The following is a 72,089-nucleotide window of genomic DNA, read 5'->3' as shown; positions in this document are numbered from 1 at the left end:
AAAAATCAAATTTCAAATTTCAAAAATTTAAAAATTCAAATTTTAAAATTTAATTTTCAAATTCAAAATTTAAATAACCTTTTAATTTAAATTTATTTTTATTTTCATTTTTAATTTTTATTAGCTACTATGAACTCTCACCCCTTTGGCTATGAGTCTGGTTACAATTATGTTGCAGGAAGAAGAAATTACAATGAGAACAGGCATCAAGGTTGGAACAATCAAAGATGGGAGGAGCCACAAGGATTTGATCAACCCTCATGGCAACAACCACCTCCAATGGACTATCAACAACCACCACCATATGCCTATGAACCCTTTCCTCAACATAACTTTGAACTACCACACTCACAAGCCAACTACCACCATTCACCTCCATATAACCCCAACCCTCAACCACCATACCAACCACCTTATGAGCCATATGAACCATATATAGAACCACCCCAATTCCAACCCAATTACTCCCAATCACCACCACTTTCCTTTGTATCATGTCCAAGTCCAGCAACCTGAGAAGCAGAGGTTCGCCTAACGGAAACAGTAAATAAATTTTAAACAACTATTCGACAACTGGAGCAAGTATTAATTCAATGGGCTTCTAGACGCTCAAATATACAAGGGTCAACCACAGCCCCATGTGGACAATTTCATGAAGGGCGTAGCATGAAGGAGATACTAGAGGCCCCAGTGGACAAGACAGAGAATGAATTCGTACTAGAACAAGTAGAAGAAGCTGTCATTGTTCAAGAAGAAGAAGAAGTGGTTGAAGACTTAGGAGATGCAGAACCTCCATGGGAAAGTCAAGACATAGAGCCTCCTTCCAAGACGGTTGAAATTGATGCTGAGGAGGGTGTACAACCTCCAAAGCATATCATAGTTGAAGACTTGGAAGAGGTTGATCAAGAGATGGAGATTCAAGAAGAAGAAGCACAACCTCTCATGCCCTTGGAAAGCAATGAAGAAGAGATTGAATTGAAAGAGAGCTACCAAGAGGAAGAGGTTGAAATTGAAGAAGCTTGCAAAGAGGTGGTAATTATCAGAGAAGAGCACAAGGGAGTGGAGCTTGCAATTTCATTAAAAATACCTCCCCTAAGTTGCCATCATCCTTCACAACATTCAAGTGGGTAAAATTCATATCCCTTAGCTCTCTAATCCCACTTGAATATGGGCTACTGGAGACGGATGGTCAACTTAGAGCTCTTTGTGGCATTAAGAGTAAGAGGAAAATGGTCAGTGGTAAGAATTGTCCTGCAAGGTTCATTATGGTTGGAAGCTTTAAATTTAAATGTAAGGGTTGGTGTAAAGCTCAACTGAATGGGTCTAGGAAGCTGTTTGACTGCTTTCGTGAGAATTCAGATTGCTTGCTACCCGGATGGAATCATGATGATCAACAAGAAGACGGGTGTAAAAGCAAGGTTTGGGATCCTGGAATCTGTTCTGACATCCAACACCCCGGGAGCCTAAGAATCTTTTTGAAGCTGCTCAAGGGTTTTACATGCCTAGTTTGGGACCCCGGAGGTTACTGGAATCACAAACACTGGTGGAGATTCCTGGATGAGTTCAAGCATAAGCCACCATAACAGGAAGCTCATCAAATGTCCAACTTAAGGACTTTAACTAAAAGTGCTAGGTGGGAGACAACCCACCATGGTATGATTGTTCCTTTTTCATTTTTATTTAGTTTTATTTGTTTTTGAGTTTCATTTTATTTTATTATATTGAACCTGGAGTTTTGCATCACATTCATATTAACACTGCATTCTGCATCTTTTCAGATTAAAAAAAAAAGAGCGCGAGCACGCGACGCGACCGCATCAGCGACGTGTCCGCGTCGCAAGGAGATGGGAGATAATATTAATATGAATAGAGAGTTTCGCAGGAGCAGCGCTGGAGGCGTGCCAATGGCACAAATCACCCCACGCGACTGCGTCGCTGACGCGACCACGTCATATGGGAATAATGGCCTCCCACGCGACCGCGTCACCCATGCGGCCGCGTGACCTGAAATCGGCGTAAAAAGGGTGTATGGCCGAAAGTTGAGCTGGAATTGGGCTGGACCCGTGCTAGTAGCACAAGCCCAGCCACGGGAACGCGTCACCCACGCGTCCGCGTCATATTGGAAATAAGGCCACCCGCGCGATCGCGTCGACCACGCGACCACGTCACCCTGTATTTTGGCAATACTGAGTTTTGAACAGAGAGTTGTGCGACCGCGAGGCTGCACTTGCGCCACTAGCACAAATCGAGTCACGCGATCGCGTGCCCCACGCGTCCGCGTCACCTAACCTTATCACGCACCACGCGACCGCGTCGCCAGCGTCGCACAACCTATCCAGATTCGTGCCAATTTTCTTATCTTTTCTTTTCTAATCCTAATTTCTTCCTTCTCTCTCCGTTCTCACTTTCTTTTTTCTTCTTCTCATCCTTTTTCTCTCTCATTCTATTTTATTTATTTGCGTACTTGCATTCATTGCATATTTTTATTTTTCTAAATTTATTATTTTACCATTGGTGTTCAAATGTTCTTATTCAACTGCTATTTCTTTTCTAGTATTATCTTGGTGCTTATGACTTGTTTTATTCTGGTTAGGTAATATTATTTAAATCAATGCCAATCTTTTATACCTGTATTACTTTTGTATTGATTTTTAATTTATATTATCTTTCCTTCCCCACTCTCTTCCCCATTGTTGCATATTCTGCACCACTGGTATGCCATGGCTTCTATTATTTTCTCACTTACATGTTGTAGCTACCATGTACATGAGACCCTTTTCATTTGGCATTAACCCAACCATACTTCATTTATTTTCTTATCTCTATTATTGGGTTACCTTTCTTCCCTTTTTCTTTCAGGATGGCCACCAGGAAGAGAACCGGAAGACGTTTACATGGGGAGACAGACAAGTCCATCTGCACAATCCTTAGAGAAAAGCAACAGTTGAAATAACCTGTCCACCTGCACATCTCAGCATGCACTGAGGACGGTGCAATCTTTAAGTGTGGGGAGGTCGATACCGATCTCCGTGGGTTAGTACATCCCTGTCTCAACACCAATGTTTTAATTTTCTTCGTTAAATTAGTTGTTGCATTTGCATGTTTATTTGATTTTATGCATTTAGTTACTACTTGGTTGAAGTAATATTTTCTTTTTCAAGAAATTTTTATAATATTTCACTAATTTAAATTGAAAAAATTTTTTTATGTTAGACTTGTTTGGAAGTTGTATTTGGAACATGGTTTTTGAGCTAAAGAACACACAACCTGTGAGATTTTGAGCTTATTTATATGGTTACATTATTTAACCATAAATTTTTATTCTTGTGTGTTTACTTCTCTATGATTGCAATCTTAGCTTTGTTCCATTCTATATGTCCATTATTTAGTATATTTACATGCTTGCATAGGATTGAGGCCATTGTTTGATTTTAGCTCACTTATCCCAAATAAGCCTACCCTTTAAATCACCCTTGTCAGCCACTTTGAGCCTTTTAATCCCCATTTGTTCTATATTTTACCACATCACTAGCTTTAAGCGGAAAACAAATTAATTATCCCAATTGAATCTTTGGTTAGCTTAAGATAGAGATTGTGTATCAAATAAGTGTGGGAAAATTGTGGGAACATGGGTTGATAAGAGAATGTAACATGTTTCTAATTTATTTGAATATTAGGAATTTGGGAACCTACTCATGAAAAAAAAAAACCAAAATAGAAAAATAATAGAAAATCCATGTGCATTAATAAGTTATGTTTATTTCTCTACAAAAAAAAAAAGAGAAAAAAATATATATAATATAAATAAATAAATAAGGGGGATAAAATTACCCAAATATTAAGTTAATAAAAGATCAATGCACATGTGATAAAAATTAAAGAAAATTTGGTACATGAGTATGGGAATTATACAAAAGTGAGAATTATGGGTAGTTAGGCATGAATTTAAAAGTATATAGAGTATATGTATATTAGGTGAGAGCTTAGGTTAATTGAAGATTCATATTATAGCTCACTTGGCCATACATATATCCTTACCTTTACCTCAGCCCCATTACAACCTTGAAAAGACCTCATGATGTTTGCATTGGTACATTAAATTTTTGTTGATTAGTTAGATGAAGAACAAGGTTTAGAAAGCATGACTAGAGAAGAGTAGAGTGAATAACCCTATACACTTGAGAGATTAGAGTGATATACACTTCCAGTGAGGGTTCAACGCTTAAATTCTATGTTCCCTGCTTTCATGAGCTGTCTTCTTACAAGTTTACTTGCTTTTTATTGTCTGATTTGAATTAGTGGAAATTGGTTTGTATTTGTCTTGGAGAACTTATTTACTCTTAACCAAGTAAGTAAAAGCATTTAGCATGTAGTTGCATTCATAGGTTGCATTTCATACATTCTTACCTTCCTCTTCATTTCTTTATAGCTTCTCTTGAGCTTAGCATGAGGATATGCTATTGTTTAAGTGTGGGGAGGTTGATAAACCACTATTTTATGGTTTATCTTGTGCTCAATTGAGTGGTTTATATCTACTCTTTACCCACTTATTCATACTATTTGCATGGTTTTACATTTGCCTTCCTAATTATGTGCTTTGATTGAAAACATGTTTCTTTGGACTTATATTTGCTAATATTAATCCTCTCTTATTACCATTAGATGTCTTGATATGTGTGTTAAGTGTTTTCAGATATTATAAAGCAGGGATGGCTTGGAGGATGGGAAGAAAGCATGCAAAAGTGGAAGGAATGCAAGAAGTTGGAGAAATTGCTAAGCTGTCCAGCCTGACCTCTCTGCACTCAAACGGCTATAACTTTAGCTACAGAGGTCCAAACGACGCGGTTCTAGTTGCGTTGGAAATCTAACGTCCGGGGCTTCGATTTGATATATAATATGCTATAGTTCCCCTGACGCTAGGCGACGCGACCGCGTGATCCATGCGGCCGCATCGCAGTGACGAAAATCCAGCGTGGCAAAATTCGAAACCAGCAAATTCTGGACTGTTTTTGACCCAGTTTGCGGCCCAAAAAACACAGATTAGAGGCTATAAAGTGGGGGAATACATCCATTCATGAGAGAGCTTTCACATTCACAATTTTAGGAGTAGATGTAGTTTTAGAGAGAGAGGTTCTCTCCTCTCTCTTAGGATTAGGATTTAGGATTTCTCTTAGTTTTAGGAGTGACTCTCAAATCCCAGGTTCTTTATTTTTATTTATTTTTTCAATTTAATTTATGAACTCTTCCATGTTACATTTGATGTCTTTATTAGAGTTAATTGAGGTATTCCAGACTTATGATTACTTTCTTTAATTTATTAAAGTTCTCGATTTATCCAAATTATTTTCATTCAAGTAGAATTTCTCCCCTTTTGGCTTTGGTTAAATAATTGGTGACTCTTGAGTTATCAAACTCATTGTTGATTGAGAATTGGAATTCTTCAAGAATTAATTCATCCACTTAACTTACCTTCATAGTTAGAGGTTAATAAAGTGGGAGAAAAATCCAATTCTCATTACAATTGATAAGGATAACTGGGATAGGACCTCCAGTCTTCATACCTTGCCAAGAGTTTATTTTATTATTACTATTTTATTTTATTCTTTTTGTGCAACATACTGCTTCCTTACTTCCAAAACCCCCAATTTACAATCTTCATAACCAATAATAAGAACATACTTCCCTACAATTTCTTGAGAAGACGACCCGAGGTTTGAATACTCGGTTATCAATTTCAAAGGGGTTTGTTACTTGTGACAACCAAAACGTTTGTACGAAGGGATTTTTGTCGGTTTAGAGACTATATCTACAACGCGATTGTTTTTATGACATTCTTTACTGGCAAAAATCCTAACGTCAATCACTCAATTCTCCTCTACTCATGCTTTCCAAGATTTGTTTTTCATCTAACAATCAACAATTATTCAATGCATGCATACATTCATCATGAGGACTTATTCATAGGTTGTAATGGGGCTAGGGTCAAGGTAGGGATGCATATGGTAAAGTGAGCTTGAAATTTGAATCTTTGATTAGTCTAAGCTCTCACCTAACACATATAACAACCTATACAATTCTAATACAATGCATAGCTACCCATGATTCCCACTTTTTCACATACTCATGCATTCTCTTCACTTCACATTCCATATGCATTGATTTTTATTGAACTTTACTTTGGGGCATTTTTGTCCCATTTTTATTTCTTTTTCTCTCTTTTTTTCTCTCTCTCTATATATATATATATATGTTCTTTTTCTTTTTCTTTATCATTTTTTTCTAAAGTTTATACAAACATATCAATGCATATGGTTTTACATATAGTGCATGAATATGTACCCAATTCCCAATATTTTTAACAAAAATACAAAATACACTTTTACCTCAACCGATGTCCCAAATTTCCCATACACAAATGATACACACCCTCACTAGCCTAAGCTAATCAAAGATCCAAATTAAGGACATTTATTGTTTTTCACTTAAGGGTAGTGATGTGCTACAATTAAGAACAAAAGGGATTAAATAGGCTCAAAATTGGCTAATAATAGTTGATGAAAGGTAGGCTATTTGGGTAAATGAGATAAATGAAATGATAACCTCAATCATATAAATGCATGTATACATGGAATAATGGACATAAAGAATCAAACAAATCAAAGATTACAATCATAGAAAGAGAATGATGCACACAAGAATAAAAATAAGTGGTTATATGATGTAACCACACCATTTGGCTCAAAACTCACATGCTTGTGTTCTTAGCTCAAAAACCATGTTCCAAAATAAATTCTTCAAGCAAGTTCATCACAAAAAAAAAAAATTCAAATTGGTAGGGTGCCCTAGAACAATTTTTCTTGGAAAAGAAATCATCACCCTAACCAAGTAGTCCTAACATAAAAAGAAATGGTGAAATATGTACAAATTCTAACTAATCATGCAACCTATCATGCAATACAATACTAACTAGCGAAGGAAATTAAGAATTGGTGTTGAAAGAAAGAGATCGTTACCCATGGAGGTCGGTCGGACGACCTCCCCACACTTGAAGATTTGCACCATCCTCGGTGCATGCAAAGAAGAGTAAAGTGGACGGGTTGCTACAATTGATGAGTTTCTTCAAAGGGTTGTGCGGGTGAACTTGTTTGTTGCCCCATTTAGAAGTCTTTCCAATCCTTTCCTCCTTGGTGGCCAAGCTAAAAGGAAAGAGAAAGAAGGATAATTAAGCCTGCATCAAAGATATCAAAGCAAGTAGAACATAGGCGGGGGCTAATGCCAAATAAGAGTAAGGTTCCCACCATATGTTAGCTACTCATGTAAGTGAGAAAATAATATAAGCTAAGGCATATTAACTAACACTTGATGCAAGAGTAAAGTCAAGGCATGAAGAGCACTTAAAAGCATCAAGTTCTACTAGAAAGAGTGGATCATGAAAGACATGCAAATTCATATCAATGCACAAAGAATATAAGAGTCATACAAGATTAAGCATTGATTTAAAAGTTTCATCACCCAACAATATCAAACAAGTCAAGAAGCACCAAGATTAACCAAGAAATTCTTAACAATTGAGTAGGAGCATTCAACACCATTATTAAAATAAGAAATTTAGAAAGGAAAATAAGAACAAACTATAAAAACAAAATTAAAATGTAATGAATGAAAATAGGCAAATGCAATAAAAGAAAATGGAAGAAAATAAAATTATATATATATATATATATATATATATTTTCTTTTTTTTTAAATTTTTTTTAAAATTTTTTATATTTAAAAGAAAAAAAATTTTTCCAAGAGAGGAAGAAGAAAAAAAAGTAGAAAGAAAGAAGAAGAAAAGAAGAAAGAAGGAGAAAGGAGAAAGGAGAAAAATAGGGTGCAAATCCGCACATATTCGCTATGCGTGCTCAGGCGCGGATGCAGCACGGACAATCCGCGCGCGCGCGCCATCCGTGCTTACGCGCGGATGCGGCAGGGACAATCGGAGCGTACGCGCCATGCGTGCTTACGCGCGAATCGCCTGGCACAAAGTAGGCATAAAGTGGGCACAACTCTCGGGTTTTAGTACTAGGAGTTGTGAAACCACACCAGCGCGCGCGCGCAATGCGCGCTTGTGCGCCGATGCCCGCTTTTTTTTTTTTCGAAAACAGGGCACTCTCCTAATCTACAAGCATTCTAAAACAATCACAAATCAAATTTAACAACAAATCTTTTTAGTTTTTGAAAAATTTTCAAAATCAAACAAAACTTGTACTACAAGCAAAATGCAATTCAAAAATAACTATTCTAATCAAAGCATGAATCTAACAAGCAATCAATCAAAGAAAGACATGCAAAAGTATGAAAAGAAGAAAACTACCTAACAATGGCAACTCAATGCATTCATTGATTATATATACAAGAGAATGAAAAGAATTTACCATGGTGGGGTGTTTCCCACCTAGCACTTTTAGTTTAAGTCCTTAAGTTGGACATTTGGTGGTGGTCCTTGCTAGGGTGGTTTATGCTTGAATTCATCCTTGAATTCCCACCATTGTTTGCATCTCCAATGTCCACTGGGATCCCAAATTAGGCGCACAAGGCCTTCAAGTAAGCTCAAGTAAATGACAAGGCCCCAAGAGTGTTGAATGTTGAAATGGATTCTGGGGTCCTAAACCTTGTTCTTGCACCCATCTTCCCGTTGACTACCATAGTTAAATTTGGGTGACAAGGCTTGTGAATTCTCAATTGAGCTCCAAACATTCCCCTAGACCCATGCAATTGGTTTTACACCAACCATTGCCATTCAACTTTGAGCATGTAACCATCATGAACTTAGAATGGTGTCTCCAACCACTACACAACTCTCTCTTACTCTTAACTCCACAAAGGGCTCTAAGTTGACCATCATTTTCAATCAAACCATATTCAAGTGAGAAAGTGAAGCTTAGGGATAGAAATTTTACCCACTTGAATGTTGTGTTGGATGATGGTGACTTAGGAAGGGGGACCTCGCCACACTTAGACAATGTGAGGTCTACTCCCTTGTGCTATTTCTTGACTATCTCTACCTCTTTACAACTTTCCTCAACTTCAACCTCTTCCTCTTGGTGGCTCTCTTCCAATTCAATCTCTTCTTCATTGCTCACCAAGGGCATGAGAGATTGTGCATCTTCTTCTTTGACCTCAATTTCAAGCCCAATGGGAGAGGATTCAATTGTAGATAGGAACTCCTCAATGATTGAATCCATCTCTTGATCAACCTCTTCAAAGTTTTCAATCATAATATGCTTTGGAGGTTGTACACCCTCCTCAACATCAACATCAAGTATCTTGGAAGAGGGCTCTTTAACTCTACATTCCCATGGACTTCCAACATCTCCTAGGTCTTCAACCACTCATTCCGGCTCAATTGTCTCATCTTCCTTTCCTTGTGGCAATTCTTTCTTCAACTCCTCTTCTTCACCTTGAAGCTCTAAACTCACTCCCTTACTATACTCCTTGGTTGCTTCTCCACATTCGTCAATGGGAGTGCCTTGGTTGCTTAGGCTTAGTCGGGAGGAGACCATGTTGCTAACGGCTTCTACCATGATAGCCATTTTTGCTCTTAACTCCGCAAACTTCTTTTCATCTTCCTCGTGTCGCCTTGGGATATGAGATTCAAGATCTCTCAATTCCTGCGTGGGGGCTTCATCAGGAGGTGATGGTGGAAGAGAAGGTTCATGGTTTGGGAGGAAAGTTTCATAATTGGAAGTTGGTTCATCTTGGTAAAGGTATGGAGGTGGTGTATATTGAGGTGGTTCTTGAGAGTAATTGTGTTGGAATGGTGGTGGTTCCATGTGTGGTTCATATGGTTCATAAGGTGGTTGGTATGATGGATAGGAATTAGGGTCATAATGAGGTGTTTGGTGGTATGGGGCTTGTGAGTAAGGTGGTTCAAAGTCATGTTAAGGGGGTGATTCATAGGCATGTGGTGGTGGTTGTTGACAATCACAATAAGGGTCACCACATCCATTAGATTGATATGCATTAGGAGTGAGGTTATACCTATAAGAGTCCGGAGGAGGTTGTTGTCAAGAAGGGTGATCAATCCTTTGAGGCTCCCTCCACATTTGATTGTTCCATCCTTGATGCATATTGTCATTATAGTTCCCATTCCCTACAACATAATTTGAGCCAAACTCATAGCCAAAGTGAGGATGAGAATTCATAAAAGCAAATAAAAATAAAAACTAACAAAAATAAGCAACAAAGTCCTAAAGCTAACAAAAACTAACAAATAAGCAAAAGGCAAACATATTCACAATATTCACAATAGCCAATAACATAACACCATTGCAACTCCCCGCCAACGGCGCCATTTTGATGAAGAGAATTGTTGTGATGGTATAGAATTTCCTCAAATGAATGAATTCTCGTTGCAAGTATAGTTCTACACCAACAAACAATCCTCCCAATAAAAAATTTGGTTGTCACAAGTAACAAACCCCAAATAAGAATTAACCGAAGTATTTGAACTCCGGGTCGTCTCATAAGGAATTGCAATGAAATGAATGATTATTGACTATGAAGATACAAGGGGGGTTTGATTGATAAGGGGCAAGAAGTAAATGACAAGAAGAATAAATCAAGCAAGTAACTAAAGAAAGTAAGTAATAAAGAGAGACATTCATGGCAAGGTTTGAGATCATAGGCTTTCCATCCTAGTCATTAATCATAACAATACTTAACAAGAATTTATCTTATTTCATCATCCCTGATGTTGAAAGAAGGTGTAAGTTATCTTCCATTAGAGAAAGTCAAACAAGACTAGTTAATCTCAAGTCAAAAATCCTAATCAACTCACTAATTGAATTAGCAAGAGATTAGAGTTATTGAAAATGATATTAACTAACAACTCTAGATCACCATCTAAATTGGGTATTCATGACTCAAGATTGCCCAATTACTCTTCCAAAGCCAAGAATGCTCAAAATCTACTCTAAAGCCCAACCAAGCATTTTGTCAAACACTTAGAAGGCATAAAAGGAAAGCATAGTAAAAATGCAAGAATAATAAATCTACCAACTACCAATTGTAAGAAAATTAAATCAACAACTCAAATCATCAATAAGAGAACATTAAACATCAAATTTCATTAAATGTGAACCAAATCAAACAAGAGCATCCATGAACATAAAAGAGAGCATAAAAGGAAAATTAACACTACAAACCATGAAAATCAAAGAGTAGAAGCAGGAATTCATAAAGGAAGCAAGATGAAAACATGAGATTGAACCTAGATCTAGAAGAGATTAACCTAACCTAACCTAATTCTAGAGAGAAGAGAGAGCTTCTCTCTCTAGAAACTAACCTACATGATGCCAAAACTACAAACAATTTCTCCCCCTTGCCCAAGTTTGAATTCAGCATGAAATAGCATAAGAAATGAGTTGGATTAGGCCCCAAAATGAGTTGCAAATCGCTGGTCACGATTTCACTTTAGTGAACCACGTGCTCCATCGGCGCGCACATGTACAGTGCGCCTGCGCTCCCCTATACATTAGGAAACTATGACAAATTTTATATCATTTCGAAGCCCCAGATGTTAGCTTTCCAACACAACTAGAACTGCCTCATTTGGACCTATATAGCTCAAGTTATGATCGATTGAGTGTGAAGAGGTCAGGCTTGACAACTTTACGGTTCCTTCATTTCTTCATGAGTTCTCCCACTTTGCATGCTTTTCTCCTCACTTCTTCCATCCAATACTTGCCTTATGAACCTGAAATCACTTAACAAACATATCAAGGCATCGAATGGAATTAAAGTGAATTAAATTTAGCTAATTTAAGGCCTAAAAAGCATGTTTTCACATTTAAGCACAAATCAAGGGAAAATTGCAAAACCATACTATTTCATTGAATAAATGTGAGAAAAGATGATAAAATCCCCCAAATTAAGCACAAGATAAACCACAAAATTGGGATTTATCACCTCACAAATATTAAGAAATTCAACTCTCGCTCCTACTGGCCTAGAGTGCAACCAAGAGTCAAACCAGAAATTCTTAGAAAAAGCCCCCACTTCCCAAACAAACCCTTCCTTTAAAACAGAAGCTGTGTGCACGATAGACTTCCATATATATGATGAAAAACCCATTGCTTTAATCGCAAATAGGTTTCTTTTCTGGAGGTGTTTCTGAAGCATAATTTTGACCCACAGCTTCTCTTGATTCATCAAAATTTGGCAAACTAGCTTTCCTAACAAAGAAAATTTGACCAACCGTGACTCCCGCAAGGCAAGACCTCCAAACTTTTTTGGAGTCGTCAAAACTCTCCAAGATGCTAAATGAAGACCACAGTTATTATGACTACCACTTCAAATGAAACTTCTAGTAATCTTATCAATATTAGAGCACACACCTGATGAAAAAAGGCTTACTTTCATCCTATAAATAGGTATAGAAGATAAAACTGATTTAGCGAGGCAAATCCGACCAGCTTTATTAAGGAATCTACCTTTCCAAGATGCTAGCCTATTAGTAAGCTTATCTACCACATCATTAAAATCAGCTTTAGTAACTCTGCCATGCTTGAGGGGGACACTAATATATTTTCCCAGAGAATTAGCAAAGCAGATAGAAGAAATACCAGTGAAGAGATCCTTGCATTGTTGATGAGCGGATAATTTATACGCTTTTTGGCATTATTTTTAGTATGTTTTTAGTAGAATCTAGTTACTTTTAGGGATGTTTTCATTATTTTTTATGTTAAATTCACATTTCTGGACTTTACTATGAGTTTGTGTGTTTTTCTGTAATTTCAGGTATTTTCTGGCTGAAATTGAGGGACTTGAGCAAAAATCAGATTCAGAGGTTGAAGAAGGACTGCTGATGCTGTTGGATTCTGACCTCCCTGCACTCAAAGTGGATTTTCTGGAGCTACATAACTCAAAATGGCACGCTTCCAATTGCGTTGGAAAGTAGACATCCATGGCTTTCCAGAAATGTATAATAGACTATACTTTGGCCGAGTTTAGATGATGTAAACTGGCGTTCAACGCCAGCTCTCTGCCCAATTCTGGCGTCCAGCGCCAGAAACAAGTTGCAAAGTGGAGTTCAACGCCCAAAATGGCACAAAAGCTGGCGTTCAACTCCAAGAATGACCTCTCTACGTGTAGACTTCAAGCTCAGCCCAAGCACACACCAAGTGGGCTCCGGAAGTGGATTTATGCATCAATTACTTACTTCTGTAAACCCTAGTAGCTAGTTTATTATAAATAGGACTTCTTACTATGATCTTAGGATCATCTTTGGACGCCTGGTTCTTAGATCAGAGGGGCTAGCCATTCGGCCATGCCTGGACCTTTCACTTATGTATTTTCAAACGGTAGAGTTTATACACTCCATAGATTAAGGTGTGGAGCTCTGCTGTTCCTCAAAGATTAATGCAAAGTACTACTGTTTTCTATTCAATTCATCTTATTTCGCTTCTAAGATATTCATTCACACTTCAACCTGAATGTGATGAACGTGACAATCATCATCATTCCCTATGAACGCGTGCCTGACAACCACTTCCGTTCTACATTAGATTGAATGAGTATCTCTTAGATCTCTTAATCAGAATCTTCGTGATGTAAGCTAGATTGATGGCGGCATTCATGAGAGTCCGGAAAGTATAAACCTTGTCCGTGGTATTCCGAGTAGGACTCTAGGATTGAATGACTGTGACGAACTCCAAACTCGCGAGTGCTGGGCGTAGTGACAGACGCAAAAGGATAGTAAATCCTATTCCAGTATGATCGAGAACCTCCAAGATGATTAGCCATGCAGTGACAGCGCATCGGACCATTTTCACAGAGAGGAATAGGATGCAACCATCGACAAGGGTGATGCCTCCAGACGATTAGCCGTGCTGTGACAGAGCATTTGGACCATTTTCTCGAGAGGATTGAAAGTAGCCATTGGCACCAGTGACATCCTTACATAAAGCCAGCCATAGAAAGGAGTAAGACTGATTGGATGAAGACAGCAGGAAAGCGGAGGTTCAGAGGGACAAAAGCATCTCTATGCGCTTATCTGAAATTCTCACCAATGATTTACATAAGTATTTCTATCCTTAGTTTATTATTTATTTTCGAAAACTACATAACTATTTTATATCCGCCTGACTGAGATTTACAAGGTGACCATAGCTTGCTTCATACCAACAATCTCCGTGGGATTCGACCCTTACTCACGTAAGGTATTACTTGGACGACCCAGTGCACTTGCTGGTTAGTTATGCGAAGTTGTGAAGATATGTTTAGACCATGGTTCTGTGCATCCGTTTTTGGTGCCATCGCCAGGGAATCAATTTCGAACAATAATTCACAACCTGAGTAACAATTTCGCATACCAAGTTTTTGGCGCCGTTGCCGGGGATTGTTTGAGTTTGGACAACTGACGGTTCATCTTGTTGCTCATATTGGGTAACTTTCTTTTCGTTTTCTTTTCAAAAAGTTTTCAAAAAATTTTTCAAAAAAATCTTTCAAAAATTTCTCCTTTGTTTTCGAAAAAAACTTTTTAAAATAAAAATGTTTTCAAAAATATATTTTTCTTCAGAATTTTTAGGAATGAATTCTAGAGTTTCATGAAGCATGTTGAAGCATGTTGGCTATAAAACCATGTCTAAATTCTTTTGGACAGAAGTTTTGGCTTAAAATTGAATGAATTACACTCATATTTTTACTAAAGCTTGGCTGGCTATTAAGCCATGCCTGACCCTTTAATTTGAGCTTTAGACTAAAGAGCATAAGATTCCTGGAATTCATATTAAAAATTTTGGAATCCTTATTTTTCTTTTTCAAAATAATTTTCAAAAAAAATTAAAAGAAAATACAAAAAAATCATAAAATCATAAAAATCAAAAATATTTTTCATGTTTCTTGTTTGAATCATGTGTCATGTTATAAGTTTGGTGTCAATTGCATATTCAGTTTGCATTTTTTGAAAATTCATGCATTCATAGTGTTCTTCATGATCTTCAAGTTGTTCTTGGTAAGTCGTCTTGTTTGATCTTGATGTTTTCTTGTTTTGTGTCTTTTCTTGTTTTTCATATGCATTCTTGCATTCATAGTGTCTATACATGAAAAATTTTTAAGTTTGGTGTCTTGCATGTTTTCTTTGCATTAAAAATTTTTCAAAAATATGTTCTTGATGTTCATCATGATCTTCATAGTGTTCTTGGTGTTCATCTTGACATTCATAGCATTCTTGCATGCATTCATTGTTTTGATCCAAAATTTTCATGCATTGCATCATTTTCATGTTTTTCTCTCTCATCATTAAAAATTCAAAAATAAAAAAAATATCTTTCCCTTTTTCTCTCTCAAAATTTCGAAAATTAGATTTGACTTTTTCAAAAAAATTTTAAAAATCTAGTTGTTTTTATGAGTCAAATCAAATTTTCAATTTAAAAATCTTATCTTTTTCAAAATCTTTTTCAAAAATCAAATCTTTTTCATTTTTCTTAGTTATTTTTGAAAATTTTAAAAATATTTTTCAAAAATCTTTTTCTTATTTTTATATCAAATTTTCGAAAATAACAATAACAATTAATGTTTTGATTCAAAAATTTCAAGTTTGTTACTTACTTGTTAAGAAAGATTCAAACTTTGAGTTCTAGAATCATATCTTGTGATTTCTTGTGAATCAAGTCATTAATTGTGATTTTAAAAATCAAATCTTTTTCAAAACTAATTTCAATCATATCTTTTCAAAAATATCTCTTTATCTTATCTTTTTCAAAATTTGATTTTAAAATATCCTTTCTAACTTCTTATCTTATCTTTTCAAAAATTGATTTTCAAATTTATTTCAACTAACTAACTAACTTTTTGTTTCTTGCTTATCTTTTTCAAAACTACCTAACTAACTCTCTCTCTCTAATTTTCGAAAATATCTTCCCTCTTTTTCAAAATTTCTTTTTTTATTAACTAATTATTTTAATTGTTGATTTTAATTTTCGAAAAAATTACTAACCTTTTTCAAAAACTATTTTCGAAAATCACTAACTCTTTTTCAAAAATAATTTTCGAAAATCCTTGTCCCTCATCTCCTTCTAATTATTTATTCATCTACTAACACTTCTCTTCATCTCACATCACTGCTCCTATCCTTACCCTTGTGTTCGGATTCTTCATTCTTCTTCACCCCTATTCCTTTTCTTCTTCTACTAACAATAAGGAACCTCTTTACTGTGACATAGAGGATTCCTATTCTTTTCTTGTTCTCTTCTCTTTCTTATGAGCAGGAACAAAGAAAAAGGCATTCTTGTTGAAGCTGATCCAGAACCTGAAAGGACTCTGAAGAGGAAACTAAGAGAAGCTAAATTACAACAATTCAGAGACAACCTTGTTGAAAATTTCGAACAAGTAAAGGAGATGGCAGCCGAACCCAACAACAATAATGCAAGGAAAATGCTTGGTGACTTTACTGCACCAAATTCCAATTTACATGGAAGAAGCATCTCCATTCCTGCCATTGGAGCAAACAACTTTGAGCTGAAACCTCAGCTAGTTTCTCTGATGCAGCAGAACTGCAAGTTTCATGGACTTCCATCTGAAGATCTTTTTCAGTTCTTAACTGAATTCTTGCAAATCTGTGATACTGTTAAGACTAATGGAGTAGATCCTGAAGTCTACAGGCTCATGCTTTTCCCTTTTACTGTAAGAGACAGAGCTAGAGTGTGGTTGGACTCTCAACCCAAAGACAGCCTGAACTCTTGGGATAAGCTGGTCACAGCTTTCTTAGCCAAGTTCTTTCCTCCTCAAAATCTGAGCAAGCTTAGAGTGGATGTTCAAACTTTCAGACAGAAAGAAGGTGAATCCCTCTATGAAGCTTGGGAAAGATACAAGCAGCTGACCAAAAAGTGTCATTCTGACATGCTTTCAGAATGGACCATCCTAGATATATTCTATGATGGTTTATCTGAGCTATCAAAGATGTCATTGGATACTTCTGCAGGTGGATCCATCCACCTAAAGAAAACGCCTGCAGAAGCTCAAGAACTCATTGACATGGTTGCTAATAACCAGTTCATGTACACTTCTGAGAGGAATCCTGTGAATAATGGGACGCTTCTGAAGAAGGAAGTTCTTGAAATTGATACTCTGAATGCCATATTGGCTCAGAACAAAATATTGACTCAGCAAGTCAATATGATTTCTCAGAGTCTGAATGGAATGCAAGCTGCATCAAACAGTACTCAAGAGGCATCTTCTGAAGAAGAAGCTTATGATCCTGAGAACCCTGCAATAGCAGAGGTGAATTACTTAGGTGAACCTTATGGAAACACCTATAACTCATCATGGAGAAATCATCCAAATTTCCCATGGAAGGATCAAAAGCCTCAACAAGGCTTTAATAATGGTGGAAGAAATAGGTTTAACAATAGTAAACCTTTTCCATCATCCACTCAGCAACAGACAGAGAATTCTGAGCAGAATCCATCTAGCTTAGCAAACTTAGTCTCTGATCTATCTAGGGCCACTGTGAGTTTCATGAATGAAACAAGGTCCTCCATTAGAAATTTGGAGGCACAAGTGGGCCAGCTGAGTAAGAAGATCACTGAAATCCCTCCCAGTACTCTCCCAAGCAATACAGAAGAAAATCCAAAGAGAGAGTGCAAGGCCATTGATATTACCGAAATGGCCGAACCCAAAGAGGGAGAGGAGGACCTGAATCCCAATGAGGAAGACCTCCTGGGACGTCCAGTGATCAATAAGGAGTTTTCCTCTGAGGAACCAAAGGAATCTGAGGCTCATCTAGAGACCATAGAGATTCCATTAAACCTCCTTATGCCCTTCATAAGCTCTGATGAGTATTCCTCTTCTGAAGAGAATGAGGATGTCACTGAAGAGCAAGCTGCCAAGTTCCTTGGTGCAATCATGAAGCTGAATGCCAAATTATTTGGTATTGAGACTTGGGAAGATGAACCTCCCTTGTTCACCAATGAACTAAGTGATCTGGATCAACTGACATTGTCTCAGAAGAAATAGGACCCTGGAAAGTTCATAATACCTTCTACCATAGGCACCATGCTCTTTGAAAAGGCTCTGTGACAGAGCATGGTTCTGGCGCTGAACGCCCAAAATGGGCAGCATCTGGGCGCTGAACGCCAGAATTGCACCCTGGAGAAGTGCTGGCGCTGAACGCCCAGAACAAGCATGGTTCTGGCGTTCAACGCTAGAAATGGGCAACAAATGGGCGTTGAACGCCCAAAATGGGCACCAACCTGGCGCTGAACGCCCAGAGTTGTGTGCAAGGGCATTTTGCATGCCTAATTTGGTGCAAAGTTGTAAATCTTTGAACACCTCAGGATCTGTAGACCCCACAGGATCCCCACCTAACTCCACTCACTTCTTCTCACCCCCTCTTTCACACAATCCCATAAACACTCTTCCCCAAAACTCTTCACCAATCACCTCAATCTCTCTTCCCTATCACCACTTCACCACTCACATCCATCCACTCTTCCCCATAAACCTACCTTATAAACCCCACCTACCTTCAAAATTCAAAATCAATTTCCCACCCTTATGGCCGAAACTTACCCCCCTCCCTTCCACATATATAGCCCTCCATTCTTCCTCATTTTCACACAACACAACCCCCTTTTCTCTTCTTGGCCGAAACACACCTCCCCCCTCTTCTCCATATTTTCTTCTTCTTCTTCATCTACTTCTTTCTTTTCTTGCTCGAGGGCGAGCAATATTCTAAGTTTGGTGTGGTAAAAGCATAAGCTTTTTGTTTTTCCATTACCATTGATGGCACCTAAGACCGGAGAATCCTCTAGAAAAAGGAAAGGGAAGACAAAAGCTTCCACCTCCGAGTCATGGGAGATGGAAAGGTTCATCTCCAAAGCTCATCAAGACCACTTCTATGATGTTGTGGCCAAGAAGAAAGTGATCCCCGAAGTCCCTTTCAAGCTCAAGAGAAATGAGTATCCGGAGATCCGACATGAAATCCAAAGAAGAGGTTGGGAAGTCCTAACAAACCCCATCCAACAAGTCGGCATCCTAATGGTTCAAGAGTTCTATGCCAATGCATGGATCACTAGGAACCATGATCAAAGTAAGAACCCGAATCCAAAGAATTATGTTACAATAGTTCGGGGGAAATACTTAGATTTTAGTCCGGAGAATGTGAGGTTGGCGTTTAACTTACCTATGATGCAAGAAGATGAGCGCCCCTACACTAGAAGGGTCAACTTTAATCAAAGGTTGGACCAAGTCCTCATGGACATATGTGTGGAAGGAGCTCAATGGAAGATTGACTCTAAAGGCAAGCCAGTTCAACTAAGAAGACTGGACCTCAAGCCTGTGGCTAGAGGATGGTTGGAGTTCATCCAACGCTCCATCATCCCCACTAGCAACCGATTTGAAGTTACTGTGGATCAGACCATCATGATCCATAGCATCATGATTGGAGAGGAAGTAGAAGTTCATGAAGTCATCTCCCTTGAACTCTACAAAATAGCCGAAAAGCCCTCCCCTGGGGCAAGGCTAGCTTTTCCTCATCTTATTTGCCATATATGTTACTCAGCTGGAGCTTTCATAGAAGGAGACATTCACATTGAGGAAGAGAAGCCCATCACTAAGAAAAAGATGGAGCAAGCAAGAGAGCCCAATCATGGAGCTCAAGAGGCGCAGGAAGCTCATCACCATGAGATCCCGGAGATGCCTCAAATGCATTTTCCTCCACAAAACTATTGGGAGCAAATCAACACCTCCCTAGGAGAATTAAGTTCCAACATGGGACAACTAAGGGTGGAACATCAAGAGCACTCCATCATCCTTCATAAAATAAGAGAAGATCAAAAAGCAATGAGGGAGGAGCAACAAAGACAAGGAAGAGACATAGAAGAGCTCAAGGACATCATTGGTTCCTCAAGAAGGAAACGCCACCATCACTAAGGTGGATTCATTCCTTGTTCTTAAATTCTCTGTTTTTTGTTTTCTCTATGTTAAGTGCTTATCTATGTTTGTGTCTTCATTACATGATCATTAGTAGTTAGTAACTATGTCTTAAAGTTATGAATGTCCTATGAATCCATCACCTCTCTTAAATGAAAAAAGTTTTAATTCAAAAGAACAAGAAGTACATGAGTTTCGAATTTATCCTTGAACTTAGTTTAATTATATTGATGTGGTGACAATGCTTCTTGTTTTCTGAATGAATGCTTGAACAGTGCATATGTCTTTTGAAGTTGTTGTTTAAGAATGTTAAATATGTTGGCTCTTGAAAGAATGATGACTAGGAGACATGTTATTTGATAATCTGAAAAATCATAAAAATGATTCTTGAAGAAAGAAAAAGCAGCAAAGAACAAAGCTTGCAGAAAAAAAAATAGGCGAAAAAAAATAGAAAGAAAAAGAAAAAGCAAGCAGAAAAAGCCAAAAGCTCTTAAAACCAAGAGGTAAGAGCAAAAAGCCAATAACCCTTAAAACCAAAAGGCAAGGGTAATAAAAAGGATCCCAAGGCTTTGAGCATCAGTGGATAGGAGGGCCTAAAGGAATAAAATCCTGGCCTAAGCGGCTAAACCAAGCTGTCCCTAACCATGTGCTTGTGGCGTGAAGGTGTCAAGTGAAAACTTGAGACTGAGCGGTTAAAGTCAAGGTCCAAAGCAAAAAAAGAGTGTGCTTAAGAACCCTGGACACCTCTAATTGGGGACTTTAGCAAAGCTGAGTCACAATCTGACGAGGTTTACCCAATTATGTGTCTGTGGCATTTATGTATCCGGTGGTAATACTGGAAAACAAAGTGCTTAGGGCCACGGCCAAGACTCATAAAATAGCTGTGTTCAAGAATCATCATATTGAACTAGGAGAATCAATAACACTATCTGAACTCTGAGTTCCTATAGATGCCAATCATTCTGAACTTCAATGGATAAAGTGAGATGCCAAAACTATTCAAGAGGCAAAAAGCTATAAGTCCCGCTCATTTAATTGGAGCTATGCTTTATTGATAGTTTGGAATTTATAGTATATTCTCTTCTTTTTATCCTATTTGATTTTCAGTTGCTTGGGGACAAGCAACAATTTAAGTTTGGTGTTGTGATGAGCGGATAATTTATACGCTTTTTGGCATTGTTTTTAGTATGTTTTTAGTAGAATCTAGTTACTTTTAGGGATGTTTTCATTAGTTTTTATGTTAAATTCACATTTCTGGACTTTACTATGAGTTTGTGTGTTTTTCTGTAATTTCAGGTATTTTCTGACTGAAATTGAGGGACTTGAGCAAAAATCAGATTCAGAGGTTGAAGAAGAACTGCTGATGCTGTTGGATTCTGACCTCCCTGCACTCAAAGTGGATTTTCTGGAGCTACAGAACTCAAAATGGCGCGCTTCCAATTGCGTTGGAAAGTAGACATCCAGGGCTTTCCAGAAATGTATAATTGTCCATACTTTGGCCGAGTTTAGATGATGCAAACTGGCGTTCAACGCAAGCTCTCTGCCCAATTCTGGCGTCCAGCGCCAGAAACAAGTTGCAAAGTGGAGTTCAACGCCCAAAATGTCACAAAAGCTGGCGTTCAACTCCAAGAATGACCTCTCCACATGTAGACTTCAAGCTCAGCCCAAGCACACACCAAGTAGGCCCCGGAAGTGGATTTATGCATCAATTACTTACTTCTGTAAACCCTAGTAGCTAGTTTATTATAAATAGGACTTCTTACTATGATCTTAGGATCATCTTTGGACGCCTGGTTCTTAGATCAGAGGGGCTGGCCATTCGGCCATGCCTGGACCTTTCACTTATGTATTTTCAAATGGTAGAGTTTCTACACTCCATAGATTAAGGTGTGGAGCTCTGCTGTTCCTCAAAGATTAATGCAAAGTACTACTGTTTTCTATTCAATTCATCTTATTTCGCTTCTAAGATATTCATTCGCACTTCAACCTGAATGTGATGAACGTGACAATCATCATCATTCCCTATGAACGCGTGCCTGACAACCACTTCCGTTCTACATTAGATTGAATGAGTATCTCTTAGATCTCTTAATCAGAATCTTCGTGGTGTAAGCTAGATTGATGGCGGCATTCATGAGAGTCCGGAAAGTCTAAACCTTGTCCGTGGTATTCCGAGTAGGACTCTGGGATTGAATGACTGTGACGAACTCCAAACTCGCGAGTGCTGGGCGTAGTGACAGACGCAAAAGGATAGTAAATCCTATTCCAGTATGATCGAGAACCTCCAAGATGATTAGCCATGCAGTGACAGCGCATCGGACCATTTTCACAGAGAGGAATAGGATGCAACCATCGACAAGGGTGATGCCTCCAGACGATTAGCCGTGCTGTGACAGAGCATTTGGACCATTTTTCCGAGAGGATTGAAAGTAGCCATTGGCACCGGTGACATCCTTACATAAAGCCAGCCATAGAAAGGAGTAAGACTGATTGGATGAAGACAGCAGGAAAGCGGAGGTTCAGAGGGACAAAAGTATCTCTATGCGCTTATCTGAAATTCTCACCAATGATTTACATAAGTATTTCTATCCTTAGTTTATTATTTATTTTCGAAAACTACATAACTATTTTATATCCGCCTGACTGAGATTTACAAGGTGACCATAGCTTGCTTCATACCAACAATCTCCGTGGGATTCGACCCTTACTCACGTAAGGTATTACTTGGACGACCCAGTGCACTTGCTGGTTAGTTATGCGAAGTTGTGAAGATATGTTTAGACCATGGTTCTGTGCATCCGTTTTTGGTGCCATCGCCAGGGAATCAATTTCGAACAATAATTCACAACCTGAGTAACAATTTCGCATACCAATTGTCTAGAAATATTCATAGAACAGATAGCACGAGTTTTGTCAAAATTCACCTTCATACCAGATGCTCTACAAAAAAGTAGCCATAGTATCCAAAACATGATGCACTTGAGATTTCTTCGCTTTACAAAAAAGGATAAGGTCGTCCGCAAAAAGGAGATCAGAGATTACAGGACCTCCCCTAGACACAGTCATTGGTTTCCATCTACCAACCTCCACTTGCCAAGCAATGAGACAACTCAACCTCTCCATACAAATAACAAATAAATAAAGAGACATAGGGTCTCCTTGCCTCAAACCCTTCTTTGGCTGAAAACCATCCAACCGGTTACCATTCCACATTAGAGAAAGGGAGGAAGACCATACACATTTCATAATAAGAGAAATAATAGTATCTAGAAAGCCAAACATTAGGAGATATTGCTAAAAAAACTCCCAGCTCACCCTGTCATAAGCCTTTTATAGGTCAATTTTAAAAGCAAGAGCACCCTTTTTTGATTTGATTTTCTTCATCATAAAATGAAGAACTTCTTGGGCTATAGTGATATTGTCTGGGACACCCCTTCCGGAATAAAACCTCCCTGCAGAGGACCCATGATATCTTGCAGAAAAGGTCATAACCTCTCTACAACCACCTTAGTTATAATCTTGTAGATGACATTACAGAGGCTGATAGGACGAAACTCTTTCATGCAAGACGGGTTATCAACTTTAGGAATCAGCACTACCAAAGTGTCAAACAGAGCACTATCCAGATCAAACCCAGTAAAAGCCTTCTTAATAAGCTCCCAAACCTCTGTACCAACCACTTTCCAATATCCTTTGAAGAAAACAGCCTGAAAACCATCGGCACCTGGGGCCATAAAAGAGTTCATACCCATAACCACCTTCCTAACCTCTTCTTTAAAAACATATCTCTTGTAAGACTTTCAATAGCCTCACGAGATGAAATAGGTAATTCATGATCCCTCATCACATCAATGTCTACATGTTCCACATTAAAAAAAATCCCTATAAAATCTAACTGCACTGTCTTCGAGCTCCTGCGGATCATTACTCCATCTCCCATCCTCCAAGAACAACCCTTGTACCTTGTTACGCTTCCTCCGCATAATGGTTTGCATACGAAAGAACTTAGTATTCCTATCTCCAAGTCATACCCAGTTCTCTCGGAATTTTTGATACCAAAACTACTCCTCTTGCATAAGCAGATTACTATATTCAGACTGTAAGTCCCCCTTTTCCTATATAAGGGATAGAGCATCAACTCTTTCCATTCTTTGTTGGATACAAGTCAAACGCTTCTCCAAATCCCTCTTTCTCTTAAAAATGTTTTCAAAGACATCTCGGTTAAAGGCCAAAGCATCATCTCTGACCTGAGAAAGGCATCGAATAGGGTTGGATCTACCATTGTCCCAAGAACCCTTGACCACCGAAGAAAAACTTGGATGATGAGACCAAGCTACTTGAAAATGAAAAGGTTTTATCCCAGCTCTTATATCATTACCTTGACATCGCACCAGAATGGGACAGTGGTCAGAATGCATCCTCGCCAAATTCTCCATATAGCTTTCCGAAAAATGAAAACACTAAGCATCTGTTGCCACAACCCTATCCAGCCTCTTCGAAATGAACCGATTACCCTGAATATGTCTGAACCAACTGTACAAGGATCCATGAGCTCCCAAATCAATCAAATCACACTCATCTAGGAGAGCTCTAAACCGCTCTACCCTTCGAGAGACAAAGTTTCCACCTTTAACTTCAGATGAAAGAAGGATCTCATTAAAATCTCGAATAACTAACAAAGGACCTGAATAATTTCTGGAGAAATCTGACAAAACACTCCAAGCTACTTCCCTTATACTAGGAATTGGACTTGCATAAATTGCTGCACAGACCCACGAGAGACTGCCATTCGAAAACTCAATACAGACCACTTGTGAACTCGCTGCCACGACACTATAAGACACTCCGGGCCATGCAAAGAGCACCCAAATACCTCTACTATGCCCCTGCACTTCTTTAATATGAATAGGAGTATAACCTAATTTGTTACAGAAAACAACCACCTTCTGGAAAGCACAATGAGTCTCTAAAATAATAAAAATGTACGGATAAAATTTTTTTACCAATTATTTCAGATGCACCCGAGCTAATTTATTTCTGGCACCTCTCATATTCCAAGCTATAATATTTGCACAATCCATATTAATATTACTTGGAATAAGACCCACAACTCAGATTTGTTGAGGATAGTGAGTGGGGCCTCCACTATAACCGCACTGTGCCCATTATCGACAAAACGCTCGTTACCATCCAGTATGCTTATCACGCCATTCTCAACCGAGAAACTCTGAAGAGAATTAAGCCTTAATCTCTTTAATTTGCTTCTGAATGGCGTTTTAAAAGTCACAGCACCTTACGAATAAACCTCTACCTGTGCTAAACTAGGTCCTTGCTTGCCACCCGTCACACCTTGAGAAGAGGTAGAACCTGACGAAGCTAATTTAAATTTCCTCGCTTGTTTTAGCAGTTGATTGCCCTTACTCATGTGTGAAGATGATTCAATCCCATTGATGCCTTTCATAACAGGCTCTTCTTTGGCAACATAATTAAAAGATTTATCCACATAAGCTTTTTTGGACTTATCTTGGTCAAGAATACCAAAAAGACCTTCTTGCCCTTTGCCTTTCTTTCCACCTTGATCCACGTCGCATCCCCTGCATGTGCCACTTCCATTACATGCACTTCCTTATCCTTACTCTTCTCTATCCCAATTGTAGCACTACCAAAAACAAAAGACTTCTCAATATTAGAAGAAAACGGTACATGATCCATCTTCTCATGCTCTTCTTCCTTGGCTTCATTTACCCTTGTTTCATCAATGTTTGCCGAAATTGAACTAATCAATTTATAGTCCACACCAACATGCCCATAACAACCACACATATTGCAGATCAACTCAAGGCTTTCATATTTAACATTCAAAACCCTCCCATCCACCTCAACACTACTAGTAATAGGATGCTTAAATCAATCTCCACACAAGCCCTCGCATACTTCTCTCTCGCTGCCATGTTAGTTGCTACATCAATTTTCACTGGCTTTCCCACCGCAGCGGTAATCCTCAACATAGCCCTCTCATGATAGTAACGAATCTCTAAGCCATAAAAGTGTACCCATACTATGGTGGATCCAAAAACCTCCTCCTTTGAAAAGAATTCTGGTGACCATGGCTTTACAGCAAGATAGAACCCGAATATCATCCAAGGATCACCAAGTAAAACCCTCTCCTGATCTTTGAAAGCATTAATCTAGAAAATGTTCAGAACTTGAAACCCACCTTTCAATCTCCACACCATATCCAGCTTATGCACCATCAACGTGCAACTCATATGTTTGCTCGAGATTTTGACGACGATGGCCTCTTTATATGGTACAGATAATGCCGCCAGTCCTTCTCCTGAGAAGATGACCCGAGGAGGATGCGGATCCCCGTGATTCCCTTTAATCACCTTGGCTAGCCTCTCTCCTTCTAAAGTCTCATCCCAAAGTATAGGAGACAAAGACTTCTGGCCAATCATCATGTCGCGAAAGAAAACCTTCTGAAAGCCATGTTCTCCTTTAAAACCCTTAGTAGCCTCCTCCTTTTCATCAGTATTTCTATTGCCGGCATTACCTTACCTCACTGTGTATCACCCTCTTCGTAAACACACAACTCCCCTCACTACCCCTTCGGTCATACCTAAACCTTAGCAGAGAAAATTTGAATACACAAAATTATATAAATCCAATTTAATAGAAAAAAGCAAAAATAACCTAACAATAAAACACAAGGTTAATATTAGAATTTAGAAAAGAATGACCAAAAGAGGATTAGGGTTCTACGTTGCACTGGAAAAAGGCAGGAGAAGAAGAAAGAGAAGAGAAGAAAGGAGAACCGCCATCGAAGGAGGAAGAAGAGAAAGGATAAGAAGACGATGGAGAGAGAAGTTGTGCCGTCGCCACTTTCTTCACCTCCAGCACCGTCTCTGCCTTGCTCTTCTGTTATCGTTTCTACCTTGCATTGTAATCCTCTTCTCTGCTCGCCGTCGTAGTGTTTCTCATTGCTCGAGCTCGCGCCGTGTTCTGCTCTGCTATGTTTTTCTGCTCACGCCGTTCTGAAACATTTAATCTGCTCCGCCGTTCTGAAACCTCTGCTCTGCTCCGCCGTGTTGTTGTCCTCTGTCCTCTCAAATAAATCGACAATTTTCTGTCGTTCACCTCTTTCTCTCAAGCCTCTCGCCTAAGCCTCTCGCCTCAGCCTCGGTCCTCAGGCATCTCTTCCTCCGTCGTCGTCCTTGAAGGCTTGCAGATTGATTTTACATATTACTTGGTTAATTTAGCTACATTTTTGAAATAACAAAACTAGTTCCAGTATACATCTCTCTCTCTCTCTCTCTCTCTCTCTCTCTCTCTCTCTCTCTCTCTCTCTCAGTCTAACTGATTGAAGAAGCTCACATAATCCTTTTCTTCTTTTCATTGTTTTTGCAGTTTCGAGTTCGACCATGTCGAAGGACAAAGATTCTACCAATTTGTCGCGCACCTTCAAATACCTCTTAGGTTTGATGTAAATTGTTGTTTCGTTTTTCAGTAATCACAATTTAGCAATGTGATTTTAGTTTAATTATTTTAGACTTTTGATTAGATTTTAGCAATGTGATAAATCCTGCACTTGTGGAACAATAAATCTTGCTTAGAAGGAGAAAGAAGGAGAAAAAGGTATATATAGAATCGCAAAGAGTCGGGAAAGAAGAACGAGAGATTTGGATCAGGTTAAGTGCATAAAGGATAAGGATGGAGAGGTGTTGGCTCAAGAGGAGAAGATTAATGAAAGGTGGAAGAGCTACTTCTACGAGTTATTTAATGAGGGACAGAAGACTCTTCCGAGCCTTGGTCGATTATGCACAAGGGAAGAAGATCAAAACTTTAACTACTATCGAAGGATTCGAGACTTCGAGGTAAAAGAGGCTCTAAAGCAGATGAAAAATGGCAGGGCAGTAGGACCTGATAATATCCCGATTGAGGTTTGGAAGGGTCTTGGAGGAAAAGGCATCAATTGGTTAACCAAGCTTTTTAATGAGATTTTAAGGTCAAAGAAGATGCCTGATGAGTGGAGAAAGAGCACCTTGGTACCTATCTACAAGAATAAGGGGGATATACAAAGTTGCGGAAACTATAGAGGGATTAAGCTTATGAGTCATACTATGAAGTTATGGGAAAGGGTGATAGAACGGAGGTTGAGAAAAGAGACACAAGTAACAGAGAACCAATTTGGATTTATGCCAGGCAGATCTACCACTGAAGCGATATACCTATTAAGAAGGATGATGGAGAGGTATCGTAGTAATAAAAGGGATCTACACATGGTGTTTATTGATTTGGAAAAAGCGTATGATAGGGTACCAAGGGAGGTCTTATGGAAGGTTTTAGAAAAGAGGAGAGTAAAGATCGCATATATTCGGGCAATTAAAGACATGTATGATGGGGCCACAACTAGTGTGAAGACTCAAGGTGGTGTGACAGAGGAATTCCCTATTGGTATAGGATTACACCAGGGATCATCCTTAAGTCCATACCTTTTCACATTAGTCTTGGAAGTACTCACAGAGCACATCCAAGAGCCTGTGCCATGGTGCATGCTTTTTGCCGATGATATCGTCCTTATGGGAAAGTCAAGGGAAGACCTAAATAAGAAGTTGGAGTTATGGAGAGAAGCTTTAAAAGTGTATGGTCTGCGCATAAGCCGTAGCAAGACGGAATATATGGAATGTAAGTTTAGTCTGAGAAGGGAAAACTCCAATATAGAGGTGAAGATTGGAGAAAACATCCTGCGAAAAGTTAAAAGTTTTAAGTATCTTGGGTGCATCATACAGGATAATGGAGAGATTGAACAGGATGTAAATCATAGGATCCAAGCAGGTTGGTCAAAATGGCGGAGTGCATCTGGTTTTATATGCGACAAAAAAGTGCCTTTAAAACTTAAAGGTAAATTCTATCGCACCGCTATAAGACCGGCTATGCTGTATGGTACGGAGTGTTGGGCGGCTAAAGGGGAGCACGAACATAAGTTGAGTGTGGCAGAGATGAAGATGTTGAGATGGATGAGTGGTCATACGCGATTGGATAAAATAAGGAATGAAGATATAAGGGAGAGAGTTGGAGTAGCACCCATTGTGGAAAAGATGGTTGAATCGCGTCTCAGGTGGTTTGGACATGTGGGAAGAAGACCGATAGAACATCCAGTCAGGAGGGTGGATGAGATGGAAGATGGACAAAGGGTGAAAGGCAGAGGAAGACCTAAGAAGACCATCCATGAGGTGGTCAAACAAGATCTACATGTAAACGGTCTCTCTGTAGACATGATACATGACAGAGCACAATGGCGTCGTTTGATTCATGTAGCCGACCCCACTTAGTGGGACAAGGCTTTGTTGTTGTTGTTGTTGTTGTATTTTTGTAATTGATTAGATTAAATTAAATTGTGATTGTATTTGACAAAACCTATTTTATAATTCGGATTGTGACAGGGATGTCAATGCGGCAGGGCGGGGCGGAGGCGGGGGATGCCTCCCTGCTTCCCATCCCCATCCCCGCCCCCATTCTCCGTCGTGGGGAAATATTGCTCCCATCCCCATTCCCCACAGGGCCCCATTCCCTGCGGGGACCCCATTCCGCATCTACATAATAGTTCTAACTAATTATTAATTTCCATATGAATAGAGCTGCAAGTATCTATCTTATACAAAAACTGCAAGATTTTATACAAAAAGTCTAAATGACACGATGGTGACTTCTTTCGAAATAACGCAATGGGGGGACACAACGACGAGCCAAAGGAAAAAGTAGTGGACGAGGTGGGAGATGCGGCAATAGAGAGGAGAATGGACACAACTGCAGAGTTACGAAAAGGAACGCCACAAATAGAAATTACGACGCGGTAAGGGTGATGGAATGGTGAGTTATGACGATGCGGTGAGAAGGGTGACGAGGGGGTGGCTGCAGAGAGGTTGGATGGAGTATGGACTGTGTGTGTGTGTGTGTGTGTGTGTGCGCGCGCGCGTGTGTGTGTGTACTAAAAAACATATATGAGAAATAAACTGTTAAGGATAATTCAAGGAATTCATAAATTTCGGGGAATAGCGGGGACGGGGCGGGGATCCCCGCTCGGGTCTCCGCGCTTGCTTCGAGGGAATTTTGTCCCCCATCCCCACGGAAAAAATTCCCCACAATCAGATCCCCATTCGGGGTAGTCACTGCAGGGATCCCCGTGTTTCGGGGAATTTTGCCATCCCTAGATTGTGTTGTGGAGCAAATTAAAGGAGTGTGGAACTGAGATTTCAATTTCGATTTTGGGGTTGAGATTTGGGCGTGCGTACGTACGTGCGCTCACTTTAGTTCTTGTGCTGTTTTTCTGGGATTGAGAAAGTAGATAGTGAGGGAAAGAGGATTGAGGAGAAATAATTGCCAATTATTTGTTGTTATTACAATTTCATTTTCTCTTAATATAATTTCTTGAGCATTTAGTTCTTATTTTTTAATATAATAGTTCATTAGTCATTTTATTAACATGCATATTAGTCATTTTATTTCTTGAGTATTTTAAGTTTTGAACTAGTTGCCAATTTCATTGAGGCTATGATCCCAAACCTACGCTCCTGAAGGCTTGTAAGTGCAAGCGTATGTATAAATTCTTTTATGACATACCTCGATAACCTATGCTAATTCTTAAATGATCGTTTATCTGTTTTAATATTTATGCTTATATAATAATTTTTCAATACAAATTTTTGTAACTGGCCATGTTGTGTCCTATGTTATTTAGAATTTCCATGCCCATAGATGTGTTTAGCTGTACTGGGTATGGTGTTGTATCCATGTTCTGTAGAATGTCAGACTAAGTATTCCATATTAATGGCCACTTGCCATGCTTTTCTATTTGACATGAGTCTCAAGTGTTGGTTAAAGGTTGCAAATGACTGCTTTCCTGCATCAAATTTTGCCATCTCTTGGAGTTTAGGTTCAATTCATAGTGGTAAGCTGGCATCCTTGTAGGTTGATGTTAGAAAATATTTGGCCTGGAAACCATGCTGGAACTGGACTAGGTATGTATTTATTGACTTCTGTATTTGGTACTGCACCAGGCGCAAAAAAAAAAAAAAGAAACAATTTGGAACATTTTCATTCTTGCATATATGGGCCATGAGGCACTCTATGCAATTACACTACCTGAAGACTAAACCAAGATTATAAAATAATTTCAAAGAAGCAGATGAATCTCAATTACGAGAAGTCTGCTAGAGTTTCCTTGGACCTCCAATAGGGATGGCCGAAGAAGCATTATTAGATTCAAAAAGCTTAGCATGGGATCCTCTTGTGCTTGTAGACTAATTTGTTTATTTACTTTTTCAGGCAGGGGAAAAAATAGTTGAGAGATAGGATTGTGAATGCTTGCTATGATTACTATTTTATTTTGTTCCTGTTGTTTCTTTTTCTCTCATAAAATGAAGCTATATGGTGAATAAATCAGCTTAAGTGTAGAGTGTGATTGTTAATGACTTTTGTTAACTATGCATTTTATTGGTGAGCAGGGGCATTTAATCCAAACTTGCTGGGGATACATGCATTAAACCAAGTCTACTTTGGTCGATCTTTCAGCTTCTGCCTAAGGTTTATGATAAGAAACTTGCTAATTTCCTAGGTTGAAGTTCTTTTTCCATCTCTCAATGCACATTATTACCTGACTTCTCAAAATCAGGAGTAGTTTAATCAAGTGTTTGTAATTCTCTAGACAATCAAAACATTGGAGGTCTTCCATATCTGATGAGCATTCAACTAAGTTAGAATCTTTGTCTTCAGCAGCAATCTTTTGTTTTCGAATCTGATGAGTTCTCAACCAGGCTAAGATCTTTTCCTTCAGCACATCCATGTTTCTGGTTCATCTCCGTCCTCGTTTTTAGGGTCAGGGAAAGAGTGAAAAGAACCTCAATCATCTTCTCTAGCATACAAATGAAGCGAGCTTCAAAAGTGGAAAGCATTTTCTGTTTTTGGTTCTGATGAGCTTTCAACCAAGCATCCTAATAAGCATCCTAATAATCTTCAGCAAATTATTACGAGATTCATTGGCAAACATGAATATATGTATTTAAAATGCTAGTTGAACCTTTTAATATCCATTTTAATTAGAACTTCATTAGTTATTAAGGTTTTATCTCTTTTCTGAATTTTATTGTGTATAAATTTATATAATAATTAAAATGATTATACATGTCTTTTTTTGTATTTTCACTGCAAAAATAATTCTTATTTTTAGCTAAAAAAGACAACCTTTCAATGGTTGCATATTTAGTTTAGAGGTAACACTTATATGGGTTGCATATTTAGAAGAATAAGCAATGCTTCCAAGGGTTGCATATCAAACTGATAGGCAACATTTCATCATGTTGCATATTTTAAACAATAGGTAACACTTCAACGTGTTGCATACTCAAAAGAAGACGCAACGTTTTTTACTAGTAGCTGAAGCATGACAGCTAAAAGAACAGGTGTAAAGTGTTGTCTAAAACACAGTTCAGGAGCGTTGTCTATTTTAAAGAATAAGTAATGCTTTTAAAGAGTTGTCTTCAGAAGCGTTACTTTTGAAGCAAAAAAGCATTGCCTTGACTTAAGGCAATGGCCGCATCTGCAAGCCACCCCCCAAAACGTTACCTCAAGTCCCAAAACGTTGTTATAGATCAAAGGCAATCTTTAGGCAACACTTTTTAAATGTTGTTTCAGTTCCAAAATGTTGTAGTATTGTATGAATAAATTTGTTGGTACGTTAATTAGTCTCAGATAATTTTAGTACTTTATTTAGTTTTAATAAGAAAGTTGAGTTCATATAAAATTAAAATTTCAATATTCAAATATCAAATACACGAAATCAATAACTAAAATATTGAAAAATAAATTAAAATTATATCAATCGAATGATCTTCTTTCCAACATAAAATTTGCAAGTATCTTATTAGAGATAAAAGTTGTGTTGTCTTCTGGTACATATCAATTGTGTAACCTTCATATATAATTTACTATTTGCCTTAATCTTCTTGTTGTCTAAGATCTAAGACTCACCATAAACACTTTTATTTTCCTTTAATGTATTTTTTGTTTGCTAAATGACCTTATGAAATATCATTAAAAAACTAGTTTTGAAGCAAGTTTAGTTTAATTTCAATAAAAACTAGCTAATTTTTTAATGCTCATGGTTGCTTGTTGTCAAAGACAAGCCGTTTCAAAACTGATCATCAGTCATAATCTTCCATCAGATTGTCTTGATTCTTTGAATGGGCAAATTTTTATTCTAAAAATAAACTCTTAAAACATAGATTTTTTTTAGCCGATCACATTCTTTTAATCTACAACAAAAAACGAGTTGTTAATTTAAATAATTTTGTTTAGAACATTTCTTTTAAGAGTTTAGTAGGATGTTAAAGCAAAAATAACACAATAATTAACTGAAAATGTTAAATAAATAAATATTGAATAGACTGGTCAAGCATACCCAAATTATCTTAAATTTTAACAAAATAGAGACTAACACTTCTATTAGAGAACTATTTTATGCTCTAATGTCTCTATTTTTCTCCTTGTTCTGATAAGATTTTGTTTGTATCTCTTCTATCAATAGAAGAATATGATTAAAACACTTTTGGAAATTGAAATCTTCAGTAATGTCCTCCCTAATGAAAAAGGGCAAATTATGGTGTAACAGACTTTCTACTTATTTTTTTTTTATCTTTTCTCTTCTCTTTTATTCCTACTAAAATTTCTTTTGTCTTAATTTGAATAATTTAAACTCTAATCTCCAAAAAATATGAAATATCTATCTACTCTGTTATATAAAAATTGGATTTCTGTCACTTAATGATGAAGTTGACGTGGCATGCTTCGGAGGGTGTTTCCTGATTTATTTCTTTTAACTCATTAAATACAAGTTATTACGATAAACTAATTATATCAACTAATTGATTTGATTAGATATTTAAATATTATATCATTTATTATAATTTATATCAATTTTATTTGGTAATATTTTTTAATTTATTTATTTTAATATTCTGTTAGTATTTTTTAATTTATTTCTTTTAATTTATTAAACCAAATTTATTGTGTGTACTAATTAATTAATTTGATTAATTTATTAGTCATTAAAATAATAAATCTATGAATAAAATAGGCAATAGAGATATTTTCAACTAATAATTAAATTAAATTAAATCAAATCATATATATTGAACTAAATTCAAATCATGTGAATTAAGGACTAAATTAAAATAAGATAATTTCTTACTTATTCAAGTTAAGTACAATAAATACAAATTAATTTTATTAGATAATCATAGTTGTCTGGTCTATTATATATAGATGGCCACACAAAATTATAAGAATCGTAATTTTTATCGCTCTTACTATTTCAACTCTTTTTTTTCTTTATGTATAGTTTCTTTTATTGATTGTTTGCTTGATGAATATATCTCAATTTAAGCATTCTACTACTACTACGACTGTAGATGGAAGTTGACATGTAGCAATTTAAAGTAGTCAATGTATTTTTTTATAATATTAGATAGTAGAATATTTGTTAAAATAAATATACTAATTGTAATGTTTTTTTTTTCAAATGTTATATTTTTATGTCAGTTGACCTGTTATGAATTTATTTTTTAGAATGACAACAAATTATATTTTTTTCTAATATTATTGCTAAAAAAAAGTGATAATGCGTATGAATATTATTTGTAAGAATGTTGAAAGAAGTCATAAGCCTACATTTTTTAAAGATTTATTGTTCAATAAAATAAACAAATTTCATATGATTTAATTTATATGAATACCAAACTTTCTTTTCTAGTAAAAAACGCTACAAAAGTTCAATGTGCAAATAATAGGTTTTGCAGAACCTTCTTGATGAGATGCATGATAATGGTCAAATTCTTGAATTTATGCATTTGTAAGAATAAAAGTAAATATGTATTAGTGGTTAAAGATTCGTGACCATTTGTTTTTGGGAAATCATTAAATTTTCATTGTCACAAAAAAAAAATATATCAGGGAACATCCTATTGGACTCGGACTAATGTGTAAAGGGAGAAGGTAAAATCAAGCTCTTATATATGGAAAATATGAGCAGCCCTTTAAGATAAATGAAGAGTTGTTCCAAAAAATGCATTATCCATGAAAAAGCAGAGAAGCATCTTAGCGGCATCAGTCATATAAATTTTTTGAAGGCACAAGATAATAAAATAGATTGACTTTAATATTATTAATTAGAAGCTAAATTTAATAGTTTAAATAAGCACCACTAATTATATTAAAAAAATACTTTTATAATAATAATAATGTGATTTACATATTAATTTTTTTGAGTAAATTCATTTTAAAATGTAAAAATTAGACTCAATTATATTAAAATTTTAAAAATAATATAAAATTTGACAACAAAATTAACATTCATTAAGAAAATAAATTTATTTATGGTTATAATTATAAATAATAATAAGACTTATAAAAAAATATTAATGTCATCATTCTTATTAATTAAAACATAATATTAGGTAGTTGATAGTTTTATAGGCGGAAATAATAGAATAGATTATGTAAAAATTAGCAACGAACAAGCAATAAAAATTCAGAAAAAATCTATTATATAAAATTAGTAACTAATGTTTGTGATAATTTAAAATTAAAAAATAAAAATACAAAATATTAATATATTGAGTTTTCGAAGTATAAATCTTGAAGTATATATATATAAAATTAATGATTATGATTAAAAATTTTTATTTTATTTCAATTTATTTAAGATATGTTTATCTTAAATTTTATTTTTTAATTAATTAGTATTTTTTTTTGTACATTTAATTATCATTAATTTATATAAATTAAAATATATAACTTAAAAAAATAGATACATGTATAAAAAATAAAAAATATTGTTTTTTGTTAGTAAAAAATTTATGTCACTTTAGCTTTTTTTTTTACATCATATCTTATATTTTTACTATAATTAAAAGTTAGAGGTAAATTATTAAATATAAATTAGTAAAAAAAATATAATACTTAATGACTTATCATAATCACATTAAAAGGTATTTAAGTTATTTTTATATAATAAAAATGATATGCTTCAAAAAATATCTATAACAATATACTTTTTTCCATTTTTATCCTTCCTAATAACCTATCCCACGTCAGTTATTCCGCGTTACAATACTCCCACTACCTCATCTTCATTCACGTTCTTTCTTATTTTATAAATTCAAGTAACTTCTATAATAATGATCTCTTTCTTCCCTTATTCTCTCTCACTTCACATTGCTGTTACTAGAAAAACTTCCTTCGTTTCTCATCCATTTTTTCATGCATCTTTTTCTCTTCATCTAATATATAATTTGTTTTTCGTCATTAAATAAAAGTGTAAAACTATGTTTATATATTTGTTCTGATTAATTACAGTTGACAAGATACCAATGGAAGTGGTGAGCGAAGAACAGAGGAGCAACACCTCGCCAGAAGGCGTGACAGTTAAGTTATACATCCCATTAATAAATTTATGTAGTTAGTATATCATTTAATATGAATTATCTTTTACAATATATTTTCATGTTAATAACAAATTTATTTAATACTCATAATAACATGGTCCAAGTAACAGATCGAATGATGCAAATATAGGTAAGAATCATGTGTATTTATTTAATTAATAATAATAATTTCTTAGGTTTTGATTCCATAAACCTTCCATAATTGTCCTAAATGATATAGTTATAGATATTATTATAATATCTTAATATACTTTAAATACAATATCTATAACAATATATATATATATAACAATATCTATAACAATATATATCTATAACAATATATAATGCGAATACCTCAAGTTTGGTGTCCAATTTTCTTTCCTATTTTAATCCTGCTAAGTGCCAACATAATCCAAAACTAACTTTACAGTTATGTATTTCACTACCAGTTACAACAAAAATTCACAGGTAACTTCTTTCTCAATCATCAACTTAAATAATCTATTTTTTTATCATTTCTTTAATTTTCTTTACTTCTCTTACTCAACTCTAACATTTTTACCTTTTGAATAACTCTTTAGACAACTTCCTAAAATAGACTATGACTATGATAAATGTTGGTTTTAGAAGCATGTACGAAAAGAACAAAAGAATAATTTATGACGAAAGAAGTGTTCAATTATCATCAATAGTAGTGATAAGTAATTTTTGGTAAATTTTATTATATTTTGTGATATTCATTTAAATTATATTTTATTTAGTTTTATCTTAGTTTTAGTTTGTACCGTTTTGTTCTGAGTACAATGTACTCTGTAGCTTCACTCTAATTATTTTATTAGAGTTTTTGTTGTAGTTTCTTAAAAAATTTTATCATTTTTGTATTTCTTTTGATGTTTTTCTTCTCCTTTCTTTAACATTTTCAATTGAATTGTCTCCATCCTCTTCCTTTGTCTTTCTCCACTGCGGTTACAAATTTTTTTTCAATTTACTTAATCAATCTATATTTTTAATCTATTTTTTATTTTTGTAATTTGTTACCAATTTTTCACGTAGATAAATAGCGTTATGTCTTTTTCTCTCATTAATTTGATTTGACAAAAAAAATAGTTTTTTTACATTTTACATGTACATTTTATTTATGTTTTTGACATGTTTGTATTTAACTATCTGTCAACGATGGGATGAAAAAATTTTATAAATATTTTTTATACATTTTTCTTTTTAAATTGCTTTTAATGGGATAATTTTTTTTAATTTTCTAAAATACTTGATTACTTAGAATATTGTATTTAAAATTTGAGTATATAAATATTTTTAAATTAAACTAAAATAAATAAATTATATTACAAAAAAGTTTATTAATTTTGTCTTTTACAATATTATTTATTTGGCATATTGGCTTAGTTATTTAATTGGTATATAATACATGCAAGAAAATCACACCTATCAAATGTTTCTTAAAATATTAGTATACTAATTTTCTATATAATTAATTATTTAGAGTACTAGATTTGATATTTAATTATGTAAAGTATTGTATTTATCATATGGAGAATAATAGCAAGAAAAAATAGTGTTTAATATAGTAAGGGATATAATAAAAATATAAATTAATAATTTTAAAAAAATAATAAAATTAAAGATAATTTAAAAATTAAATATAAAATAAAAAAAATAAAATATTTTTTAACAATTGAAATTATGCATGAAGATAGAGAGTGCTTTGAATATAAATTTTTATTTCGGCTTCAAATTAAATACTAATTAAAAATAAATAATTAAACTTAATAACGTTTAAAAATAGTTAATTTGTAAATAATGTTTTTAAATTTTTATTTTAATTTTGTTACACATAATTTTTAATTGAATAATCTTGAAGGGTTTATATATTTATTTTTATGGTCAGTAAATCTGGCCCTTAAATGGAGCTCAGTACGGCGACGGATTAGTCCTTAACCTGCCGGGTTGGGGGATACCGTGGGAAACCAAAAAAAAAAAATCTGGCCCTTTTTAAAACTAAAGAAGTCATTGATAAGAAGATATATGATAAATTACGAAAGATTTTTTTTATATACACAATTTTTATACTCTCCTATTTTATTTATTAATTATTCTTATATTTTGATATTTAAAAATAAAAAAAGTAAGCATTCTCATTTATTCTATTTTTTCACTATTTATAAAAAAATGAAGACATCTTCGTATTTAGATTCATATTTTGGCCTATCATTTAAAAAAGAAGACAAATATGAGTATCCATGACATTTAAGTAAAAATTATCTTCTGTAAATAACTAACATGTATTTTGGTTTATATATACTCTTTTTGAATCAGAATAATGTTATTATTATTATTTTTTAATTATATTTTAGTTTATAGTAATTTTAATTTTAATAAATATAATATAAATAAAGCCACATCAACATTAAAATAAAAAAATACTTATCTAATAAATTTGAAGAGTGAATGATATATTAACAAAAAAATAAAATTAATTTCTTAAAAACAATAGAAAAGCGGCTGAACAGGCACGTTAGTGCCTGTTGAGCCGCTAGTATATATAATGCGAAAACCTCAAGTTTGGTGTCCAATTTTCTTTCCTATTTTAACCCTGCTAAGTGCCAATATAATCCAAAACTAACTTTACAGTTATGCATTTCACTCTAGTTACAGAAAAAATTCACACGTAACTTCTTTCTCAATCCTCTACTTAAATAATCTATTTTTTTTATCATTTCTTTAATTTTCTTTACTTCTCTTACTCAATTCTAACATTTTCACCTTTTGAATAACTCATAGCCTATGACTATGATAAATGTTGGTTTTAGAAGCATGTACAAAAAGAACAAAAGAATAATTTATGATGGAGGAAGTGTTCAATTAAATTATATGTCATATTGGTAAGTAATTTTTGGTAAATTTTATTATATTTTGTGATATTCATTTAAATTATAACTTTATTTAGTTTTATCTTAGTTTTAGTTTGTACCGTTTTGTTCTGAGTACAATGTACTCTGTAGCTTCACTCTAATTATTTTATTAGAGTTTTTGTTGTAGTTTCTTAAAAAAAATTATCATTTTCGTATTTCTTCTCCTTTTTTTAACATTCTCAGTTGAATTGCCTCCATCTTCCTCCTTTGTCTTCCTCCACTGCAGTTATAAATTTTTTTTTAATTTACTTACTCAATCTATATTTTTAATCTATTTTTAATTTTTTTTTAATTTGTTACCAATTTTTCACATAGACAAATAGCGTTATGTCTTTTTCTTTCATTAATTTGATTTGACAAAAAAAAAACAGTTTCTTTACATTTTATATGTACATTTTATTTATTTTTTTGACATGTCTGTATTTAACTATCTGTCAATGATGGGATGAAAAAATTTTATAAATATTTTTTAATATTTTTCTTTTTAAATTACTTTTAATGGGATAATTTTATTTATTTTCTAATATACTTGATTACTTAGAATATTGCATTTAAAATTTGAGTATATAAATATTTTTAAATTAAACTAAAATAAATAAATTATATTACAAGAAAATTTATTAATTTTTCCTTTTACAATATTATTTGTTTGACATATTGACTGAGTTATTTAATTGGTATATAATGCATGCAAGAGAATCACACCTATCAAATGTTTCTTAGAATATTCGTATACTAATTTTTTAAATAATTAATTATTTAGAGTACTGGATTTGATATTTAATTATATAAAATATTGTATTTGTCATACACAAAAAATATGCACATTTTTACAAAAAATAATAATGGAAAAACCCATTTTGGTGTCCAATATTTTTTTCATTTTTATCCTTTTTAATAACTTACTTTCAGTTACAGAATTTCACTACTTCATTTTCATTCACGTTCACGTCAATATAACTTCTTCCATTAATTTCTCTCACATCACGTTACTGCATCATCAGTTACAGAATTTCCACTACTTAATCTTCATCTCATCTATAATAACTAATAGTATACCCGTTTCTCCAATTAATCTCTCTCACTTCACTGGTTACTCCATAATATAAAAGATTTCCTTCATTTCTCCTCCATCTTCTTCTCTTGCGTTCTTCTCACTTCACCTAAATATAATGTAAAACCTACTGTAATTTATTTTTCTTCATTAAATAAAAGTGTAAAATTATTTTTATATGTTTCTTTAATTAATTATAGTTGACAACATACCAATGGAAGATTCACGTGGAAGTGGTCGACGAACTTGGCAAGACTATGCCAGACAACGAAGACAAAATATAAGTGAAGAACAGAGGCAGCAACACCTTGCTAGAAGGCTAGAAGGCGTGCCAGTTACCGAGAGAGTATTAGACGAGGAAAACAAATCGATACATCAAGTGGACTAACTAACATGGCAACACCATTACAAGATATCACAGATATACCCCTTAACAATACTCTGTATCAGGTACTCTAAGTTATACTTCCCATTAATAAATTTATGTTGTTAGTTTATCATTTAATATGATTATTTTTACGATATATCTATGGTACTTAACTCTTAGTACGTACCAATTATGTATAATTTATTTCTTGAGTATACCCTTAAATTATCAATTTACATTATTTTTATCTCAATAATAAATTTTTTACATATACAGATACTTACAATAACACCAGAGCTAGTTCAAGTAATATACCAAACGGTCCAAATATGGGTAGGAATTCTCTATATTTATATTTATATTTATTTAATTAATAATAATTTATTTTTTCTTAAATTTTGATTCAATAAATCTTTTATTATTGGCCTAAATAATATTATTATAGATATTATTATATTGTCTTAAATATACATCATTATAATCTCAGTTATTATTAAATAGTTTAATAATTTTTAATATAATATCATTCAAATATAAAATTTTTATAACTGTATTATTATAAGATAAATATATATATATAGTCAATGTTTAATAATATATTTGTTATTAAATTTTTTGACTCTGTAACAAAAAAACTTAATAGATAATTCTGGTATATTTTTTTAACTTTTTTCTACAATTTAATTTGCTATTTAATTTTAATTATTTCTACAATATCTCTATGTTACTGTACTCTTAGTACTATTATGCCTGTTCAGCCGCTTTTCTAATTTCGTTATTGGTAATAAATATGGATAGAACTCCTGTATATTTATATTTATCTACTTAATAGTAATTTATTATAAGGTTACACTTGAATTATTTTTCAAATGATGACTTTTTACAGGAACTCAAACTCCCTATCATGTATTTTTATTTTACGGTCACTATCTATTCTTATTAGTTATTCAGAGTTTGGATAATTATTATGATATTAATGGGTATTCTATGTATTCTATTACTTTCAATCAATTTAATTTTGTATGATTTGCTTCTTATAAAGTAACCTCTCAATTACCACTGATACTGTATAAACTTAATTTAATGAACAATTTTATAATTTTGTTAATGTGTTCTTTTTACATACTATCATAAATTCATAGAAATAGATCTGATCAAAATAATAGACGTGAAGAAAATATAACTGGTGTGGTTAGTATTGTACTTTTTTTTCTTTATATATTTAGTATTGTGACATAATTTTAATAGGTAAATAAATTTATAAAAAAATTATTATTTTATCCTTATATGTTAGCATATTAATGTATTCATAATAAACATTAAGTGTGAGCATAATTGGTTTTAAAAAAATTATTTATTTAAGATCATTACAAGAACCAATTATAAAAAAAGAGTGCCAGTGCCTAACAAAAAAAATTAAAATCTATACACAAAAAAATTTATAAAAACCAATAAAATACTTAAAATATTTATTTGCCAATTAAAATGAAAAATATGTAAACTTTAGCGAAAATAAAAAATAGGTAATTTAAAAAATTTTATATTTTGTTGAATCATTTTGTTATAATTCACACAAACATGATAAAATAAAATAATTAAATAAAATGTTAAAAAATTTATTTATTTAAGATCATTACAAGAACCAATTATAAAAAAAGAGTACCCGTGCCTAACAAAAAAAATTAAAATCTATACACAAAAATTTTTATAAAAATCAATATAAAACTTAAAATATTTATTTGCCAAACAAAATGAAAAATATGTAAACTTTAGCGAAAACGAAAAATAGTTAATTTAAAAAATTTTATATTTTGTTGAATCATTTTATTATAATTCACACAAATATGACAACATAAAATAATTAAATAAAATATATTTTAAGAAATAAAATAAATAGTAAAAATTAAAATGATAACTTTAGGAGAAAGCATACAAAATAAAAATTATTAGAAGTAATAGAACAAATAAAATATGAACCAATATCGTCATGTATTGTATTATTTCGACTAGTAATATCTAAACATTTAAAAAATATGAAACAAAACATACAAACTAAAAAATTTGGCCAAAGGCAAAAATCGTCATACCCTATATAAGATAATTAACTAAAAAATGTTATAAGACAACTGATGCAACAGAGAACTTTATACAAAAAAAAATTATGATATATAAAGATAGCATTTTAAAAAAATATTATTTATTTCAAACTCAAACTATATTGTATTGACTATTTAATCTAAAAAAATAATCCATGACAAACATAGTGTTACCATATGAACAAAAACATATATAATGGAACAAGGAAATAATAAACATTTAAAATAATATAATGTTGTTATAGATCGTATGTGATTTTAACTTGGTTATAACAGTTTCGAATAAAATGTTTTAAACAAAATGATTTTATTAAAAAAAGAATAAAACTATTTTGCTACACAATAAATAATATTTCTTTATAATTAAAAGAATATAAATATTTGCTTAATGAATAAAAAACATCTTATAAAGAATAAAATAAAATATTTTATAATTAAAGATGTTAAATACATATGAATAACAAAATTTAAAAAAAATAAAGTCAAACAACATCACAATATATACAGTGTAACAAAGTTAAAAAAAAATGATTGAAACATCACCTAAATATTTGATAGTTACTTATCTCTTTTTTATGATGACCACTATAATGGAAGTAATTCTTTGTATTTATAATCAACAAAGAACTATTTTTTTAGTTGTTACAAAATTCATCATTTTCTGATTTTCATTATGAATGTAACCAAATATATGTTAATTTAATACGAGTACAGAAATTAGACAAAATGTTCGAGCATCTCATAATTGTGCTCGAAATTTTCAAGAGGATGCAACAATAATTCGAACTCCGCTACCAATCCCAAGGACATGTCATTACTGTAGCGCACGTCTATTTCACCATGAGACGTTCGAGATGTGCTGTAATAGGAGAAAAGTTTCTCTTCCCCGAGTAAATGCTCCTCAGGAATTGCTTGAAATCTTCCTGGACCCCTCTACAGAAGGAAACCATTTTAGAAAACATATTCGTGGATACAATCATGTATTTTTCTTCACTTCGTGTGGTGTGCACATAGACGAACAACTGGCTATAACAGGTCGTGGTATATACATTTCGTGCTCAAGGCTCAATATATCACAGTATAGGGGGATTTTATCCGGATCAAGGCACGCGGCCACGGTTTTTGCAACTGTACATATATGATACTGAGCACGAGTTGCAGAATAGGATGCTGGAGAACACACAACTACATAAAACATTGGTTTTCAAGTTACAATAATTGCTACACCGGTATAATCCTTTTCTCCATGTGTTTCGCCAGCTTGCACAATGGTCAGATGTACATGAGTGTAGTTTGGTCATTAGAGAGTGACCTGCTAATCAGCCACAATATAGTCTTCCAACTGCGTCGCAGGTAGCAGCTATAATTGTTGGTGATGACGTTGAAACAATGATTCGTGGGCGAGATATTAAGGTGCAAACTCATGCTGGTAGCCTACGAAGGATTCAGGAATTCGTTGGCTATTACGATCCACTACAATATCCTCTTCTTTTTCCATTTGGAACTCATGGATAGGATATCAATACCCGAAGTCAAAGTGGCGGCAAAGTATCATGCCGAACATATAATAGCTATATGCTCTAGGTACAAATCCCCATTTCCTATGCAGTATAGACTTCAATAAAATTCTGCCAAAGAATTGTTCAATGTATCTAATCTTTTTTGCAAATTCTTAAAAATTTGTAGATCTGCCCCGATGATCATTTCACCGTATTGCAAGCAGGGCGACTACTACAGCAATATGTTGTTGATAACTATCTGAAAATTGAAACCGGAAAGTTAAGACGGGTTCGAACTAGACAGAAGAAATTACGGGCTGAATTATACCAAGGCTTACAAGATGCTTTGCATACAGGAGAAACCAATGTAGGTAAATATTGTTGTATCTAATTGCTACTTCGTAAATCATTAAGAATTACCCAAAATAATTATTAAAACTAATAATATTTCTCTATATATTTGTCTTCAGAAAATGTTGTAAGAAAAAGAACAATATTACCATCGTCGTTCATTGGTAGCCGTCGCGACATGACCCAACGATATGAAGATGGAATGGCGATTGTTCTTAAAGAGGGTAGGCCATATATTTTTCTCACAATGACATGCAATCCATCTTAGACTGAAATAACTTCAGAACTTAACCCAGTTCAAACTCCACAAGATCGTCCAGATCTAACAACAAGAATTTTTTGAGCCAAATTTGAACAGCTGAAAGAGGATGTAATTACTAAGGGTGTCTTATGAAAGGTGAAGAGCTATATTTATGTCACTGAGTTTCAAAAAAGAGGGTTGCCACATGTACATATGTTGCTAATCTTAGAAAACAATGACAAGTTAATTGACCCGGAGCATTATTGTAACACCCTAATACTTTTAAACTGAGTTAAGCTTTATTTGGATTATATTTAGTAGCTGATATTCAAAAACCTTGCGAAATTTTTATTTTAAAACAAATATGAAATATTTATATAAAATAATTTATAGATAAAAATATTGAATAATTAATTTTTATTAGAATAGTTACTAGTTGAAAAATATAAGTGGATTTGAAAATACTAACATGAAAAACTGGTGTACTAAACTATGAAGACACAACAATGACAAGCTTCACTCATACCAAATAAAAAAGGAAACATAATAGTTACAATTGCAATCAGTCAATAAGGATAAAACAAGACACATAGGAAATCCTAATTCTCTTAATTTGTTTAACTATGGCTAAAACAATCGCATGTTCTTCCTTCTTAAGGTAAATGTTTAATGTTTTGTATCTACGTCCTCGATAGCTTGCTCCCACTAGTGACCTATCTTTTCACCTCAACTGTATTGCTTCGTACTGCATCGTTCCTGAAGATGGTACGGAGAGAGGGGTGAGAAACAAAAGTTTCTCAGTAGTTTATCTATATGGTGTCATCGTATCCATCTCCAGCCACTCCGAGTTTTAAAATAAAAATAGTGATGATGCAATGTTGTTCAATTATTATTTTCAAAAGTCTTGATTAGTCGGAGTGGTGTGACTTTTAGAAGCTTCTCATTTACTTATGTTATGACATGTGTAATGCATACAAAATGCCTATAGCGTTAAAACATATAAAGGTAACTCATAAACCTTGGTATGATGTTCTCATAGGCCATAAAGCAAGACAAAATAAATAATAAATAAGAGAAGAATAGTAACATTGCCATAGATAAGTCAAACAGAATAAATCTGAATAAAATAAAGATCTTAAACAATATCATACATCATACAAAAAGGAACTTTGGAAAAAAGAATGATCTTTAAATGCAATAATAAACATAATCATAAATAAAAAAAAAGATAAAAGAAGAACAATCATGATCACACTTTTCATTGCACTTTTCATTACTTTTTCACGTATCTTTTATGGAAGGTATTGAGCTCAAACCGGTATAAAAGGTGGGAGTCCCCTTCCCTTACCGAAGGCTCTTATCCCAAACGTTTTGGCGATCACCTTCCCTTACCGAAGGATCATTCCCTCAGTTCAATTTACAATCAAGGTTATTTAGACATACACAAGAAAAGAGTTATATCAACAAAGATATCTTATTATATAAAATTGATGGGAGTCTCCTTCCCTTACCAAAGGTTCCCAAAATTTTCCCGATCACCTTCCCTTACCAAAGGATCATCTCGATTATCTTGTCTTTGAGGGTTACATTCCCTTACCGAAGGATCATTCCCTCAGTTTTTTAATGCACATAAGATTGCTATTATAATGCATAATGCGTATGATGGAAAGAGACATTATATCATGACATATGCAATGCTAACATCCATATTAAAAAATATTTAAGATATGACATATAAAAATTAGCATAAAATCCCCTACCTCGAGTGAAGTTCCGCTAGGTATTCCGATGCAAATAGATGCAGTTTGTTAGTGAAGAGAGACTTGTTTCATGGCTAGACTTTGTGTATACTAGAATATTTTGTATAGAAAAAGGGAATAGAATGAGAAGGGAAGGATCAAATAGCTCTCAGGTATGTGCAGATTATGTTAGGAGGCATTTAGATGAAATCTTCAATCTGGATTGTTACTTTGTGAGCCCTATAAATTTTTTTACGTTTGGAATTTGGAAATATCTATTAGAGACAAATTTATAGAGAATTGAATTATCTTTAAAACAAATCTTAAAAAAAGTCAATCAGATAACCACAACTTAAGATATTCCCGAAATACTGTTAGTATATCAGGCTGGCTGATAAGAGCACGATTTTCTACTATGAACTTGTAACCGATTTATCTACCTAATTTAATTTGAATTTGATTTTATACTGAACTTAAGGAATAGAGATAGTATTCTTATCTTTTCATATAACTAAATATCATTCAAATCTAATAAATGTAAAATTAATTATGACTATATTTTAAAAAGTTATTTATTGTCGGTTAGAGATTTACTACCACTAGTGCTTTCATATATTTAAATTTTAAATTCAAATCTTAAATCATTACCATTTTAATTAATTAATTAGTTATTAAATAATGATTTGATTCAAAAAATTGGGATGTTACAATTATGATAGTTTGGTACGTGCAGAGATACCATCTAAAGAAGTAGAACCACATCTACATGATGCAGTGCTAAAACATATGATTCATGGTCCTTGCGGTACACTTGATCAATCTTCACCCTGCATGAAAATGGCCAATGTAAACGCAACTACCCAAAAGAGTTCACAGCAGAAACATGAAGAAGTGACGACTCATATCCGCAATATAGGCGACGATTCGACACTCCAGTACCGATTAACCAAAATATCACAGTTGACAATAGATGGGTAGTTTTGTACAACCCTTGGCTACTACTAAAGTATGGTTGCCATATTAATGTTGAGATATGTAGTAGCATCAAGAGTATAAAGTATCTCTACAAATATTGCTACAAGGGTCCAGACCGGGTTGCAATGGAAGTTCACAACGGTTCTAATGTTGACGAGGTCCAACAGTTTGTTGATGCAAGATGGATTGCTGCTCCAGAGGCATGTTAGAGAATATTTAAATTTAACTTTTACCGAATGTATCCATCAGTGGAAAGGTTACAAATTCATTTGCCAAATCAACATCAAGTGAGCTTCTATGATCACCAAACCATTCCTGAAATACTTAATGATGATTATTTCTCTAGAACAATGCTCACTGAGTTCTTTGTCCTAAATCGTGAGGAGGACCAACAATTTAGGCATCTTCTTTACAGGAAAATTCCAGAGTATTACACTTGGCACAACAAGGAAAAGGAATGACGTCGGCGCAAGACACAGAGGAGATCCATCGGTCGAATTTATACTGTATCACCTTCAGAAGGAGAAAAATTCTATTTACGTATTCTGTTATCTAATGTCAGAGGACCAATTAGTTGGGATGACTTGCTAACAGTGAATGGGGTCCAATATTCGTCCTTCAAGCAATCTGCTCAACACCGAGGATTGTTAGAGAGTGACAGTAGCATCCATGCGTGTTTGGTTGAGGCTTCTGTTTTACGATTGCCATGTGCTTTACAAAGGTTGTTTGCAACCATCTTAATATTTCGGGAGCCTACAGATGTAAGAAGCTTATGGGATGAATTTTTTTTATATATGGTGGATGATTATCCGTCAACCAGCACCACAACATTAGTGTTCACAAATCGGCTACTTAGGGATATAAATGATATAATCCTTCAGCACAGAAAACAGATTACACAATACGATTTGCCAGCTCTAACTCATAAAAATGACAATGACAACTTGATACCCAGAGTTATCCAAGAAGAACTGTCTGTCAAAGTACCTCGGGAAGACCTGTGTTCTGTAGCAAGATTGAACAATGACCAATCTAAAGCTTTCAAGTGCATTATGAATACAATTGATCGAAGAGAAAGTGGAGTGTTCTTTGTTGATGGGCCAGGAGGATCAGGCAAAATATTTCTTTACAGAGCTATAATTGCAGAATTGAGAAATAAGGGTCATATTATCTTGATAACTGCATCATCAGGAATAGCCGCAACATTATTGCCTGGGGGTCGAACAGCTCATTCTAGGTTTAAGATCCCAATTAATGTAGAACCATCATCCATTTGCAACATAAGCAAACAATCAAATCTTGCAAAGCTGATTAGACAAACAACGGCAATCATCTGGGATGAAGCACCTATGACAAATAAAGAATCAGTGCAATCATTAGACCGCACTCTGAGAGATATATTAGCAAACGATATGCCATTTGGAGGAAAAGTGATGGTGATGGGAGGAGATTTCCGCCAAGTACTGCCTGTCGTACCGAAAGATAGTAAGTCACAAATGATTTCAGCTTCTATAGTTAAGTCTCATTTATGGGCTTCCACTAAAATTCTATATTTGCGACAAAATATGTGATCTTCTAATGATCATGTTTTTGCTGAGTATCTTATGCGCATTGGTGATGGAATTGAGCCCACCATACATGAAGACTTTGTACGGATACAAGCAAATATGGCAATTCCTTGGGAGGGTGAAACATCGTTACACAAGTTAATAGAAGAAATATTTCCAAACGTACAATCTCATGGGGAGGATGCTTCTTACATGGTAGAAAGGGCAATATTGACGCCAAAAAATCATGATGTGCAACAGCTTAATGATATAATTATCAACTAGTTTCCAGGAGAAGAACGAAATTTACTCTCATTTGATGAGGTAGAAGGAGATGCTAATAATTTATATCAACAAGAATACCTTAACTCAGTTTCTATAGGCGGGTTTCCACCTCATGTGTTGAAGGTAAAAAGAGGTGCACCTTTGATGTTATTGAGAAACATAGACCCTAAGGCTGGCTTATGCAATGGTACAAAGTTATTATATCGTGGAACTTTTCAAAACATGTTGGATGTAGAAATTTTAACCGGTCATCACTGTGGAAGAAGAGCTTTCTTGCCTCGGATAAAACACAAAACAACAGAAAATTCAGGACTGCCTTTTATACTTATCCAGAAGTAATTTCCTGTAAGGTTGAGTTTTGCAATAACAATAAACAAATCACAAGGACAGACCATTCTTAAAGTAGGGATCTATCTCCCTAAACATGTATTTAGCCATGGCCAATTATATGTTGCTCTGTCTCGAAGTATTTCTCAGTCAACTATAAAAATTTTAGTCAAAGAAGGAAAAATAGATGGAACAAGTGGAGAATTTACCAGAAATGTAGTTTTCAAAGAAATATTGTTACCTTCACCACAGGTAATTTATGTTCTTAGTAAGTGTGTGTGTAGTTACTTCTTGGTACAATGCAGTCTACATATAATTTTAATCTTTAAATCTTTTTCATTGATATAGATATTTTTGTTTACAAACTTCAATTTATTGACGATTAACGACTTATATTTTTTTAATAGACAATTTGATTTCAAAGGAGCTCATCAATATATGCCAGGAGATAAAGACAACGAACTTGAACAGTTATTTTACGCAACAGGTACGTACTAATTATCATTAACTAAGACATACTAGATATACTAGAAATATATTAACAAATATCAATTACAGGAAGAATGATTCCAAAATCTCTGGAGTGCATGGAAAGATGAGCAAGCAATTGTATCAATCAAACCAATAGACAATAAAGTAATTTTTTAAATTAATTACTGTCAAAATTACATTCAATATACATACTTCTATTTCTATGTTAGTAATTATAATCATATGTTATCTAATAGGTTCATTCCCTTCAAATTTATTCTATTGGTTGGGGAGGAACGGTTAAAACAGACAAGACCCAATTCTAGAAGATGATAAAAAAAGAAAATACTGCTCCAACAACATACAAGATAATGCGATCATCGTAATCAGAATGTTATTGATATGCCTATTATCTATCCCCTTCTATGTTCTTCTTTTACTATTAAAAAATGAAGGGAAAAAGTATATGCCTAAAATATTAAAAGGTTACTTTGAGATTGTAACGGAGATTATGTTTTCCATGTTGAATAAAGTTACAAAAAATAATTTTAAACTAATGATAATAAATTAAACAATTTTCTTTTTCCAGCAACAAACTCATAGGAGCGGAACCAACTGATGTTAGTAAAGAACAACATTGCAAGTACCTATCATTAGATTAAGAAACCGCACAAAATAGAGGTAATATCGGATAATTATAGATTTAAATGCTCTACAGAGGGTTTAATGGCTTCTTTTGTTGTGCATGTGTAGGAAATCCAACCTCAAACAGGAAATTTCAATTTTGCAGGTTTTATTTTTTTTATTGTTAACTTTTCATTCAAATATAATGAAATTTGTATTGGCATATGGTATATTTTATTGATTTCTAAATTTTGTAGTTCTTCAAGGCTCAAGAATTTATTGATAAGGAGATGTATGAGGAATTGCTAAAGATTTTTTCTCAGTACAAATTCAGAAATTACTTTAGATTTATCTTAACGTTTTTACTTATAGTTTGATCTATAATCACAAAAAAAAAGACATAATTATTTTTCTTCTTTACACTTTTTGTAGGCACAATAAAGATTCTTCAAATACAGATCCGTACTTTGGCTTACCATTTAAAAAAAAAGGTCCCTAAACAAAGGAAAAAAATATGACTTTTAAATATGCCTCATTTTTTGTAAACAATCGTATTTTTCTATTTATTTTTATGACTTTGAGTTAGATAGAAGAAAATAAAATATTATTGTAATAATTATTTTATGAATTATGTTATTTGTAGATCTGTAGATAGGTGATGTATGTGTTCATTATAATTAAATCATTTTCATATTGTTATTGTTTATAGATAGGTAATATATGATTATTTTAATTTGAACATTTCTATATTATCATTGATTATCATTGATTATTCTATATTATTATTTTTATGTTATTCGAATTTAAAATTTATTAAAATAATTAACTTTAAATCCCATAAAAAAAGCGGTTGAACAGGCACGGCAGTGCCTGTTAAGCCGCTAGTATATATAAAGGGAATATGAGAGTTTGGTGTTCAATTTTCACTTTTCCATCTTAATCTTATTGATAAATAGTGTTTAATATAATTGTCGTCTTAAAATTTGGTCAAAAAGTGTAATTATTAGTTAATTTTTTTTGTTCTTTGTCCAATTATTTTTTTATTCTACACATAACTTCTATTCATGTTGTCTTTTTTTTGTTTTATGGAGTATATGTAGTATTCTCTACCTATCTTTATTTTACTTAATTAAAAAATAATAATAAATATGTGTATGGAGAATAGTGAAAAATAATAAAAATAAAAATAAAATTTTTTTAAAAAATAATGGAACAAAATATGATTTAACATATTGAATATAAAATTAAAAAAATTAGCAATTAAAATTATAACAATATATAATGAGAAAATCTGTTTTGGTGTCTAAAACTTTTTTTTCATTTTTATCCTTCCTAATAACCTACCCCACGTTAGTTATTCCCGTTACAATACTCCCACTATATCATCTTCATTCACGTTCTCTCTTATTTTATAAATCCACGTAACTTCTATAATAATAATCTCTTTCTTCCCTAATTCTCTCTCACTTCACATTGCTGTTACTAGAAAAACTTCCTTCGTTTCTCATCAATCTTTTTATGCATCTCTCTCACTTCATCTAATATATAATTCGTTTTTCGTCATTAAATAAAAGTGTAAAACTATGTTTATATGTTTGTTCTGATTAATTACAATTGACAGGAGACCAATGGAAGTTGTGAGCGAAGAACAGAGGCAGCAACACCTTGCCAGAAGGCGTGACAGTTAAATTATACATCCCATTAATAAAATTATGTAGTTAGTATGTCATTTAATATGAGTTATCTTTTACAATATATTTTCATATTAATAACAAATTTATTCAATACTCATAATAATATGGTCCAAGTGACCGAATGATTTAAATATAGGTAAGAATCCTATATATTTATTTAATTAATAATAATAATTTCTTAGGTTTTGATTCGATAAACCTTCCATAATTGTCCTAAATGATATTGTTATAGATATTATTATAATATCTTGATGTACTTTAAATTAAATATCTATAACAATATATAAAGGAAATAGGAGAGTTTGGTGTCCAATTTCCACTTTTCCATCTTAATCTTATTGATAAATAGTGTTTAATATAATTGTCGTCTTAAAATTTGGTCAAAAATATAATTATTAGTTAATTTTGTTTGTTCTTTGTATAGTTACTTTTTTATTTTGTCTTTTTTTTTTCTGTTCTATGGAGTACATGTAGTACTCTCTACCTATCTTTATTTCACTTAATTAAAAAAAGTAATGATAAATATGTGTATGGAGAATAATAAAAAATAATGAAAATAAAAATACTTTTTTTTTAAAATAATGGAACAAAATATGATTTAACATATTGAATATAAAATTAAAAAAATTAGCAATTAAAATTATACAAGAAAAAGAGTTCCTTAAATTTAAATTTTTATATCTGCTTCAAATTAAATAAAATTAAAAAAATAAATAAATTTATAAATTTTTATCTTAATTGTTACATATAATAACAACATAATAATTTTAGTATCATGCTTAAATTAATTTAAATTTTATTATTCTATACATTAAAAAATAAATAACTTATAAAATTTATATTTTTATTTTTATTTATTAATAATTTATTATTTATTAAAATTTTTATTTTTTTATCTCAAATTTATAATTTAAAAAACATAAAAATTATTTTCCTAAAAATATTAGAAAAAAATAAAAATATAAAAATTACAATTTTGTTTTGAAATTAAATGAAATTTTAAGAAAATCTTACTAATTTTATTAGTTAGAGACATAGAAGTTGACATATTAGATCTAGAGAAATATTAAGAATTATTACAAATAAGTGTTAAGAATAAGGAAGATATTCAATAATAATATAATATTTTATATTCAATTGTATATCTATAATTCTATAATAATATATAATGCCAAAACATGGAGTTTGGTGTCCAATTTTCTACTTCCTATTTTAACCCTACTAATATAATTCAAAAATATTTTACAGTTACTTGTTTTTCTTCTATAACAATATATAATGCCAAAACATGGAGTTTGGTGTCCAATTTTCTACTTCCTATTTTAATCCTACTAATATAATTCAAAAATATTTTACAGTTACTTATTTTTCTATCATATTTCACTAACAGTTACAAAAATTCACACATAACTTCTATTCAATTCTTTACTGCCACAATCTCTCTTTTTTTATTTTTTTAATTTTTTTGTGGCCATATATGAAATGAAAAAAATAATAATTAGAAACTAACGAGTGTTTAACGAGTAGTGATAAATAGTTTTTTCATAGACCTTATTATATTCTGAGGTATTCATTTAAATTATATTTTGTTTAATTTTATGTTAGTCTTTGTTTGTACTTTGTATAGTGTTGTTTTGAGTATGTTCAACAATTTAGCCTCACTCTAATTATTCTATTAGAATTTTATTTGTAATCATAAAAAAATATATATATATATATATATATATATATTTTTATATAATTTCATCTATTCTACTGTTTCTTTTTTGACCTCTTAATACACTTTGTTATATTTTTCTTACTACTATTATTTTTTTACCTTTAACACCATCGATTTCATCACATCCATCGTTACAAATTTCATTTAGTTTTACTACAGTTACTACATTCACGTATAACTTTTACCTATATTTTTTTCTCTTTAATTTACTTACCCAATTAATATTTTCATCATTCTTTTACCTTTTTAATTTGTCTCCAATATTTCACGTACAAAGGTAGTGTTCTATTTTCTCTTACCAAGGAAGAACTATTTTTTTCATCTCAGATGTATTCTTTATTTTTTTAAATATGTTTGTCCTATCAATAATGAATTAAAAAAGTCTAATATTTTGTTAAATTAATTTTTTTTAAATTACTTCATATGGGATAATATTATTTTTTTAATTTTTAAATTATTAATTATACAGAATATTATATTTAAAATTTGAGTACATGAATATTTATTTTTAAATTAAACTAAAATAAATGAATTATATTACAAAAATATAATTTATTTTAATTTCTATAATATCATTTGTTTGGCATATGTCACTGGTTATTTGATTAACGTATAAAAGATGTAACATATAAATACTTAGTGATAATTAATTACGGTAGGTGAAGAGAAGTTGGAAGGAGAAGAAAAAAACTAGAAAGAACAAAATAATATAATGAGTATATACCCATTTTGGTCCTCAAAGAATTTTAAACCAGACATTTTAGTCCCCAACAAAAATTAATTACTCGAGTGGTCCCTAACAATTAATTCCATCAGTCACTTAAGTCCTTGGCTCCGTCAACTCTAACGGAAGACAAAATGGTCCCTAAAAACTCTAACATGGAACAATCCTGACAACTCTAACAAGGGACAAAATGATCCCTAACCCCTTTATTCGAAAACGACACTGTTCTTCCCCAATTTTTATCATATCTCGCATAACCCTAACATTCATACTCTCCTTCTTCACCTCCACAATCTTCTTTTCCATCTTTTCCTTCCTCCTCTTTAGCTCCAAGATTAAGGCATGGTGTAATTGTCACATGTGTCGCACCTACCTCAACATGTCATGGACCACACACTTCCTAAATCTTTGTGACTGGTACATCCACCTCCTCTGCACTTCACCCACCAAAAGCATCCACTTCCACGTCTTTGATAACATCACCTCCAACTCCGACAACGTCCACGACATCCTCAAGACCAAGTTCTACAACTACTCCAAGGGCACGCCTTTCTCCACTCTCCGGCAAGCAATATAGATTGTTGGATATTAGGACATCATGAGAAGATTCTCCTTCGACATCATATGCAAATTCTCATTTGAAATAGACACTGAGTGTTTCATTCCTTCTTTCCCAGAGTCCAAGTTGGCAGACAGCTTCGACCTCGCATCCAAGCTATTACAATAAGCAATGTCACCGCTGTCGCTCATATGGAAACTGAAGCGATTACTGAACATTGATTCGAAGAAGAAGCTGAAGGAAACGATCGGAGTGGTGGACAATGTGGTCATGGAGATGTTAGAACAGAGGAGGAGGGAGATGGCAACGACGACGATGAGTCTTAACAAATCAGACTTGCTATCTATATTCATGGGATCCATCGAAGACGACAACTAGTTGAGAGACATAGGCATTAGTTTCCTGAGTATGAATTGGTTGAGAATAAGTTGAGGATTTTTTTTCTTGTGAACATTAAATTTATAGAGTGTGCATTGTGCAGTTTGAAGTTACAGTGTTAGACTATTAGTGTTATACGAGATATGATGAAAATTGAGAGAGAACAGTTTCATTTCCGAATAGAGGAGATCAGAGACCATTTTGTCCCTTGTTAGAGTTGTCAAGGACTATTTTGTCCTCCGTTAGAATTAACGGAGTAAAGGACTTAAGTGACTGACGGAGTTAATTGTTAGGGACCAATCGAGTAATTAATTTTAGTTGAGGACTAAAGTGTCTAGTCTAAAATTCTTTGAGGACCAAAATGGGTATATACTCTAATATAATAATGGCGACTAGACAATGACAGGTATGTGTATAGAGTATAATAATAATAAGAGAAAGAATAATGTTTGATATAGTAAGGGGATATAATAAAAGTTATAAATTAATAATTTTGAAAAATAATGAAATTAAAGAAAATTTAAAAAATTAAATATAAAATTAAAAAAGAAAAATAAAATATTTTTTATCAATTGAAATTATACATGAAGATAAAGAGTCCTTTGAATATAAATTTTTATTTCGACTTCAAATTAAATACTATTAAAAATAAATAATTAAACTTAATAACATTTATAAATAGTTAATTTGTAAATAATGTTTTTAAATTTTTATTTTAATTTTTTTATGCATAATAACAACATAATAAATTTGTTTAATATCTTATTTAATTTAAATTTATAAATTTTATGCATTCTAAAAGTTAATTTGATAATTTGGGTAAAAAATTTAAATGCTTTATGTCTTACTTTTTATTAGCGAAACTTCAACAACAACTCATAAAAGTTAACAGAATAGATAGTTATAAATCAAAGTGATAGACAAGATTAAAAGTTGCGAACTTGCGATAATAATACTTGGTAATAATTAATTACGGACGATCGGGTGAAGAGAAAATGGAAAGAGAAGGAAAAAACGAGACAGGAGAACAAGGTAATATAATCTATAACAATATATAATGCGAATACCTCAAGTTTGGTGTCCAATTTTCTTTCCTATTTTAACCCTGCTAAGTGCCAACATAATCCAAAACTAACTTTACAGTTATGTATTTCACTACCAGTTACAACAAAAATTCACACGTAACTTCTTTCTCAATCCTCCACTTAAATAATCTATTTTTTTTATCATTTCTTTAATTTTCTTTACTTCTCTTACTCAACTCTAACATTTTTACCTTTTGAATAACTCTTTAGACAACTTCCTAAAATAGACTATGACTATGATAAATGTTGATTTTAGAAGCATGTACGAAAAGAACAAAATAATAATTTATGACGAAAGAAGTGTTCAATTATCATCAATATTAGTGATAAGTAATTTTTGATAAATTTTATTATATTTTGTGATATTCATTTAAATTATATTTTATTTAGTTTTATCTTAGTTTTAGGTTGTACCGTTTTGTTTTGAGTACAATGTACTCTGTAGCTTCACTCTAATTATTTTATTAGAGTTTTTGTTGTAGTTTCTTAAAAAAAATTTATCATTTTTGTATTTCTTTTGATGTTTTTCTTCTCCTTTCTTTAACATTTTCAATTGAATTATCTCCATCCTCCTCCTTTGTCTTCCTCCACTGCGGTTACAATTTTTTTTTCAATTTACTTACTCAATCTATATTTTTAATCTATTTTTTTATTTTTTTAATTTGTTACCAATTTTTCACGTAGATAAATAGCGTTATGTCTTTTTCTCTCATTAATTTGATTTGACAAAAAAAATAGTTTCTTTACATTTTACATGTACATTTTATTTATGTTTTTGACATGTTTGTATTTAACTATCTGTCAACGATGGGATGAAAAAATTTTATAAATATTTTTTATACATTTTTCTTTTTAAATTGCTTTTAATGGGATAATTTTTTTTAATTTTCTAAAATACTTGATTACTTAGAATATTTTATTTAAAATTTGAGTATATAAATATTTTTAAATTAAACTAAAATAAATAAATTATATTACAAAAAAGTTTATTAATTTTGTCTTTTACAATATTATTTATTTGGCATATTGGCTTAGTTATTTAATTGGTATATAATGCATGCAAGAAAATCACACCTATCAAGTGTTTCTTAAAATATTAGTATACTAGTTTTCTATATAATTAATTATTTAGAGTACTAGATTTGATATTTAATTATGTAAAGTGTACGAGATGTCTCTGGTACGGTTTGAAGGGTGGATCGGGAACCCGCGGACAGTGCTGGAGCCGGGTCGCTTGACTGGAGCAATGGGGGTGGTACCTGCAAAGACACTCCGACGCTTAAGTCAGAATGGATCTAAGAGGTAGAAAGTGTGAGGAATGAATGAATACCTGGAGGAACCTGGGTCCTCTATTTATAGGTGATGGTGAATATCTTATCTTATCTTATTTGGTTAAGATAAGAAAGAGATATTTGGGTTAGAGGTTTTGAAGGGCCGGTGTTTGGGCCTTTGTGTGGAAGCGGGTTGTCCCCGGGTAACCGGGTATGCGGGATCCGAAACACGGATCCGTAACAGTTGCCCCCGCAGCGGGAGAGCGAGCGGGGTCGATCTGTCGCTGGGAGACGTTTGTCATGGGCTCGACTTTTTCTCGGGTGCCCGTCTGGTTTCTTTGAGATGAGGTCGGTGTCTCGGTCTCTGTGTTTGTGGAAGATTCGTCTGACCGTTTAGGTCTGACGTGACTCTTCCGTATCGGTCGCGTCTGTTGCGTTCTTCGAGGCGTTACCTTTTTTCGAGGGGTATTTATTGCAGGTTGTGTTTTTTCTTTTTTTGTCCTTGCGTTTGTTTTGCTTTCTTAAGGGTATTTTCGTCGTTGTACTTCTTTCAAAAACCGTTTTGGTTTTCCTCCTTTAGTTCCCTCGTTTTGCTTTTACTTCTCTATTGCTTCTCTTTCTGGTTACAGCATTTCCCTTTCTCCATTTTCGCTTTCTGTGGTTTTGGTTGGATTTCTTTTGCGGCGTCTTTCCTTGGGGTTGTCTTCCTTCGATTTATCAGGTTAGCATCTCTTTTGTTACTTTTTGCTTTCTTCTGCTTTATTTTCTGCAGCATTTTGTTTTTGTTTTTGCTAAGTGTAGGCTGTTTTAGAGTAGTTTTGTGGTGTTTGTATGGTGGTTTAGATAGTTCTATTGGTTTCCTAGGAAAGGGTTAGGGCGAGTGCCACCGTATAATTGGTGGTGTGCGGTGGCGGTATTTTTTGGTTTTTTACCCGCTGTCGTTTTCTGCCGTGAGGTTAGGCTGACGGTGGTGCTCGTCGATATTTTAGGTATGGCTCGCCGACGGATGGAGGGTGTGAGGGCTCCGGTGGCCCCGGCGGGGGGTGTCCCTGACCTTTTTTCTTGGGTCACCAGTGATGTTTAGGGGACACCGTCGCGGATGACGGAGGCGGACCTCCAACGGCTCCGTGATGAAGGGGCTGTTTGTGGGGGTGGCGATGCCGAACGCCACTACGAGCTTGCCCTCTCTGGGGTTGACGAGAGGGTTTGCTATACTAATCTCGACTCCCCGACCGTGCCGGATTGGATGTGGGTGTATGAGGCGATGTTCACCCGACTTGGTGTTCGGCTTCCCTTTTCTCCTTTTATTCAGCAGTTGTTGAATCGGTGCTCCGTGGCGCCGTCCCAGCTACATCCGAACAGCTGGGCGGCAATACGGTCTTTTGAGCTCGTTTGTGATTATTTAGAGTTACCTGCCTCAGTAAACGTTTTTCTTTTCCTTTTCTTGTGCACTCTTCCGACTAAGGAGGGGAAGCATAAAAAGGGGTATGTGTCTTTCCGAGCTCAGCCCCATCGTCGGATTTTCGGTTTGTATGAAGACTCCTTCCACGGTTTTAAGAGTGGTTATTTTAAGGTTCGTCCCTCGGAGGGACATCATCCCTTTTGGTTGACGTTGGAGGGTGATCGTCGGTTCCCCACTTACTGGAATTTTAAGGCGGGACCGTCGGTTTTTACTCGGGTTTCGAAAGAGTTCCTGTCCTCGGAGGAGCGGGATATTGCTCTCGTTCTGTGGCAGTTGTTTGGAGAGCGTCCTCTTAATCCCCGGGATGTGATGGGTGATCCGATTGCTTGTCGGTCATATGTTGGTGTGTGTCTGTTTTTTCTTTGGTTTTTTATGTTTTGTTTCCCGTTTTTGTAACTTGGGAATTTTTTGTATTGTTTGCAGTTGAGATGGCTGGTGGCTTGACATCCTTGGCGCGTCTGAAGGCGGCGATGGCCCAGGAGGAGGGGTCGTCGTCCCCGGCTACTCCCGTTTCTAATCCTGCCGTAGAGTCGCAGCTAGTTTCTCAGGAGGTGGTTTCTTCGGGTGCGCAGGCCGATACTCAAGTTTCCCCTGGCCCTGCGAACTCTCCTGAAGTCGTCGTGGTGACGGCTGCTGAGGCTTCTCGGAAGAGGAAGAGGCATGAGGACCCGAGCAGTGAGACTTTCGAGGATGAAGGTCTTGTGCCCAGCGTGATGGATCGACGCTTCGATGCTCCGGGGTTTATTGATCAACACTTGATGCCTGGAACGGAGCCGTTTTTTTATGGCTGCGATGTTTCGTTCCAGGCCAAGTCGGTGTATCGTGCTCTCCTCCGGTCTGCCGTTGTTGTTCGGAAGGCTGAGCCTGTGATGGCTCAGGTCGGTTTGCTGGACAAGAAGCTTCGTCATTCTCATGCTGAGGTAGCCAAGTTGAAGGGGGAACTTGAGGCTGCCGAAGCTGCGAGGGAGAAGGCTGTGAAGTCTTCTGAGGAGGCCGGGTCAGAGATTCTTCGACTTGCCGAGGTTGAAACTTCGCTTCTCTCTCAGCTGGCAGAGGAGCGGCAGCGGGCTTCTGATGTAGGTTCTCAGGCTGCCATGCTTCTCGCCAAATCGGAGGCTCTAAAGGCCGAGGTTGCTGCTTTGAGGAGGGAGAAGACGGAGTTACTAGCTAATGCGAAGGACGCAATTGCGGCTACCGAGGAAACGATGAGGGCTCAAGCTTCAGTGCTGGCTCCTGGTGTGGATATGTCCGTGATGGGGGCCTTCAAGACTGTTCGCGATGGCCAGATCGTTGACCTCGAGTAGCTTTTACTTTTATCTCTTTGGATTTTTTCTTTGAACTGTGCTTTTGGATATTTTCGGATGGCCGGGGGCCGTGTATTTTGATTTTGGAACACTTTATTTTTGTTTTAATGGTACTTTATCGGCCGTTCGGGCCTTTTGTATGTTCTGTTTGTTGTTTTTGGGCCGTCCGGGCCTATCATGTATTCCGTTTTAGGCTATTTTGCTCCCTCAGACCGTCGTTTGGTCGGGTTTTTTCATGGATATCCGCGTATTTTGGACCTGGGGGGTGATCAGTTCCCCAGTTGTGGCCGTGTTTTCGTTCCGTTTTTTAGGACGTTTAGGAAAATATAAATAGCTGTTTTATTGATGGTTGGGCCTTGTTAAAACCCTTCGTTGGTGGCGGGAAAGAGTACCCGAGTTTAAAACTTAGATGAAATAAAAACACTTAGAATTTGCATACAGGTAGGAGAAGTACAAAAACATAGATGAGGGCAAGGGTGCGACCTTGTGGGTTGGTCTAGGCGTAGTATCGTCGCAAGTTGGCGGCGTTCCATGTTCTCGGGACTTCGTCGCCACTGAGCCGTTCGAGTTTGTACGCTCCTTTTCCGATTACGGCCTTGATTCTGTATGGTCCTTCCCAGTTGGGGGTGAGCTTTCCTTCTCCTGGGGTCGGGGGACCGATGTCGTTTCGTCGTAAAACGAGGTCGTTGGCCGCGAATTCTCGCCGGATGACTCCGTGATTATATCTTAGGCTGATTCTTTGCTTTAGGGCTAGTTCTCTGAGATGGGTTATGCTTCTTGTTTCGTCAATAAGGTCTCGTTCTGCTTCCTCGTCGTTACCTCCGACCGTTTTTCTGGGGCTTGGGTCTTCGATTTCTACCGGGATGACCGCCTCAACGCCGTATGTTAGTCGGAAAGGTGTTTCTCCCGTTGTTGTTTAGGGTGTGGTTCGGTATGACCATAGGACCGATCCGAGCTCGTCGGCCCATAGTCCTTTGGCTTCGTCGAGCCGCTTTTTAAGTCCTTTGACGATTATTTTGTTCGCGGATTCCACCTGTCCGTTTGTCTGAGGGTGTTCTACCGAGCTGAAACGGTGGGATACATGTAGCCCCTCTAAAAATTCTCTGAATTTTTTGTCGGTAAATTGGGTTCCGTTGTCCGAGATAACGATCTCGGGGATCCCGAATCGGGTGATGATCTGTCGCCAGAGGAATTTTCGGCATTGGGTTGCCGTTATGGAGGATAGGGGTTCGGCTTCAATCCATTTAGTATAGTAGTCTATGGCGACGATGAGGTATCTAAGCTGGCCGGGTGCCGTTGGGAAGGGTCCGACGAGGTCGATGCCCCAAGTGCCGAACGGCCGTTCTGCCGATATGGTGCTGAGCTGGTGCGGTGCGGCTTGGTGGATATTGGCATGCCTTTGGCATTTGTCGCAGTTTTTAACTATTTGTATGGAATCTCAGATAACCGTGGGCCAGAAGTAGCCTGCTCTGATGACTTTTTGGGCTAAAGTCTTGCCCCCGACGTGGTGACCGCAGCAGCCTTCGTGGATTTCACGGAGTATGTACTCCGTATTCTCGGGTTCTATGCATTTGAGCAAGGGCTGCGAGAATCCGCGTTTGTACAGCTGTCCTGCGACAATGGTATAGTTGGCGGCTTCCCTTTTTATTCGCTTTTCTTCTTTGGGATCTGGTGGCAGTGCTCCATTGAGGAGGTATTGCAGGATCGAGTAGGTCCAAGATCCCTGGTTTGAGATTGTCAGGTGAGCGCTGGTTGTTGTTGACACGGAAGGTGTCTTAACGACTTCCTGGATTAACGATTTGTTGCCGTGTCCGGGTTTGGTACTGGCTAGCTTGGAGAGTAGATCTGCTCTGGCATTTCGTTCCCTAGGGACGTGCCGTATGGTGACGTGTTCGAATCCTTCTCTTAGTTCGTTTACCTTGGCGAGGTATTGTTGGAGTAGGGGGTCTCGTGTCTGGTAGTCTCCGTTAATTTGGGAACTGACTACTTGTGAATCGGTATTTACTTCTAGGACCTTTGCTCCGACTTCCTGGGCTAAGGAAAGGCCTGCCAAGAGGGCCTCGTATTCTGCTTGGTTGTTTGATACCGGGAATTCGTATCGTACCGATTGTTCGATCGTGATTCCGTCTTGATTTTCGAGTATGACTCCGGCGCCTCCGTAGGTGGAGTTTGATGAGCCGTCGACATGTAGTTTCCATGAATCGGGGGTAAGCTTTCCCGGGGTCATCTCGGCGATGAAGTCGGCCATAGCTTGTGCTTTGATTGCATTTCGGGGTTCGAATTTGATCTGGAATTGAGATAGTTCGATGGACCACGCTAGCATTCTTCCGGCTAGGTCGGGTTTCTGCAACACCTGTTTGACCGCTTGGTCGGTTCGAACCGTTACGGGATGAGCTTGGAAGTATTGTCGTAGGTGTCGGGAGGCTGTAAGGAGTGTGAAAGCTAGCTTTTCTAAGCGTGAGTAGCGGGCTTCCGCGTCCTGTAGGACTTTGCTTATGAAGTATATGGGTTTTTGTTCCTTTTTCTCGTTTTCACGGACGAGTGCTGCTGCGAGTGCCTCTTCCGTTATGGAGAGGTATAAGTAAAGTGTTTCCCCTGTCTGGGGTTTTGCGAGGATTGGTGGTTCCGCTAGGACCCTCTTGAAGTGTTGGAATGCTTCTTCACATTCCGTCTCCCATTTGAAGGGGGCTTCTTTTTTCATTAGTTTGAAGAAGGGGGTCGCTTTTTGGGCTGAAGCCCCGAGAAAGCGTGACAATGCCGTTAGTCGGCCGGTAAGCCTTTGGATGTCTTTGAGGTTTTTGGGGCTCGTCATCTCGAGGATGGCGCGACATTTTTCTGGGTTTGCTTCAACTCCGCGTTGCGTAATCATGAAGCCGAGGAACTTCCCTGCCTCCATTCCGAAGGCACATTTTGCCGGGTTGAGTCGCATTTGGTGCTTTCGTAGGGTGTTCATTATGACTTTGAGGTCGCCGGTTAGTTGTTCGCCAGATTCGGTCTTGGCGAGCATGTCGTCTATGTAAACTTCTAATTTGTTACCGGATAAGTCTCGGAATATCTTGTTAACCAGTCTTTGGTAGGTTGCTCCAGCATTTTTTAGGCCGAAGGGCATTACTGTGTAGCAGTACGTCCCGTCTGGGGTGATGAACGCTGTTTTCTCTTCGTCTGGTCGGTGCATCAGAATCTGGTTGTATCCGGAGTATGCGTCCATGAAGCTGAGGTACCGGTGACCGGATGCGGCGTCTACCAACCCGTCGATGTTTGGTAGGGGGAAGGCGTCTTTCGGGCAAGCTTTGTTGAGGTCCGTGTAGTCGACGCACATTCGCCATTTCCCATTAGATTTTTTCACCAGTACGACGTTGGCTAGCCAAGTCGTGTAGGGGAGTTCTCGGATAAAGTTGGCCTCGAGTAGGGCTTTGACTTGTTTTTTGACCTCGGTGGCTCGGTCCGGTGACATTTTTCTTCTCCTTTGTGCTATTGGTTTGGCTTTGGGATCCACGGCTAGACGGTGAGACATTAGGTCGGGGCTTATTCCCGGCATGTCGGCCGGTGTGAATGCGAACAGGTCCCTATTTTGTTTCAGGAGTTGAGAGAGCTCCTCTTTGAGGTCGTATGGGAGGTTCCTGTTAATGAAGGTGTACTCATCCTTGGTTGGCCCTATTTGTAATTTTTCCATATCCCCTTCTGGTTCTGGCCTGGGTTGGCCGTCTTGTCGGGCATCCAGATCGGCTAGGAATACACCAGCCGCATCCCGTGATTTCTTCCTTAGGGCTAGGCTGGTGTTGTCGCATTCGGCTGCGACTTCTCGGTCTCCGTGGATGGTGCCGACGGAGCCGTCGTCGGTTCTGAATTTCATAAGGAGGTATTTGGTAAAGATAACTGCGGAGAAGTCGTTGATTGTTTTCCTTCCGAGAATCACGTTATAGGCTGTGGAGTCTTTTAGGACTACGAATTCAGATAGAATTGTCTTCTTTTGGCTGCTCGTTCCTATGGTGATGGGAAGTGTGATTGAGCCGTCTGGTTTGAGGAAGTTGTCTCCGAGTCCCGTGACGCCGTGGCGGTGTGTTTGGAGGTTGTCGTTGCGGAGTCCGAGTTTATCAAAGGCTCCCCGAAAAAGGATGTTTGAGTCTGTCCCGGTGTCTACTAGTATTCTTCGTACGAGTCCTGCTCCGATTCTAGCTGAGATGACGAAAGGGGCGTCCTCGGCTGAGGTGCCGTGTTGGCAGTCCTCTGGTAAGAATGTTATCGTATTGTCGGCCGCGGAGATTGGGACTTGGTTCCTTACAGCCATTATCTTGAGGTCTTTTTTCATTGTTAGTTTTGACTTGCTTGATACGTCTTTGCCTGTGATGACGTTCACTATGATGGTTGGATCTTCCTCTGGGCTTTCCCTCGGGGGTTGCTTTTGGGTTCTCGGGTTACGTCCTTCCCTCTCCGACGACCTGTCTCTCTCCGCGCGTCTCGGTTCTCTGATGATTTTGGCGAATTCTGGGAGTTTGCCGTCTCGTATGGCTTGTTCAATGGCGTCTTTAAGGTCGAAACAATCTTGTGTTCTGTGACCGTAACCTCGGTGGTATTCGCAGTAAAGGGTCTTGTTGCCTCCTGTCCTTTCTTTGAGTTGCCGTGCTTTCGGAATGATGCCTCGATCTGCTATTTGGTGGTATACCTCGGTAATTGGTGCTGTCAGGGGCGTGTAGTTTGAGAATTTGCCTATTCTCGGTGGTCGGCTGGTCGGCCTGGGGTGGTCCCGTTGATTCTCTTTGGGTGTTGGGTTTTGGTGAGAAGCCGAGTTGCCGCGCTGGGCGTTGCCGTGCTGCCGTTTGTTGGCGGCAATGACCTGGCTGACTTCTTCGTCGTTTATGTAATCTTTGGCGACGTTCTGGATCTCATGCATGGTCCATACCGGTCTGGTGGTGAGGTGTTTGCGAAAATCTTCGTTCATTAGCCCATTGGTCAGGCAAAGGCTTGCGACGGAATCCGTGAGTCCGTCGACCGTTAGGCATTCGTCGTTGAAGCGGTCGAGGTATTTTCTTGTGGATTCTTCTTGTTTTTGCGTGACCCCTAGTAAGCTGATGGGGTGTTTGGCTTTGGTGATCCTAGTAGTGAACTGGGCCATGAACTTTCGTGTAATATCGTGGAAGCTGGCTATGGATCCGTTCGGGAGGGCGTTGAACCATTTGATCGCTGGCCCGGCGAGGGTTACCGGGAAGGCTCTGCATCGGACCGCGTCGGCCGCTCCTTCTAGGTTCATTCTGGCTTCAAAAGCCGTTAGGTGTTCTTGGGGATCCTTAGTTCCATCGTATTTCATATCGGTAGGTTTGTCGAAGCCTTTGGGGATTTTTGCCCTCAGGATTCTTTCTGTGAAGGGTGTAGCTCCCATTATTGTATGGTCGTTCCTCGTGCGTTTGGTGTTTCGGTCCCTCCGATCTTCGTCTGAGTAGTGTTGATAACTCAGATCTTGAGAAGCGCTGCGGTTATGTTTCTTGTTGTATCGCCGTTCTGGCGATTTCTCGCGTCTGTGATCGCGTGTTGAGCTGCGACCGTCTCTTCTGTCGTGTCGTCGGGTTGGCGACCTTCCGCGGCGAGATCCTGATCTGGAGATTGCATGGCTTCCGTGCTCGTTGTTGTGTTTTCCTTTATCGGTTATCTTGCCTTCGAGTTCTTGGACTCGGAGGCAAAGATCCTGGATGATCTGCGCTGCTTTGTCGCTGGCTTTTTCAGGATGTCGTCGGTTCGTGATGTCGTGATCGTTCGCGTTTTGAATAGTGCTTGCTATTCTTGCTTGGTTCGTTATTTCACGGTGCTCGGGGGTTGGGTTAATTGGTTGAGAGTCATCCTGGCTTGAGGGGGTTTCCTCCAGGACGTCCCCCATTGGGTCCAGCTGGCGCAGGTTTCCCACAGACGGCGCCAATGTACGAGATGTCTCTGGTACGGTTTGAAGGGTGGATCGGGAACCCGCGGACAGTGCTGGAGCCGGGTCGCTTGACTGGAGCAATGGGGGTGGTACCTGCAAAGACACTCCGACGCTTAAGTCAGAATGGATCTAAGAGGTAGAAAGTGTGAGGAATGAATGAATACCTGGAGGAACCTGGGTCCTCTATTTATAGGTGATGGTGAATATCTTATCTTATCTTATTTGGTTAAGATAAGAAAGAGATATTTGGGTTAGAGGTTTTGAAGGGCCGGTGTTTGGGCCTTTGTGTGGAAGCGGGTCGTCCCCGGGTAACCGGGTATGCGGGATCCGAAACACGGATCCGTAACATAAAGTATTGTATTTATCATATGGAGAATAATAGCAAGAAAGAATAGTGTTTAATATAATAAGGGATATAATAAAAATATAAATTAATAATTTTTAAAAAATAATAAAATTAAAGATAATTTAAAAAATTAAATATAAAATAAAAAAATAAAATATTTTTTAACAATTGAAATTATGCATGAAGATAGAGAGTGCTTTGAATATAAATTTTTATTTCGGCTTCAAATTAAATACTAATTAAAAATAAATAATTAAACTTAATAACGTTTAAAAATAGTTAATTTGTAAATAATGTTTTTAAATTTTTATTTTAATTTTGTTACACATAATTTTTAATTGAATAATCTTGAAGGGTTTATATATTTATTTTTATGGTCAGTAAATCTGGCCCTTTTTAAAACTAAAGAAGTTATTGATAAGAAGATATATGATGAATTACGAAAGATTTTTTTTTATATACACAATTTTTATACTCTCCTATTTTATTTATTAATTATTCTTATATTTTGATATTTAAAAACGAAAAAAGTAAGAATTCTCATTTATTCTATTTTTTCACTATTTATAAAAAAATGAAGACCTCTTCGTATTTAGATTCATATTTTGGCCTACCATTTAAAAAAGAAGAAGACAAATATGAGTATCCATGACATTTAAGTAAAAATTATCTTCTGTAAATAACTAACATGTATTTTAGTTTATATATACTCTTTTTGAATCAGAATAATGTTATTATTATTATTTTTTAATTATATTTAATTTATAGTAATTTTAATTTTAATAAATATAATATAAATAAAGCCACATCAACATTAAAATAAAAAAATACTTATCTAATAAATTTGAAGAGTGAATGATATATTAACAAAAAAATAAAATTAATTTCTTAAAAATAATAGAAAAGCGGCTGATCGTGCCTGTTGAGCCGCTAGTTTGTATATAATTTACTAACGAATATATGAGATATTTATCATAATTTTTATTTTTAATAAAAATATATTGTATTAAAGTGATGCATTTTATAGTTGTATAAGTGAGATTTTTATTAAAAAAAATTACAAGATAGCAAATGCAATTTTATTTTAATTTTATCCTTAACATTTAGTTTTAATTTTACCTATAAAGTTTTAATATGTTTCAATTATATTATCTGATTTGACCAAAATTAAACCAAAATTAAATAAATTTAATTTGAATTATTCTCTTATTATTTTCTATATCTAGAAATCAGAATGTGCTTTTATGTATTTTGATTAATAATTCTTAAAAAAGTTATTATTTTATTTATCAACATTTTAAATTTTTTATAATATTTTCATAAAACTTGATTAATAGGATCTTCTTCACGTTTTTTTTTTAATTTTTTAACAAAAATATATCTTAATTTTTGTCTTTCATCTTTTATATTTATTGATTATACTAATTTTTTTACAGTGTATTTTTATCAACTACATGCATTATTTTTTTTGTCTTTTTTTTATTTTTTTAATTATTTTATTACCTTATTTTTAATTATTTATTTTACTTTCACTCCTCATATGTTTATTGTATTTTACTTTATCTTAGTTTCAATTTCATAGTTAACTTTCATTTATATAAAATTCAATAGTTTCTTTCAAAATATGCTTAAATATATTATTTATTATATATGATCATTAGGATAAACAAACAAATATAAATTAAATATATAATTTAATTTTAATTTAAACTAAAAACTAAAAGAATTGTCAGAAAAATAACAACCAATTTTGTTTTTAATTTTTCTATAATTTATTTAAAGGTAAAAATATCTCAATAACCACTAACATCGCCGATAACAAAATTATAAGTCTCTATAAAATAAAAAGAAATATATAAAATAAATAACATATATATAATTTTAAAGTTATTAATCATAGATTATGGACAATTTTTTTTTTAAAAATTCCTTATGGATCAAAATGTAATTTTTTGATATTTTTATATTTTTCTAAAATTTTTTAAACTTATCAACATTTAAGTTGTCTATACATTACTTCTCAAAATATTATGATTTTACAAGTTATAATATGTAAAGTAAATCACCTTTACAAACAATTTGCAAACCAATTTTACGATATCCCCAAAGTAAAAAAGGCTACGTGCATGTCTCAATTTTCATATCTATGTAATTAAATTTATGGAGTTCGAATTATGTGTTTTCGTAGTAAATCGAATCTATAAGATTTGAATTACTTGGATGTTATCTATACTACTAAATCGAATGAAGGAGATTCGGTTTACAATGAGTTAGATTGCTACTAAATAAGTATAAATCGAACCTTATTGCTTTGATTTAGCATGGACCATATAAATCAAAATTTATAGATTCGATTTAGTAGGGGATGACATAATTCGAATTCTTTGAATTCAATTTACTTTCGAATCACAATGTCAAGTAATTTGAATCCTATAGATTTGATTTACTACTTATTACCCTAATTCGAATTCTTCGATTTATATAGAAATGTAAATGGAGACAATTAGGTAATGTTTTTTGGGTTCGGGGGATTTAGGTAATTTTGGAGTGGTTTTGGTTTATCAACGTAAATTAACCTAATATGTGATATTAGTTATTGTTATATATATGGAAAATGTGTATGTGGAAAAATAAAATGCTGGAAAAGAAAATGGATAGAAACATCAATTTTTCATTGTTTGGATCAACAAAGAAATTGAATGGAAAACATAAAAGTATATGTGGGGCTCATGTAAATTTTTTCTCTTCAAAATTGTAAAGAAAACTGATGCAAAAAAACAAATATGGATAAAAATACAGAGTTAACATTTGAATTATAATTTATATATAATATATAATTATTAATATATTTTTACATTATTATAATTTTTTCTCTTCTCACTTTTCTTTCCATCCAAGCAAAAGAAAAATAACATTTTTTCTTCATCTAAACAACACAAAAAAAATATACTTTTCTTTCCATTTTTTTCCTCTCTTTTTCTTTCTTTCCATTTTCTTTTCTTTTAATTTTCATCTTATATCCAAACAATAGCTTAGTGTTTATCTATTTATCTTCTATTAATATTATTATAACAAGGATACATATGACTTTTATCTATTTATCTTCTATTAATATTTATCTTCTATTAATATTATTATAGCTTAGTGTTTATCTATTTATCTTCTATTTATCTTCTATTAATTCATGGGCTTTGGCGGGAGGGGAGCGGGCCGGGCAGGCTTTCGCTGGGCCAAGCTTTTATTTTGTCATAGTAATTTTTTTTATAAATTTCTATGATGTTATTGATCTACAAGAGGATGAAGATGATAATTGAAGATGTTCTAAGTTATATTTTGGCTTATGTTTTATGTTTGATTGATTATAAACTTGAAGATGTTTAATTATATATTTTGGATAATATTTATTTTGTTTTGGACAATGTTGATTTTATTATTTTGTTTTAAAAAATTTGGTTTATAATTATGTTTATTTATATATTTATATTTATAAAGACTTTAATGTGTGTGTGAATTTAAAAATTATAATTTTTTATGTTTTTAGAAATTATAAATTTATTGAAATTGTTGTGAAAATATATATTATTTAATATTTAATGGCTTATAAAAAAAGGAGAGCCCGCCAACCCGCCAGCCTGCTATTAGACGGGGCGGGGAGAAATTCAGGATCGCCTTACTAGATGGGGCGGGGCGCCGGGGTGGGCCAGCCCACCAGATGGGGGGCTTTTGGCGAGACAGGGCGGACTTTTCCGTTTGCCACCCCTAATGGGACACGGACATAAGTACCTGTCCCATGGAACCTATTAAATATACACAAATATAAAATTATTAATTTATCTTAATTTATATATACATAAATCCATTTCTTGAATTTAGTAACCTTAATTTCTGTTTCCAATTTGAATTCTTCCTTTTTCTTCCAGACTCATTCTCAGCCTCGATCCTCTCTCTCTCTAACTCACTTTCTCTACCTCTCAAGTCCGTCACTACGTCGCTCAGTATCATCCCAAAAATGTTATGTTATGTTATTATGTTGGAATATATTTTTATATTTTCTTCTTTTAAAATTTTATTTTTCATAACGAATATGTTATAAATTGTGTTGAATTATATTGAATTGATTATTTTATGATTATTATATTATGTCTTTTTGTGTTAATTTTTTTCAAAAATTTTCAAAGAATATTTGTAGATATCCGAGGAGATCTGCATTCCTTAAGGGGTAATTAAATAGGAACTTGCCATGACGGAAAAGGATCGAGAGCATTTTTTTAAATAGGAGTGAAGGATGGGAAGGGGCTTCTCACGCTCCCCTGAGTACTCATTACCATATCTAACTAGTAACAGAGATCCAATCTGAACCCATTTAAGAGGGAACGTGTGGACTTCATCTGCATTGGGCCTTTAAGGTAATGAACCTGAATCGAATTTGGGACCCTAATAATGGATTTTAGTTGATCTTGTTTGCGTTGAAGTTTTACTAGGTCCAAATATATCTTGGATTAATATTTTGAGTTGTTATAACAAATACACTATACTATTTAATATTATAACACTTAATATATGTAAAAATTGGATATATTTACAAGACAAAATTAATTGTCTCTTTTTTAGTTTTAAATATCATTTTTAATGTAACGAAAAAGTAAAAATAACAATAATCACTCACATAATTAAAATAGATAATTTTAATATATATGACACTATATATATCAAAGATTATTATATATGATA

General features: G+C 34.7%; 2 protein-coding genes, 1 long non-coding RNA gene, 1 other non-coding gene and 1 pseudogene across 4 annotated transcripts; 2 read left to right on the top strand and 3 right to left on the bottom strand.

Moving 5' to 3' along the window:
- Positions 1-16,782: 16,782 nt before the first annotated feature.
- Positions 16,783-16,886, bottom strand: LOC148572028 (small nucleolar RNA R71). Its single transcript, XR_015908842.1, has one exon. It is a non-coding gene; the product is annotated as a small nucleolar RNA R71 (small nucleolar RNA).
- Positions 16,887-24,377: 7,491 nt separating this feature from the next.
- Positions 24,378-26,378, bottom strand: LOC148572027 (uncharacterized). Its single transcript, XM_088507356.1, has 5 exons — positions 26,135-26,378; positions 25,795-26,089; positions 25,456-25,693; positions 25,010-25,144; positions 24,378-24,863 (listed from the first exon to the last, which is right to left on the bottom strand). The coding sequence occupies exons 1-5, from the start codon at positions 26,376-26,378 to the stop codon at positions 24,378-24,380; spliced, it is 1,398 nt and encodes a 465-aa protein (XP_088363482.1).
- Positions 26,379-26,468: 90 nt separating this feature from the next.
- Positions 26,469-32,503, top strand: LOC148572026 (uncharacterized). The gene is made up of 4 exons (XR_015907576.1): positions 26,469-27,393; positions 31,422-31,500; positions 31,622-31,857; positions 32,294-32,503. It is a non-coding gene; the product is annotated as an uncharacterized LOC148572026 (long non-coding RNA).
- An 8,272-nt stretch (positions 32,504-40,775) lies between these two features.
- On the top strand, positions 40,776-52,592 carry LOC148572025 (uncharacterized; annotated as a pseudogene).
- A 9,947-nt stretch (positions 52,593-62,539) lies between these two features.
- On the bottom strand, positions 62,540-66,970 carry LOC148572024 (uncharacterized). Its single transcript, XM_088507355.1, has 5 exons — positions 66,672-66,970; positions 64,448-64,943; positions 63,659-64,282; positions 63,089-63,388; positions 62,540-62,887 (listed from the first exon to the last, which is right to left on the bottom strand). The coding sequence occupies exons 1-5, from the start codon at positions 66,968-66,970 to the stop codon at positions 62,540-62,542; spliced, it is 2,067 nt and encodes a 688-aa protein (XP_088363481.1).
- Positions 66,971-72,089: the final 5,119 nt, after the last annotated feature.

Source organism: Arachis ipaensis, chromosome B3, assembly GCF_059453495.1.
Source record: "Arachis ipaensis isolate K30076 ecotype BB chromosome B3, ASM5945349v1, whole genome shotgun sequence".
Classification (NCBI taxonomy): Eukaryota; Viridiplantae; Streptophyta; class Magnoliopsida; order Fabales; family Fabaceae; genus Arachis; species Arachis ipaensis.
The sequence above is the reverse complement of the archived record's forward strand: the minus strand, read 5'-3'. Positions and strand labels throughout refer to the sequence as shown.

What these genes read in the sequence shown, in the direction of transcription:
- LOC148572027 (XM_088507356.1), bottom strand. Translation starts at nt 26,378, where the DNA reads ATGATGATTGGCCAGAAGTCTTTGTCTCCTATACTTTGGGATGAGACT. An exon ending in TATGGTGTGGAGATTGAAAG is followed by an intron (nt 26,090 to 26,134) that starts GTGGGTTTCAAG and finishes ATGCTTTCAAAG; the next exon opens with ATCAGGAGAGGGTTTTACTT. An exon ending in AGGGCAAGAAGGTCTTTTTG is followed by an intron (nt 25,145 to 25,455) that starts GTATTCTTGACC and finishes AATTCTCTTCAG; the next exon opens with AGTTTCTCGGTTGAGAATGG.
- LOC148572024 (XM_088507355.1), bottom strand. Translation starts at nt 66,970, where the DNA reads ATGGGGGACGTCCTGGAGGAAACCCCCTCAAGCCAGGATGACTCTCAA. An exon ending in ACCTCTCCATAACGGAAGAG is followed by an intron (nt 63,389 to 63,658) that starts GCACTCGCAGCA and finishes TCTCAATTCCAG; the next exon opens with ATCAAATTCGAACCCCGAAA. An exon ending in AAGTAAATACCGATTCACAA is followed by an intron (nt 62,888 to 63,088) that starts GTAGTCAGTTCC and finishes TCGTTAATCCAG; the next exon opens with GAAGTCGTTAAGACACCTTC.